The 72,089-nt window shown below is 34.3% G+C and overlaps 1 protein-coding gene across 2 annotated transcripts; it reads right to left on the bottom strand.

Annotated features, from left to right (window-relative positions):
* Window positions 1-19,892: 19,892 nt before the first annotated feature.
* LOC107932707 (scarecrow-like protein 8) lies at window positions 19,893-22,249 on the bottom strand. Of its 2 annotated transcripts, XM_016864787.2 has the most exons (2): window positions 21,611-22,249; window positions 19,893-21,490 (listed from the first exon to the last, which is right to left on the bottom strand). In XM_016864787.2, the coding sequence occupies exons 1-2, from the start codon at window positions 21,842-21,844 to the stop codon at window positions 19,997-19,999; spliced, it is 1,728 nt and encodes a 575-aa protein (XP_016720276.2). In that variant the 5' UTR covers window positions 21,845-22,249; the 3' UTR covers window positions 19,893-19,996. The 2 variants fall into 2 exon arrangements, with proteins under 2 accessions (XP_016720276.2, XP_040932189.1); XM_041076255.1 differs by having other exon boundaries at window positions 19,893-22,249.
* Between the last annotated feature and the right edge of the window lie 49,840 nt (window positions 22,250-72,089).

The following is a 72,089-nucleotide window of genomic DNA, read 5'->3' on the forward strand; positions in this document are numbered from 1 at the left end:
TATTTTATGATTATTTTGAGGTCTATGATATGATTGCATGATTGTGTGAAAATTTCGTGAAGAAATTCTATGCATAAAGTGATCAATTTGAAGTTAGGGACTAAATCGAATAAGTTGCAAAACTTGCATTCTAGAAGTTTCTAGTATGAAATTGCTTTGAAATATTAATTAGGAGGTCTTAAATAGAAATTTGACCAATTTCTAAGTTATGGACAAAAATTGGACATGGATGGAATTTTTGAAAGTTTAGTAAGGAAGGGCATTTTGGTCATTTGGTAATTAAAAGAAATAAAAAGGGAAAATAAAGCCAAAATTGACTCATCTTTTTCAGGAGGCCGAAATTAGCATGGGGGAAGCCATGGCTAGGGTTTTCAAGCTTTCCAAGCTCAATAGTAAGTCCGTTCTAACCCCGTTTTTCAAGTTCTTTACGTTTTTTGAATCCCGGTAATTTAATTAAGCTTATTCTAGCAATAATTTAAGCTAAGGTTCATATTTGGAAAAATAACCATAGGTGAAATGTGTTTATTTTGATGTTTTATGATAGAATATGAGGTTTTAAATTATGTTAGACAACTTGTGCTACTCGGTTTTGAGTGAAAACGAGTAAAAGGGCTTAATCGGTAAAAATACCTAATAGTCATAAGTATATGTTAGAGTGAGAATTTGATGTTGCCATAGAAGAGAAAAGTGATCAGCATGTCATAAAACATAAGAATAAGGGATGAAGTTTAATTCCCGAGCCTAGGGGCAAAAGTGTAAATATGCAAAAGTTAGGGGCAAAATTGTAATTTTTCCAAAGTTTGAGTTAAGGACTTTTTTGAATAGTAAATTAATTAAATAAGTAAAATATGATGTTTTAGATCTCGGAAAATGAGATTTGAACCTAGAATGAGAGAAAAATCGAAAATTGGGAAAGTTAGTAAAATGGCCGTTTTAGTATCGAGGTAAGTTCATATGTATAATAAGCATTAATTTATGCATGTTTCAATGTAAAATTGATATATTTACTATGATTGCCGAGGTGTTGAAAGTATGTAAGTTGGTGTGATAATAATACAACAATAATGCTGTAATTTATATTTGAAAGTTAAATTTAGTGAATTAATTGAATTATGTTAAATTAAATGTTTATGGTGCCCAGTTTATGAATTGATTTAAAAATATGTCTATGGTACATGAACTGCATTGAATTATCATACATAAATGTGATTTCTATGATTATGGATATTATGGGAAATTGTAAGTTCATATGATTTTTAATAAGGCAATGTGTAATTTAATGTTATTGCATTGATATTAAATGATATGTAAGTTTATATGTAAGTAATACATCAATTTTACTTGTATTATGATATTTTATAATAATGTTGGAAATATGTTTGTTGATAATTACTTGATTGGTGAAATTGTTGGAAAAGAGAGAGAAATCCCGGTTGAACCTTCGGAAAGATTGGATGATACAGATGGTATGTAGCTAGGTCACATGTATGGTGCTGAGTGCACATCATGTGTACAAGAGAGCTACAAGACATTATGATGTAGCTAGGCCGTATGGGTGATACTATGTGTACACCATGTAGACAAGAGAGCTACGGGATATATGTAGCTAGGTCGCATGCGTGGTTCCAGGTGAAGGACACCATGTAGACAAGAGAGCTACGAGATAAACTGGCTAGGTCACATGGGTGGTACTAAGTGTTCACCATGTGTACAAGAGAGCCGAACTATATGATGGGTGGAGCTATGTGCTGAAACCACCAAGTATCGAGGATTGATCCGAAGTGTTCAACGGGAGACTCTCTATGTATTGCTTTGTGAGTTTTGTGATGAATAAGTGCAGGAACTTGGTTATGTGAATGATGTGTACATTAAGTGACTGGGATGTGGTAAGGTTATAAACAAGTAAGTTATACGTGAGGATGATTTTATGGTGACCTTGTGATCATGGGCCTATACTTGTGATGTATGAAATGTGGTGAAAATGATTTGTGATATGTATGTTAAAATAAGGTTAATACAAAGAAAGTGTGAAAGAGGGAATTAGCAATAAAACTATTTTGGACAGTAGCAGTGATGTGACTTTGAAAAATCACCAAAAATATTATAAATTGAATCAGAGACTGAATAAGATATAAAATTAAATATTAATGAGTCTATTTTCATATAAAAGAAACATAGAAAGAAAATGAGTTCTATATTTTGAGATATTTATGTTTTTGTGAGACTGGTTTAGAATGATTTCGTGATCCCCTATTCTGACTTTGGAAAATCACAAATATTTGTAGAAAGATAATTAGAGGCTCAAACTTATATTTTTAAAATCCCTAATGAGTCTATTTTCAATATAAATCAAAAATAACATTATCCAAGTTCTGTACTATGAGATAATTAATTTTTAGTGAAGAGAGGTCATAACTGTCAGAAAGTGAAATAGGGGAAAATTTAATGAATAAACTGTACTTATTGGATAAACCAAAAATTATGGAAATTTTATGATGGAAAGATATGTGAGTCTAGTTTCAGAGGAAATTTACGGATCTTAATTTGGAGCTCTGTAGCTCGAATTATAAATAAGTAAGTGACTATGACTCGTGTGGACAGTTTGATGTGAGCATTTATTAGTAAATTGTGAAATCGTACTTACAAGAATGCTATATACATTAAGGATGTGGAATGGAGAGGAGGAGGAGGAAAATAAATATATGTGGAATACATGGAAACTATGGTATATGAAATATTGATATAATTAAATAAATGATATGTGTTTATAAGAAAACAGAAAGAGAATGATATGTATCATGACATGTATATATATATGACTAGTCTCAATGTAATGCTTGTTGGGTATGGAGTTGAATTGAAATGTTTCAGGCAAACATGTTATTCTACGCATCTGAATTGTGGTATTTTATAATGATATGATCTAGCTTTAAATATGAATGTTTGATGATTAAGCTGAAGATATTTGGTAAGATGATAATCTTGGTATAAATGTATAAGTGTGTAAGAGATTAAGGTTGACCAAAGCTTGGAAAATAGCCTAGGTATATTCCGCACAGGCAGAGACATGACCATGTGTCTCAGCCGTGTATGGAACACGACTTTGAGACACAGGCGTGTGGAACCTTAAAGCATGAAATTTCCAAGATTTTCGTAAGTTCTCGGTTTAGTCCCGAACCCTTTCTAAAATATGTTTTGGGCTCCGTAGACTCAAATAAGGGACTATGTGTAAGTGAATAAACGTTTTGAAATATGAATGAAATTTTATGGCCCGTATTTTAGTTTAATGTTTGTATGTTTATCTGGTAATGCCTCGTACCTTATCCCGGCCTAAGGTACGGGTAAGGGGTGTTACACTTAAAGTGTCAAATAGTCATGGAACATTAAATTAGAGGTCTTTATTGAGAAAATAGACCAATATTATATTTGTGGCTGGACATGGAGCCTTAAATTAAGGGATGGTCAAATGTTAGCTGACAAAAAGGGATAAAATAATAATAAACCTAAAGATAGCTATCATCTTTCTCAATTCCCTCTCTTCACCATTGAAAATATCAGCCATTATAGAGTTCTTGGAGCTTTAAAATTTTAGCAACTTAAAACCTTTTGCAAGTAAGTGATTTTGGGAGAGATTTTCTTGAATTTTTTTGTACTTTTGAGGTCCTTGTAACATGAGCTTTCTAACAATGGGACTATTTTGCAAAATGGATGAAAGTATAGGGTTTTCCATGATATTAGACATGTTGATTTCTTAAATTTAATGGAAGAATATGAGTTATGGTTGTGAAATAAATAACTTTTGTGAAGAAATTTTCATGGAAGCCCTAACTAGGGACCATTTTGCATAAGTTGAAAAATTAGATGGTAAATGTGAGAAATAATGGGAATTTTGGGTTACTATAAATGTAAAAAGGGTTCTGGTAGGCTTAAGATATGAAGAAATTTGATAAAAATCAATTTTAGGAACTAGGGGTAAAATGGTCATTTTGTAAAAGTATAGGGGCAAAATGGTCATTTTTCCCATTTATAAATTATTGAGTACCTAGATCATTAAAATGATTAAATTTGTGAATTTTTATCATTATAGATCAAGAATTGTAAAATCTGGGCCTAGACCAGGGAAAAGCAAAGCAAGTGGACTAAGTCGAACAAGTAGTTTACATTTTGTATACCGAGGTAAGTTGTATGTAAATAATACAACTACATTGTTGTTATATGTGTTTAATTTGATATGGCATAAATCACTTATTTGTGGAAATAATTATGTATGATGAATATTTAGATAGTAGAACTCTCGTTGAACCTTAGGAAATAAATCGGTTATTCATTCCATGACACTCGGGTCATTTGTGTGCTAGTGTAAGACATGTCTGGGACATGCATCGGCCTCGAGATGTAAGCCAGTGTAAGACCATGTCTGGGACATGGCATCGACATTAAGACGAGAACTAGTGTAAGACATATCTGGGACATGCATCGGCTACAAAATGTGTCAGTGTAAGACCATGTCTGGGACATGGCATCAGCATGGATATGTGAGAGTCAGTTTAAGACCATGTCTAGGACATGGCATCGACTTGGTGGATGAGCCAGTGTAAGACCATGTCTGGGACATGGCATCGGCACTATACCCTGTGTTTGAGGCTTAGTGAACGTCTGATAGTATTTCAAATGGTTCAACTAGGAGAGTTGCAGTTTAAGTTAAATGAGAAAAGTATAGCCATATTGTAAGTGTTACATGTACCTATTTGAAATGTATGAGATGTGAGGTTAGTATATGCTATGTGAATAGTATTGGATAGTGATGAGTAAGTTGTGCTTATACCTATTTTTGTATCATGAGTATGATGAAGATGGGTAAAGTTGTCATTATATTTATTTTCATGCAACTTACTAAGCTTTTTGCCTACCCTATTTCATTCCATTTTCTTATAGTGTCGCCTTATTAGCTCGTGGATCAACGGACGTCGGAGGCACCGATCACACTATCAATCGAAGCACTTGATATAGTTAGATTTATTTATTTTGGTTATGGCATGTATAGGATCCTGACTTTAGAATTTTGTGTCATTGTTAATCGGCCAAATGTGTTGGCTTATTTTAGCATTTTGATTCATTTTGCATAAGGCCACGGAAATGGCTAAAGTTGAAAGTTTTTATATGAATACAAGAGGTTATTTCATGAATGGGTAATTTGTTGGTTGTTTTAGTGAATGCAAAATGTGTAAAGGCCTTAAATGTGGTTGTTGGATTGGGGGAATCATATTATGATGATCTTTAGCATGATGGATGTTGTTATTTTGTGTTTCAGGGGGGCAAAGGGCTTGGTAAACAGCCCTATGCTGTCCACACAGGTAGACACACGGGTGTGTGTCTAGGCCATGTGTGACACACGGCCAGCCCCATGGGCATGTTGTCCGGCCGTATATCCCCTGCACATAAAAAATTCAAGTCAGTATGCATGGTAGTAAACACACGGGCAGAGACACAGCCGTGTGTCTCAGCCATATGAAGGACACGGTTTAGCATATGGGCGTGTGCCTTGTCCGTGTGACCCTTAAGGATTGCTAACGTCAGAGACAGAATGTCAAGATTTTTAGGCACAGGCTAGGACAGAGGCATGTCCATAGGTCATGGCCGTGTGAGGGACACGGGCCATGGACACGGGCATGTGTCAGGCCGTGTGAAAACCCTTATAGGTTCAAATTTAGAATTTAATTCACACGGGAATGGGACACGGACGTGTCCCTAGAGGCTTAGGTCGTCTGTGTCACACGGGCCATCAGCACGGCCGTGTTATAATGAACACACGAGCATGTTACCCTTCCACACAAGCGTGTGCCCTGTAACACCCCTAACCCGTATCCGTCATCGGAATAGGGTCCTAAGGTATTACTAAACAAAAGCACGACTCTGAACATTCACACAAGTCATATTCATATATGTAAACAAATGTCTAATTAATTATTAATTATGAAATTATTAATACATAATACATAAAAAAATTACAAATCATATAGTGAACATGTTAATGATATTCGAATATCTAATAAACATCAATCATTTTTACGTCATATTTCTATACATGTATAAATTTAAATCAAATAAAATCTAACACAAGACATTTTAGAAATTAACTTATACGGCATTAATAATCCATAAATGATCAAATAAATTTCAATGAATAAATAAAACTTATACACATTTTAATCATAATGAAATGGAACTATTGCAGAACATCAATAATGATGCTAATCAAGCTTAGTTCACATACTAAAAGTATACTTAATCAATTATTTATAATTAACCATTTTATAACACAGTAGCAACTTAAATTGCACTCATTTTACATGCCAAAATGTATATACACCACTAGTCTTTTTACCACCAATTCGGACATTTAAACATTACATAGGACACATATACTCTTGAATATCACCTGTCTAATACATGTTATACCTTAGTTAACAAAATAACCATTATTTACTTTGTGGCCAACGCATATAAACCAAACTCCTTAACATTACATAAATTGAACATACCTTCTATATAAGTCCAAACATTAACCATGAGCATTATAATTAACCATATTCATTGTCTCATTTTAACAAAGCATATTAACCAACTTCACACATATTTATATATAAATACCATAGCCGAATCAACCAATACACTTACGAATAGGTATATATATTTGTACCATGACAGGTGCATCAAATACTTAGATACATAAATGCAAAAACTGAATCATTTTAACTAAGAGTGACACATCAACATGATTCATACTAGAAGTATATCATGTCCGACTCTTTCAAACCACATCCAAATCATCAAGCTCTTCAATCACATATCACAAATACTTCTATCCATGAATAACCTTAGCCGAACCATTCACATGCATATCCTAAGTCGTCAACCATTTCTAAAGCTTGTAGTGCCTAACACAAATATTATACATTCATAGCACATAACCTTATGACTAAAATGAATTTAAACCATACTTAACATAACCGAATTCAAACATAAAAGGGTTATCCATTTTCGCATGGCTTAGATTATACAAAACCAAAATCCAACATTTCAAATTACAATCTACCCTATAACTGCCATAGGTTTGAAAACTCAGCTTATAAAATACAGAAGACAGTCGATAGTGTGATAAGCTTCTCTGACGATTCCCGAGCTCAAAACTTGAATCCAAAATCTACAAAACAGAGGTAAACATGAACACACACAGAGTAAGCTTTTATAGCTTAGTAAGTCATAAGCAAATAAACAACGTAATTACATAATCAAATCATTTAAACTAAACCAAATTATACTATCGTAGTTACTTTAAATCTTAAGCTTACAAATTCATGTATTTTATATGTACTTCCACATGTATATTATTCATGGCCGAATGAACATATATATATATTTCATCAAACTATCATTCAATTTCCAAACCAAAATATCTTTATCATAACTAGTACATATACTCTTATATGCAGAAATTCATAGGTTAAGGATAATAATCACATACATATTTATATTATATGGTCGAATAAACATACACATACATATTTATAAGAAAAATATGCCTCAATTTCAAATCTATACATCAATATATGAGCACATATATGTATACTCATAAATCAAAATACAGCACCTTATGCATAAACATGGTAATGACTGAATGAACACTTTTATAAATAAAGATACATTACTAACTATCTTTCAATGGCCAAGCCAAAACACATTTTTCATACCAAATACATATACATTTATATGCATACACTCGTAAGTTGAAGTATAACAATCATACACATATTTATATCAATGGCCGAATATACTACCAATTGCATATATTCAAAAATAATTTCAATAATGTTCATATTAAATATTTACAAGGCCGAATACTTTTTTTCACATTCACATATAATTTTTACTTTACTTCAAATATGTTTGCATCAAAGATTAAGTAACTTACTCACTTTATTTCAAATAGGTAATAAACCAATTCATACCTGATCATTTTAACTCACTTTTGCACATTTGATCACAGATTATCGATGCCCGATGAACCATTTGGAATTGGATAGGACACTCGGATAATCACACATATATCGTACAATGCAAATGTTCCAGACCTGGTCTTACATGTAACCACATATCGATGCCACTATCCCAGACAGGGTCTTACTCGTACACATATATCGGAGTCACATATTGATGTCATGCTCTTACTCGCACATCACATATCGAAATCCTATGTCATGACATATGTATCCTAGCTATTCCTAAGGTTCATACAGGGCTTTCGGACATCGAAACTCAGTCGAAACAAATGCTTGAACATGGTTACCAAGCTTATTCACATTCAGCATAAGCATATATAAATTCATATTTTTCAACCAGCATATATATATATATAGCATTTATCTACAATTAAACACGTCTATTTGCCTATAAACTTACCTCTGATGATGTAAAATGGAACGAGATGACTAGTCGACAACTTTCGTTTTTCCTCGATCCAAATCTGATTTCTTTGGTTCTTGATCTAAACATATTCAAATTAAGCTCATTCAAACATATTTTCATTCAATTTAATCCAAAAACACATAAATTGGAAAATTACCATTTTACCCCTAACATTTACACTTTTTACAATTTAGTCTCTATTGAACAAAACACAAAACATTCAAAATTTCAAGATACGCATGTTTGGCCGACTATTCCTAGTGTTCATACAAGCCAATATTTTTCATTTATTTCACATTTTAGTCCCTCAAATTATTATTTTTGTAATTTAGTCCTAATTACTCAAAATCATCAAAAACTCCAATACAAAATATGTTAATCTAAAACATATCTTTCATTTTTCATCATCAAACAACAAAAATCACAAGCTCTCAACAATGGCACAACTCAAAATATTCATCAAAATCAAAAATTCAAGCATGGGTTTTGTAGTACTCGAAGCAACGATTTCAAAAACGTAAAAATTATCAAAAACCGAGTAAAAATGAACCTTGAATCAATTTGGAAGATGGCCGAACCCTTGAAAACTTATTCTTTTCTTTATGTTTTTCATATTCGGTCATGAGAATAAAATAAAACTTTGGATTTTTAATTATATGTTTATATTATATACTTATTATTACCTATTTTACTATTATAACCTTAGTAATAAAATTATAAAATCATATATAACATACCTATTACCGTCCATTCTTTCCTCAATTGGGCTAATTGCAATATAAAGGCTTCCATTTAGAAAGCCACTAACAATCCAGCCCTTATGCTTTTAACCATCAAATTTTTAATTTACGCAATTAAGTCATTTTATTTAATTGGATACCTAAACGAAAAAATTAAATCACGAAAATTTCATAGATATAAATTCACACAAAATAAACATAGAAAATAATTTTTAAATATTTTTCTGAGTCAAATTTGTGGTCCTGAAACCACCATTCCTATTAGGGTCTAAATTGGGCTATTACATGCCCTGTTTCAAGAGTTATTTTTATTAAGTCGGTTTAAGGATCCGAGATGATTTCGAATGGTTTCCAATGAGATTTTGAATCCTCGTAGGCATATATTAAGGAGCTTAATCAAGGTTAGAGAAAGTTTTAAATTTGATCAAGTCTTGGTAACTCGGAAATGATTGTATGCATGTGGTTAAGTATGTAATGCCTCGTGCCCAGTCCTAGCCTCGGACTCGGGTAAGAGGTCTTACAAGTATACTTAGTAAAATCATTTTGGTATAATGGCATATATAGGACAACTTGACCATTAGTAGCTTGATAATAATGCTTGTAATCTAGCCATTGGAATGGCTAGTAATGATTGTTTTGATATACTTGTAATGTCATATTATGGTAGTTAAATATATGTTAAATAGTTTATCAAACTATCTAATATATGGATTTAATCAAGGTAAGATTGTGAGCATGTATGCATGTAATGGTATACCATGATGAATGATGGATATTGCTTAACTTGAATGCTTAGAAATGGTTGGAATGTGTTTGGTATGTTTTAGTGCAGGAAAATGGTAAATTTAGGTGACAAACGAAGCTAGGAAATGGCTTTATTTTGTCCACATGGACAGACACACGGACGTATGTCTAGACCGTGTGTGACATACGACCTGGTAACATGGGCGTGTAATTAGGCCGTGTGTCCCCTGCACCTTAATCTTGAGAAACATAATGCTTAGAATTGAGCACATGGGCAGAGACACAAGCGTGTGTTTCAGTCGTGTGTGCTACACGGCCTAGGACACGAGCGTGTGTCTTGGCTGTGTGAAACCTGAACCTAATTTCAAGTTAAATTAATTAACCACACAGCCTAGCACATGGGTGTGTGGCATGACCGTGTGCACAAGTCAGAGAGTTACACGGGGTCAAACACGGCCTCTAGCACGGGCGTGTCCTTCAGACCACACGGCCGTGTGAGCCCTGCAGCTTGGAAAATTTTTGTAATTTTGCGAAAAGTTCTTAGAGCTCCCGATTAAGTCTCGACTCAATTCTAATGCTTGTATTGGGCCTCGAGGGTCCAATTAAGGGATGTTTTGAATGATCTCGGTTAATGAATAGTAATTTACATAAATTATTTGTAAAATTTTCTTAAAGTTTCGGTAATGCTTTGAAACCTTGTTCTGACGATGAATACGGGTTAGGGGTGTTACAAGTTACGTGTTAAAGAGCTAGACATTTTAAAAACAACATTTGGAACCCGATACAGCCATTATGAGTTTTTGGTTATGCTATTTGGTTTGATGAATGCCCCTGCTGCATTTATAGATTTAATGAATAGAGTTTTTCTGCCACATTTGGATCAGTTTGTGGTAGTGTTTTGATGACATTTTGATTTATTCGAAGAACGAAGCTGAGCATGATCAGGATTTGAGAGTTGTGTTGCAAACTCTGCATAAAAAGTAGCTTTACACAAAATTCAACAAATGTGAATTTTGGTTATCTGAAGTTGGATTTTTGGGGTATGTGATATTTGTGAATGGTATTCGTGTTGATCCAAACAAAATTTTAGTTATTGTAAATTGGAAATCACCGTAAAATATTACTGAGATATGTAGTTTCCTGGGTTTAACAGGTTATTATCGACACTTTGTGAAAGGATTTTCAATCATTTCTATGCCAATGACGAAATTATTACAGAAGGATGTTCAATTCAGTTGGACCAAAAAAATGCCAACAAAGTTTCGAGCAGTTGAAAAAGGTGTTGACCGTAGCTCTAGTGTTGACTCAACCTAAATCTTGGAAAGAGTTTACAGTTTACAGCGATGCCTCGTTAAATGGACTGGGTTGTGTACTCATGTAAGAAGGCAAAGTAGTATCTTACGTCACTCACTAATTAAAAAATCATGAAAGAAACTATCCGACACATCATCTGGGGTTAGTTATGGTAGTGTTTGCCCTAAAAATTTGGTGATATTATCTTATGGTGAAAAATATCATATTTTCTTGGATCACAAAAGTTTAAAATATTTGATAACTCAGAAAGAATTAAGTCTTTGTCAGTGCAAGTGGCTAGAATTGTTAAAAGACTATAACTTAATTATAGACTATCATTCGGGTAAAGTGAATGTTGTTGCTGATACTTTAAGCCGAAAATCTTTATTTTCTTTGATAGGGTTGAATACTAGGTTGACTTTAGTACACAGTGGTTCAATTCTACCTGAACTGCATATTAGGTCGACATTTATTCAATGAATTTCTGAGTTGCAGAAAAATGATCCTGAGTTGAAATCAAAGCGTGAATTGGTTGAAGATGGTAAGACTATAAATTTCAGTATTGGTGATGATAGCAATTTATACTTTAAGGTTTGGTTGTGTATTCCGGATGATATAACATTAAAACAAGATATTTTGAATAAAGCTCACAACAGCATCTATTCTATTCGTCCGGGCAGTACGAAAATGTATAATCATTTCAAGCAAATGTAGTGGTGGTCAAGTATGAAACATGAAATATCTTATTTTGTGACTAAATGTTTGGTCATCAACAGGTGAAAGTTGAACATTTGGTTCCGTCAGGTTTGTTACAACCTGTAATGATTTCAGAATGGAAATGGGAATGTGCCACAATGGATTTCATTTTAGGATTACCTTTAACTTCAAAAAAGAAAGATGTTATTTGGGTTGTTGTTGATAGATTGACGAAATTAGCACACTTTATTCCTGTCAGAAAAGATTATTCGTTGGAAAGACTAACTGAGTTGTACATTTTTGAGATCATCAGATTACATGGTATGCCACTGTCGATTATTTCTAAACGGAATCCACATTTCACGTCTGGATTTTGGAATAAATTACACGAAGCTCTGGGCACCAAATTGACTTTTAACACGACATTTCATCTTCAGACAAACGGTTAGTCTGAACTAGTAATTCAGATTCTTAAAGATATGCTGAGATGTTGTGTTATTGAGTTTAAAGGCAGTTGGGAGAAATGTTTACTATTAGCTGAATTTGCTTACAATAACAGTTATTAAACGAGTATCAAAATGGCTCTGTATGAAGCTTTCTATGAAAGAAAATGTAGAACTCCTTTGTATTGGTTCGAGTTGAATGAAAACAAAATAGTTGGTACTGAATTAAAGAAAAAGTCAAAGTTATCCATGATTATTTAAAATATGCTTCTGCTCGACAGAAATTATATGTTGATCTGAAAAGAAAGGAAATCGAATTTCAAGTTAGGGATAAAGTATTCTTACAAGTTTCGCCTTGGAGGAAAGTGATACGATTCGGCGAAAAGGGAAAGCTTAGTCTAAAGTTTATTAGGTCTTAAAAAATTCTAAAAAGAATTGGATTTGTAGCATACCGGTTGGCCTTATCACCAGAGTTGGAGAAAATTCATAATGTTTTCCATGTTTCGATGCTCTGTTGTTACTGGTCAGATCCGTCACGTGTGCTATCTACAGATGAAATTGATTTGCAGCCTGATCTAACTTATAGGGGGAACTAGTTAAAATTATAGCTTAGGAGGTGAAAGAATTATGGAATAAATGTGTTCCATTGTTAAAGTATTATGATGTCAACATGAAATTGAGGAAGCTACGTGGGAAACGGAAGAATTAATGAAATCTCATTTATTCTCTAGTAAGGTTTTCGAGGATGAAATTTTTTTTAGAAGGGGAGAGTTGTAACATCCCGTTTTTCAATGGTGTTGGGAACACTAGTTTCGGGGCCACAATTTCAGGTAGGAAGTCAATGTTTTATTTATTATTTAATATTTATAAGGAATTTATGATGTATTATTCGAGTTTGATTATGAAATTTTAATGTTTAGTTAGGTAATTAAGTAAAAAGGACTAAATAATAAATGTTGAAAAAGTTAGTGGTTTTTAGTTAAAAATAGTATATAACTTAAAATACTTGAATTGTTGGCTTTATATGGTAATTAGACCATTATTAATTGTAATGGACAGTTATGGTTGTTAATTTATGAAATTTTGGGTAATTTTTAAGGGTATAAAGGTAATTAAGTTAATAGTAAAATTAAACAAAGGAAAGAACTATCATCTTTCTCTTCCTATTGCCAAAATTGAAAAAGAAAAAAATTGCCATTGAATGAGCTTGGTTCGGCTAGGTTGTCCTCAATGCATGGTAGGTTTTTGACTCCCGATTTATGTGATTTTTACGTTTTTAAGATCGTTGCATCTAGGTCCTGCTAACCAAGTGTTAATTTATTACATTATTAAATGTTTTGACTTGTTTCATTGTTGAATTTATGAGATTTTTGAAGTGTTATAATGGTTTGTGAGCTTGATCTTTGAACAATATTAATTTGTGAAGTAGTTATTGGTGATTTTGATGATTAGGGATTTAAATGTTACATTAGTAAAAGTTCATGGGTTTATGGTGAAATTGAAAATTTTTAGGTTGTTATTGAGATCATAAGAAATTTGGTTGGTTGGGTTTTTGGCTTAAACATGTTAATTGATTTAAATTTTGAAGTATGGGTTAAATTGAACAAAGTTAAATTGTTGAGAGTAAATGTGTAAAATTTAATTATAGGTGGAATGGTGTTGAATTAGTTAATTGAATTAATTTATTTTGTTTAGATCAAGAAACAAGTGGATCGATTATAAATCGTGGAAAAGAGAATATCGTCAAGTAGTCGTCTAGATATCACAATTCGGTAAGTTTCTACAGTTATTTTGGTTATAATTTGTTATTAAATATTGTTACCAAAGTTTATACATATTTTCAAAATTGCTGAATCAAATGGATCTATGTTAATTATATTAATTTTTTGGAATAATTTCGATGGATTGAGTAAAAGATTCTTACATGAGATTTATGTTTGAATTTCTAATCTGGACAAGTTCCTGCATGTGTTGGGGACTCAAATGTACATACGACTTGGATTTAGACTGGACTGGTAATCTGTTGTCATTTTGTATCCCTGGTCAGGTTAGTTTGTCTATGTTGTCATTGGTTTAGCCCGGACGGGTAACTTGACACATTTAATCTATATCTGATTAGCTCTTACGAGCATTATTTGTTTCTAGACTCATGTGTTTGAATACTTTTACAAAGATCCATCGGAAGAACAAAAGTTCATTGATGTAAATTCTGATTATCTATATAGTTAAATGTTACTTACATGAAATTGTTGGACTGTGTTACTATAAGGTTGAGGTTATTTGTTATGTGCAAATATCATTTAAATAAGTTTGATAAGTTATATGTTAAATTGTAGAAGTTTACTAAATAATTCACATGCTTAGTTTGTTATTATTTTTTGTAGATTTTGAACTTTTAGAGTGTGTTGATCGAATCTTCGGAGCTCATACATATCATCAACTATCATCAGTAGATTTTAAAGTCTTGGTTGGTGGTTATATGTGGCATGTGTATAGGATATTTATTTTCTGAATGTTTGGACATAATTTGAACTTAGGTTGTTAATGCTTGTTTATGTAAAGCTATGTTTATGAATTATAACTTTTTTGTTGTTTTAGGAATGTGTGATCAAGTCAAGTTGAAATGGTACTTATGCTATTATATGGTTTCAATTTGTGATGAAGATGTTATTTTTTTTTATGTTTGAATGGATGAATGGTATGAATCTATTGAGATTGGATGCATGTTTAATTGATAGTTGAAATGTAGTGTCAATGAGGGCAAGTTGGTTAGTCTTATAGGTTGATAGAATTAGTATGTTTTAAGTGTAGTTGAAGTGTGTTTTGGTCATGTGAATGTTTGTGGAATTGGTGTGTCTTGGTACGCAAGATTTGGTTTTTAAATGGCTTGTTTTAAGGGCAACTTATGTTGCACACGGCCTATGACATGGGCTTTCACACGGCCATGTGCCGTATGCTATTATTGTTTTAAATGCAAGTTTTACACGGTATGAGACACGGCTTGCAACATGGCTATGTGTCTTAAGTCAGTATGTAACGCGGTCCAGCACATGGCCTATGACACGGTCGTATGACCCAACATCAAATGTACACACAGTTTATCACACAACCTGCGACACGACCCTGTGGCCGTATTTTGAATACCCACAAGGGTGGACACACAAGCTGGGACATGACTGTGTGTCCAGACTTCGAATGTCTACACGGTCTAGGCTATGTCACATGGCCATGTGACCCCTGTTTCTCAAATTTTCATGTTTTTCCAAAAATTTTTGTTTTGTTTCAAGTTGATCCCTGATTGTTCCCAAGTTATTTTTAGGGCCCCAAAGGCTCGGTTTAAGGCCATAAAGTGTATTTTTACTATGAATATATTGAGTTGTTTGGTGTTGCTATTAACTTGCATAATTATTTTTGTTTTGAAGTTAAATGTTCTGATTTGTACAGTAATGCTCTGTAACCCTAATCGTACAATGGAGATGGGTTAAGGGTGTGTGAAATGGCTTGCGATTGAAGGTATTTTTGGTATACATGGCCTATGACACGGCCATGTGCCCCCACACAGTTTTATGACACAACCATGTGCCCTATTTAATTTTTGGTGATTTTAAATTCACACTATATCAAAGAGTTACAAGACCGTATGACCCAAAGTTACACGTGCACAATGAGTTACATTGTTTGGCCACATGGCCATGTATTTGCACCACACGAGCTGAACCCTGTCACACGGCCTGCCACATGGCCGTGTGACCCTTGTTTTCAGTTTTTACCATATTTTCATATTTTGATTCAATTTCATTCTTAGTAGTTTCTTAATCAATTTTAATGCTTTGTAGGTTTGACTTAAGTCCCATTTTAATTTGAATGATATGTTTATTGAATGAAATTATTAATGATTGATTTAAAAGTAAATTTTTGAATTGAAATAATCTATGATTGTTCTATTAATTGTTGTAACTTTCCGCAACCCTAATCCAGTGACGAAGACAAGTAAGGGGTGCTAGATTTTGGTCTTAAGCTCTCTCATTTTTTAAAACTTTTTGGAGATAGTTTGTTAGATAAAGTTTTTTTCTTTTTCAATTAACTCAAGTTGCTTTTGATAACAGGAACATTTGAAAGTAAATTATGCAAGTCTTGGTTTTTTTTCTCAAAATCATTTGTAATAGCTTGCATATCATGAATTTTACTTTTAAGTTCATGATTGGCTTTGGAGAGTGAACTATTTTCATCTTTTAATTTTAAATTTTTTTCTTATATTTTAGAATCATAATTTCAAACTCCAAACCCAACTTGTTATAAGCATCTCGTAACCCATCAAATGAGTAAAATGTTGAATTAGACAAGTTAAAAGATATCTTAGTGTCATCAATGGCCATAAAGCAAAGGTTGGCTATTTCTTGATCTTCATCATCGGATGAATCCTCATGACTCCAAGTAGTAACATGAGCATTGAGCTTTTGTTTGTTTGATTCCTTTTTCTTCCATTAGGGACAATTAAACTTGATATGTCTCAACTTTTTGCATTCACAACATATTATGGGACCCTTCTCCTTGGTAGATTCAAGCTTAAGTTCTTCTTTCTTTTGGAATTTTCTATCTCTATTGGACCTCATAAACTTCTTGAATCTTCTAGTAAACATTGTCATTTGTTTATCTTCATCCACCTCTTCACTTTGATTCATTTTTTTCATTAGTGGTGGATTTGAGAGCAACAGCAACCTTTTTCTTATAATTTTGGTTTCTTCAACCCCTTCATTGGGCCTCATTTCATGTGTAAGCAAAAAATCGATGAGCTCTTCCAAAGTCAATATCTCTAAATTATTTCTTCTTCAATTGCAGTCACTTTAGCTTCCCATGATTTAGGAAAGCTTCAAAGCATCTTTCTTATCACCTCTTTCTTTGGATATATCTTCCCATAATACTTCAATCCATTGATGATGATAGTAAACCGATCAGACATCACCTTGATAACTTCCCTGGGCTTCATTTTGAAGGTTTCATAATTTAGAGTAAGAATTCCAATCTTAGACTTCTTTACTTGGCTGGTACCTTTATGTGTGAATTTGAGCTTATCTCATATCTCATTGGCATTGGAACAAGATGAAACTATACTATATTTTTTCAGGCCAAGTGCACAAAATAAGGTGTACATAACCTTGGCATTCAACTGAATACTTCTTATATCTTCCTCATTCCACTATTTCTTGGTATTTGTAATAAGAAGCTCTCTTTCTTGCTTGAGAGGTATGGAGGGATTGTCTGTGATGATGTCTCATACGGCAAGATCATTCGCTTGTATGGACAACATCATTCATGTCTTCCAATAAGAATAGTTAGCATCATAGAAATAAGGATGCTTGGAGATAGATTGAGATTCTCCAAGAAAAACTGAATCAGATGTAGTTGTCATCTCTTATGGATTGATTGGCTGAAAGTTAAGCTACCTTAAGGATCTTCTCTTGGTTGTAAAACCGTCAAATAGATACTAGCTTTGATACTAATTATTAGCTCAAATAATCAAACCAAAATTGCCAAGAGGGGGTGAATTGGCTTTTAAAAATTTTGTGAATGCTAGAGAGAAAGGATAAAAAATTGAACACAATAATTTAGAGTGGTTTGGCCCCAATTTCCTACTCCATTACCTTAGCTTTCCATTACTAAGAATTTTCTCAAATTCACTAATTTGACAACCTTTGAGGACAAGGTTTAACCTTACAAATTCCCTTAAGGTTTCTACCTAAACCTTAAGACACAAACCCTCTCAAATAGATACAAATAAGCAAACAAAGAAATAATCTTTACAATAAGTGTTTGCAAATTCAGCTCAAGTACAAAGAAAAATACTTGAGCTAATAGAATAGCAATGAAGCTCACAAGTGTATGAAAGAAAAGCATGGAAATATTTAGCACAAAGGTTGTTTGATTGATCTTTTTGTTTGAATATTCTTTCTTGTTGTTGTAGGACCTTTGGAAGCTAGTATTTATACCCTCTAATTCATTTCCAACTGTTGTGGCTGTTGAGAAAATAAATAGAGTAGTTGAGGATGAAAATACTAGATCATTAAATTCACCTGCAATAAAAAGTATCGATACTAGTAGCATTTAATGTTTGATTCAGTGAATATTAAAGTTAGTTTTCAACGATACCAAAGACCATTTATCAAAGGTGCTGATATTTTTTAGTGGGTATAGATGCTTTTTGTAAATGTTTGAAAAATCATCAAGTTAGAATGCAAAAGTGGTATCAATAAAATTTAATATGTATCGATATATTTTGAAAAGTATCGATATTGTTTTACTTTTGTTCAAATTTTTTTCAAGACAGTAAGCAATTTTGGTATCAATAAAAAATATGGTATCGATAAAAATCATATGGGTACCGATACTTTTTGGAAAATAGCGATACTTCATGTAGGGAACAATTTTTCAATCGATTTAAAATTTTTTCAATCAAGTTCAAGAGTTTAAAACGATTTTTGAAATTTGTCCAAAAATTGTAATTGTTCAAAACATTTTCTAAGATGTTTGGAAGTGTTGAAATGATTTTTAATGTTTTGAACTTAATAATTTATTTATTCAAAAATATTTTTTTATTATATCAAAACAATTTATCAAATAAAGCTAGTTTGACACTATATTTCTCTCAAATTTAAGATTTAATCTATATACTTTAATTTTGACATAATTTGATACCTCAACTTTTATAATGTCATTAGTTAGTCTAAATATTTTATTCTAAATAAAATGATTATGTGAATTTTTAAGAATTGTTAGCACCGTTAAATTTCTTTATTAAATTTTATTTCGTTACAATGTTATTTTTTTGTTACATGGATACCAATTTTATTTTATTTTTTTAAAATGTCATACCAATAAAAAAGAATTTTATAAGTGTTAACAAATAAATCTAAATTATTAAATTTGAAAAATAGAAACACTAAGTTTCTGAAAATAAAAGTATGGAGATTAACTTTCAAATATATAAACGGTGCAAAAACTTTGAGTAAATTGTAACCTTTAAATTTTTAGTAAAAAAATAAATAATTAAGCCAAGATAATTTTCATTGTGTAAAATTTTTTTATTCTAAAAAATCAAATGAGAACTATTATAACTTCAAAAATCATTAAAAATAAATCATGCACTTTTTTTTATTGTAATAGTTATCAATATCAATTATATATAATACAAATTTTCTTTTCTTAAAACAAGAAATTGACTGAAAACCAAACAAAAATTAAAAGGTCTAAAATCAAATCCAAACATGTGCACGTGAAGCCTCTGCCATTGTGGTTTGCACGACAATTTCAATATCTAATCCTAAAAAACCAGTATTATATGCTTTCATTTTAAATATCTAAATATAAATACTTAAAACTACGAAATAAAATAAAGAATCATAAAATAGATCTTCATAGTGGAGCCCTCCCTGTGAAAGGCAAACTCCACCCTATGGCCCACCCCATGCTGCATTGGGGGGAAAAATATTAAATAAAATGCAGGCGGAGAATATTTCGAGGAATCCAAACACAAGTTTTTATTATTTGGGTTTGCTGGAATTTTGTTCGCTTTTTCTTCTAGCAATTAATAACAATATTAGAGAGAAAAAGGTGAAGTTAACGCCAGGCTGATGCGACGGTGAGAGTTCGGCCCATCCAACCAAAGCTAATCCCTCCGTTTTCTTCTTTAACGGTGAATCCCGGGTTACCACAATTGAGTCTGGCACGCATCGACTCTGCAACACTTTCACTCAGCGGCTTTAACTCGAACCGCGCCATGCTCATCCGGGCCCGCCACTTCCCAAAAACCTCGCATCTTTCAACGCGGTCCCTCCCTTCACACGCAACAGAGTTGACAATTTTGCGCAACAGACCTTCCTCCACCTTCACTCGTTCTGAGTTCTCCCTCCCAAAGGTCGACTCAATCGACTCAAACAAAGCTCCGTAATATCCAACTGCTTCTCCCACCCTTGAGGCAAACGGCGCCGTATTGGTGTTAATCTCTTGTTCCACTATCGTTACCACGCACGGCGCCAATCTTTTCACGCGACGGAGAAGCTCGTCTCTCGGATTTTCCACTGATACGCTCTCGTCCGGCATTCGATAAAGCTTGAACGCGAGATTGACAGCCAAAGGCTCGTCGAGTTCGCAGCCGAGTGACTCTCGACTCAGATCGCTGAGTTTAAGACTCGGTACCACATTAAATTTTAAACGAACTCCGAACCGCTCAGCAACTAGACTCAGCTTAAAACCAACCGCCTTCAACCTCTCATCCCCACCATTATCAGCAATACAAGTGATCTTTATCATGGCAGGGTTCCCTCTCCCACGCTCCGAGAGCGCGTGGAGAAGAGTTGCATACTGCCCTCCTTGCCCAATATCAAAATCTATAATATGTAACTTCTTACAGCTTGGTTGGTCCAAAGTGGCATCGAGGATAGCCTGATTAGCAGCCATGAACCCGAGCTTAAAACAAGGAGACAGATCATAGAGCAAATGAGTCGCTGTAGCGTGTTCCTTGCTGAACAACTCAGTCACCGGTGGCGAGCTTTCTACGGAGTTGAGCCGCGATTTTAGAGCCAACAACATGCACTCCGTCAACCTCTGCTCTGAATTCCCTTTAGCATTAGCAAGTTGAGCTAATCGGGCCAGGATCTCGTTTAGGACGTCAGTTTTACCGTCGGAAATAGCTGATGCAACCTCCATTATTTTCTGCTTTGAACAAATAGAAACTGGAGAAGCCACCGATGATGTGGACGAAGAGGATGAAGTAGTTGAAGAAGTAGGCGATGTGGCAATCTGCTTGTTAGGGCTGCTCGAACTGATCAAGGGTTGTATAGTTTCTGACCATTCGCTGTTGCTATTGGTAATCACCGAAACGGCATCTCCTTCCTCCTCGTTGTCGTCGTCTAGTAGCTGTTTCTCCAGCTCTTGAAGCTGATTCATCATCTTATTTTCCGGGTCTTGCGCCTGGACCACTCGTGCTTGCACCAAGTTCAAGTACTGAGCGCTTGAGAAACCAGGGTTCATGGCCTGGATTGTGGCTCCGGAGCTGATACCGAGAGGAAGTTGCTGCCGCCTCAGCTGCTGTAAAACCGGCACCCCGTATCGCTGCGACATGGAAGAAGAAGGCGAGAAATTACATGTAACGTCCGGTAATATGTTGCACGAGAAATCTATAGGCGATAAGGGAGAAATCGGATAAGCGTGCTGGTAATTTCTGGGCTTAACTGGACGGGGATTAAGATCATTGAGGCCGTGGTTATTGAAGTCAGCTCGTGTTCGCTTCCCGACGAAACCGGGTGCGGCCCTGTTCACGATTTGAGACTTAGGGTCCATGAAGATTCCATGTGTCCCGTACGGTGCAGTGGGTTGGTTGTTGCTCATGGTGCCACTGTTAGAGACGGATCCGCCTGCTATTCTACCGTAAAACTCTGTGCCACCCCCGGAGAACCCCGATGTCATTTCCCTCCCCTCTCTTTTCTCTCCTCAGAGAGCGGATTCAAAGAAGAAAAATAAATGAATGAAATAAGAATAACGTGAATTAGCTTTTGAAGAAACTCATGATTGAAGACTCGAGAGATAGAGCTTCGATTATGGCGTACAAAAGATTCTCCTGAATCCAACGGAGATGGATTAATGGAGAAGATAAATATATATATAAAAGAAAGAAGGGGTTTCCAAAATCCAACCAGCTCTTACCCGTCCGGTTTTGGTGGTTTCTGGTTTTATATTTAAATTAATGAAGAAATGTAAATATTAAATACTTTTTTCATTTTGATGAACCAAAGCAATCAGATCACAGCCGTTAATCACCTTTGTGATTTGGCGGTTCTTGATATTTTTTTATAACAGCGTTCGGTGATTGCTTTTAGTGAAGACCAGCTCTCCCTCCATAACACGGATATTAGCTTCAGTGCGAGCTGTTTGAAAACAAATGCCACGCGTTTTTTCTCGAGATTTAACTCACGTAGCAATGGGAATTGAGGTACAGAGAATGCAAGGGTAAACTTCCCAGGTGCTTACCCAACTTTTACGATGTTTTCATTTTGGTCACATAAAAAAAACTTGTAATTTTATCACTCAACTTTTAAGATAATTTAATTTTAGCCACTCAAATATTAAATCCTTAACCGCAACTCACTGTACACACCAAATCATGTCACATCATATTTACACTTTCATTTTATAACTCAATTTCTAAGTCACTTTTATTTTGGTCACCCAAAAAAATGTTTTTAAAGTCTTTATCCAAGTAAAAAAAAGTATCAAAATGAAAAAACGATAGAAACTAAAATAATGCATTAAAAACTTGGCAAATTGTACTTGTTTATCCCATTCTTGAAAATTCTAATTTTTTTCAATCTTGATAGTATCAACCGGTTTATTATTATAATATTAAAATTAATTAATTAATTAATTAAAACTCCATCTAAATTTTAAAATTTTATTTTATGCTTCTAAATTATCTTTAGCAAAATCAACTCGAATAACTCATATTAAATAATGAAAAGAATAATCAAAATAAATTTAAGTTTCGTAGACAGTTATTAAATATGAATTTTTTAGTTGATTTTGTTAAGGATAATTTGAAAACATAAAATAAAATTTCAAAATTTAGAAGGAAATTAAATTAATTAATTTGATAAATTTCAATATTACGGTAATAAATTGGGTGACACTATCAAGGATAAAAATTTTCAACAATTTATTTAATTAATTTTGAATGTTCTAAAATATAATTTTTCAATATTGAAAAAAAAATGGAACTTTCAACAAGGAAGTAAATAAATACAATATAAAATTTTTTTAATGTATTATTTTAGTTTCTATAGCTTTTTCACTTTAATCTTTAATATTTTTTTACCCTAATCAATACTTACAAAATGATTTTTTATGACTAAAAAGAAAGCGTCCTAAACATTTGGTGACCAAAATAAAAGTGTAAATATAATATGGTGTACAGTCAACCACTATTAAAGATTTAATGCTTGAGTGACTAAAATGAAAACGCCTTAGAAATTGAATGATGAAATTGCAAGGATTTCTTTTTGGATGGCCAAAATGAAAGTGGCTTAAAAGTTTGGTGACCAAATGGGGAGTTTACCCAAAATAAAAGTGAAATGTGATTCCACGCGAAGGATATGATCATCGGACGTGAATTTCAATTGAGTGAAATTCTAATGATCTTTGTTGGGTATTTGATCACCTGACAGAACAGTTACCAACTGTTTAAGAAAAAAGGCCAAAAGGGTGGGGGGGGGAAGCAAGTAAGGAAAGCAGTCCCTAGAATACGTGGAAAAATGAGGCTAAGCTTTGAAGGAACTCAGGGTGACTGCCTGGTCAGATGGAAAACTTCTCATAACTTGGTTCGCTGATTCAATATTCCAGTGTCTAGGTTTTCGTCGTAAGTCTAAACAGACAATTCCGGGTTGATTCTGGCGAATTTACCGACACGTGTTAGTTGCGCACCATATGTCTGTTTCTGAGGTTAGAATTTGAAACCCATAAAAGTTGGCTACGCTGGCCATGCCCCGACCTTAAAATATTCATTCCCAAATAAAGCATAAAAACTTATTTACCACTCAACTTTCAAAAATACTATCTTATGCATGAAAGTTTGATTTAACATAAGATGTAATATCATATATAAATTTTAATTTTGTACAACGAAAATTTGATTTGATTTTTTATTTTTATAAATTATTGACATCATTATCAATGTAACATTATTTTATTTTTACATGTTATATACACAAATAATTATATAAATCTAATGTAAAATAAATTTAATGTATTTATTTCTTTAGATATTATCAGACCCCTTTGCCACTTGAATACGTGTCAACACTGAACGCACCATTAACCTCTATGTTGACCCTATTTGAAATAATGTCTTGACAGGGCACTTGCCTTCAACACTTTTGGAGGGAGTCATTCACCTTTTTTTAGGTATGAAGACTCTCCAAGTGTGAACACACACATGATATGATAAGGTGCCCATTTAGGCAAAATAACTTTGTATTGATAAGGTCCCATGATATAAGCTTGTGAATATCCTTTACACATTTGGTGGAATTGAATGCTTATCCAGCCACATCATACTAGAGGACAAGAGAACCTCTCCTATAAATCCCTGAAAAACGATGAAGAAAGGATGGATCTCCTAACACCCTAAGGTTACTTTGAGCAATTATCTCCTTAAGTAGCTTGTCCTCTTGTCATTGTTCTAGCTTTCGGCCTCTTTAGGAACTCCTCTGCACCATCATGATCTCCTTCTTGTCCTCCATACATTTTGTACCTTGTATCAACAATTGGTTCAATGAGCGTGGATCAAAAATGTCTCAGAAATAGAATAATGTTACCTACAATCCCATTAGCAAAAATAATGATGCCAACCCTGTCAACTCCTCCACTCCAGTGAATGGCAATGATGCCACTTGTAATAGTCTATTTTTCAGTAGTGCTGAAAACGACAATTTCAAAATCCCATTACCATAAATCAAGTTAGTAAATATTAAATATTAATATTTAGGAGACTAGTATGAAAGTTTATGAAAGTTTGGTTTAGTAATTTTGTCGATATGATAGTTAATTAAGATACAAAGGCTAAATCGTAAAAGTCTAATAACTATAGATTTTTATATTGCTAAGGGTTCAAAATAGTAATTAAAATGAAAGTTTGGACCAGTAATTTTGTCGATATAATAGTTAATTATAGTTTTTTATATTGCTAAGGGTTTAAAATAGTAATTAAACCATCTTAGTTTTTTTTTTAATTTTTTTTTACCTTTTGACCATCTTAGTATATTATATAGTGGAGAATGATGTATATTTCCACTAACTTTAATTAATTGTGATTATAGTTTAATTAATTAATGATTAATTAAGTTAATTTAAATTAATTAAGAATAAATCTAAGATAATTTAAGTGCTGTTATCTTTATTTCTCCATCTTCTTCCCCCCGAAAATACTTAAAAGAAAACTTAAGAAGCCATTGTTAAAGCTTCAACCTTTCAGCCATTAATTGGTATGTTCAATTTAATCTTTTTTTTCTTTTTTTTTTTGTAATTTGTATGTTTTTGAGGTCATGAGAGCTTGATTTAACTAGTTCATGTGTCAATTTGTAAAAACTATTAAAGTTTCTAAAAGTTGTCATTGATGAGTGCTTAAAGAAATTAGTATTAAATTGATAAATTTTAAGTTTAGATATATAAAAAAAAGAGACTAGATTGCAAAGTGTAAATTGTTATTTTTGTCCAAAAGAGACCAAATTGTAAAAATTAAATATTTGATGTGAGATTTTTGTAATTATAAATAGTAAAGGGTCTTAAAAGGATGTGATTGAGATTTATTTCGAAATCCTAAAACTAAAAAGTAACCATTATATTATAATTTCAAAATAATAGAGGGATTGAAATTAAAATTTAGCCACCATCTTTTCCTTGTAAAAAAATTGAAATAGAAGAGGTTTCATATAATAAGGCTATGAGAGGGATTAAAGTGGTTATTTTTAAAAAAATAGAAGCACCTTACAAAAATAATAAGCAAAAAAGAGTTTATGAAGCAATTATCCCTTAAAATATATTTGGTGTCGCCCCTTTTAAGGTTTTTTTTCTTTTTTATAATAACTTATCTAAAAGGGAAAGTTTAATATTGGATCTTTAAACATTTTGATTTATAACACTTCAATTTAGTACAGTCATTGTATCAAATAATATCAATAAAAAATTATTTTAAAAAATAGGGTGGTGCCACTAACTAGTCAGACAAAACTGATATTCACCGAAAAAATATTACATATTCATAATTAATATGTATTAATACAATTTTTATATTTAATTATTTTTTAATATTATTTTTATAAAAAGAATCCTGGTGCTCATATGGCCCATTCTTCACCCCGAACTGACCTTTTAACAGCTATCTGTGAATTAGGGACCAGGTCAAAATTAGGGTTCTGTCCCATCAAATTTCCCAGTTAGCCTCTCTGCCTAACAGGGAATGAAAAATGTGATAGGTCTAACCCTTTTTTTTAAACTTTTCTGTACTTTTACGCTTTTATTTTGCTGTTTACACCAGAAAATGCTGTAGTTCACCGCTGCCAAGTTAATCCTTAGATTTGGTACATTTAAAGGCGGCAATGGTGAACATAAAGCCGGAGAATGTGGTTTTGCATTTTTGGGAAAAGGAGGGTTTTTTTAAAATAACTTCACACCTCCTCTCCAACTTTTAAGTAAATTGTTCGATATTGCTTTTTAACATATTCAAATTTATATTTTTTCTCCCGAATAATAATATTGATATTAATTAAGTTAAAATTAAATTGGTGAATTTTTTTAAATAATCTCTTTTTTTTACATTTATTTTATAGATCATATACTCAAATTTGTAATTTTTTAGAAAAAATGGTTTAAGGGACGCTTGATATCAAGATAGTTAGTACTAGACCTGCTCATGGGTCGGGTTATCCAGGCCGGGCCGGCCCGAAAGCACGCCCGAAATGTGGGAGGATTTGAGCAAAGATATAGGCCCGAAAAATAGGCTTGGACAAAAAAATGAGGCCGTTTAAAAAATAGGTTGGGCCTCGGGTAAGGTATTTTTGGGCCCAGCCCGAATTCACTAAATGACAAAAAAAATTTGCTATTTTTTTTTTGTTTTTGAATGTTATTTTCTTGTTGTTTTCTCCCTATTTTGCTACCATATTACTATTAGTTCCTCCTATTTTGTTGTTATTATTTGGATATTGTATAAAACTTATTTTATTATTAATTTTGTTATTATTTTAAAGGTATTTGTTAATTTTATTATTATTTTAGAGGTATTTGCTTGTTAATTTACATCTATCTTAGTGCTATTTAAGTCTACATATTTTTTAAAATTTATTTTCAATTTGTTGGAAAATATTTATTTTGATTTATTTTAGTATTTTTGATGTATTATATATATTTAAAAATTATATAAAATAATATAAAAATAAATACGGGCGGGCTGGGCTAGGCCGGGCCAGGCCCGGGTTTTAGTATTTTTATTTGGGTCGGGCTTGGGCAAAATTTTAGGCCTACTTTTTGGGCCCGGCCTGGCCCAGCCCAATGAATGGGCCTAAATTTTTAGTTAGTACCGTATCAATAGATATATCGATACTGGTCGATTTCGATATACTATTTTAGATTTATTGCTATTTTTTAAAAACATTTTACATATGTATATAAAAATATTTATAAATATCAAGTAATGAGATTAAATAAATCTCAAATATAAAATACTCATAAAAGTATATTTTAAAAATATCAATGGCATGAGTTCAAATCTCAGTAGATTTTAAATTTTTAAAAAAAAAAACCTCATCAATTATATAAAATATTATTTAATAAAGTTTACAAATGCAATTCATTATTAAACACATTCAAAATAAACAAGCTAAAAAAATTATTTCATAAACTAAACAATAAAATCATCTCCTACTGTTTATATAACAATTCATAATTCAATAAATTCAAAATAATTTTTTTTAAAATTTTAAATATATTAAGAAAACCGGGAAATAAAATAAGCCCCCACACTTAGAACATCTTATCAAGAAAAAGTCAGTAACGAAATTAAATAGAAAGCAAAACACCCTTATTAAAATGTGCAAAAGATTGGAGGGAATTTTTATCATTTTAAAAGAGCTAAGAAGGAAAGACCCTGAACTACAATAGAAAAAGGTAAACTCAAGTTATTTTCAAACTAGAAAAATATCAAAGGAAAAAACGAAAGAAACATGAGGAAGAGATTTAATAATTTTTAAGCTTTACAATTATATTCTAGGAAATGGGGTTTAAAGTAGGTTCGAGTTTTGGGCCTGGTCGGGGCTCGGCTCAGGGGCAGTGGCTGTCTTGTGCAAGCGGCTCACTTGACCTATGAGGAGACAACTTAGGACGGTGTTGGGTTGGGTCGACACCCAAACCCATAAAATAATAAAATGTTTTATTTTGGTTAATAATTAGAATTATGTAAATTATATTTGTGTCTTTTTAAAATGGTATGTAACATTTATGATAAATTATGTAATGTGACATTTAATGATTGATTCACATGTCATTCGTTAAAATTTTTAACAAGAATGAACAAATTATATAACGTACGTGTTTAAATTGTAAAGTTTTTATTTTGAGTGTCTAAATTAAAAAAAATTTATAATTGAGTGACTATATGTACAATTTATCCTTATATTGTTATACAAATAAATAAATAAATTAATAAAAAAAATCTTAATTTAAAATTTAAAATATATTTTAAAATAAATTTTTTAATATAGACTGATACACTATATTTTATCCGATACAGACGAAATCCAGTGTGACCAATATCAATCAGAACTTATACTAGAACAGAACCTAAAATTTATTATTCTAATTTACGACGGGAATAGAATGTTTCGACCAGAATGAGCAATACTAGAACAATACTAACTATTATGGCTAATATGCGTAAAACGTTTAAAATAGTTTCGAAATTAACCATTAATAATTTGTTGCAATTAAAACGAAATGTTATAATAAGTATTGCAAATAGTTAATTTTATAATCTATATTATTATTTAAACCCTTTATTGAATTGGTGTCACGAGTCAATCAAATATTAATTCGGTTACAAAAATTACAAAAATATCTTTTTGTAATTAAAATAACTTATATTATTTAAGGGTATTTTAGTCTGCTTATTTAATTAAAAAGACAGTAAAAAGTTTGCAAAATGTGAGATTTAAACTCATGACATTTAGGTCAATAAAATTTTATTGTTACCACTTAACTAAAACTTTATCTAGATATATTTTGTACGTTTTAATTTTATTATGAATACTATATTATTTAAGTCAATTTTATATCTATACTATTAATTAAACAATTGATTGAATTAGTGTCACGAGTCAACTAAGCACTAACTCAATTAAGAAAATTATAAAAATGTCATTTTGTAAATAAAATAAGTTATATTATTCATGTCACATCCCAAAAATCGAGGTAGAAAAAATTGGGTTAGTGAAACCTAGTGTGGTCACATTCGAATTTTAAGTTAAGATGGTGAATATTTTGTCAAGAGAATTAATTTGGTCCGATGGTTAAGGGATGTGGATAGTGTGTGTGAAGTTTTGAGTTTAAATATTTTGCTTTATATTTTTGCTATTTTTGCCTAAACCCCTTTTTTTTAACATATGCTTATTTAATGACAATGATTAGTTGAGCAGCGTAGTGGTTAAGTTTCTATATACCTTTTGATTTTGTGTTCAAATTTTTTTGCGTGTAAAGTGAAATTATTTTTGTTTTAAACTCATGAGAAAAAATCTCTAATAGATGGTTAAGGGGATAGGATCTGGTTTTTTTTTTAAATAAAGGAAGTTTTATTTATTAATTTTGTTTTTCAAGATTAAACCCTCACGTTTTCCCTCATCCCTTTCACGTCGTTTTCTTTAAATTTTTTATTTGTATTATTTTATTATTTCTTTCTTTCTCTTTTGTTCCCTTTTATTGGCAGTGGTGTTTTCCATTCTTTTTCCATTGTTCTTTGTTTTTGGTTTTCTTTCTTTGTTTATTTTGTCACTAATTGAATCTGTTACTCCCTGGTTATGATTTTGTCTCTACTTCTTTTTTGTTGATCTCGAATATGGTGTTGGGATGTGTGCGATTGGGGTATTTGTGTGTATTAAGATATATGATGAGGAGACGGGTTTTAAGTGTTTTTTTTGTTTTAATTTTATCATTTGCGCTTGACATAAGCTTAATCACCATCATCAATACACAAGTTAGTGTATTTATGTATATAATTCATTTGGGGTTAATCACATGATAAACCATTTCATAAGAAAATATACCTTTGAATCTTACCACTTTTTCATGAACATAAGCATATTTTCGACCACTTACCATTTCAATGTATATCATTAATGTTAAACATAACATAATGCAACAATAAGCCTAGCACAAAGCTAAGCATTATCCACAATCTCAATCGATGAATTTATTTATGTTCAAATCAATATTCAATAAATAACAAATCTTTCAAATTCATTAAACAAATTATCTTACCGAGATTTTCTATTCGAAGAACGACTTACGGATAAGAGTACATTGTCAGATAGACTGAACACACCAGACAAAAGCTTATAAGAGTTGATCCAACCGAAATATGCCAAACAGAAGCTCATAAGAGCTGGTCCACCCGAAACATGCCAACAGAAGTTCATAAGAGCTGAATAGAAGCTCATAAGAGTTTATCTACCCAAATCACGCCAAACAGAAAGTATAACGCGAGAGTCCATAATAAATGCTGAACCTCAGTTTACTTGGGTAATATACCGATATCTCCCTCCAATTTCATCTCCACTCCAATCCCCCATAACACACCAAATCACGATTGTACTCTAATCTCGCTTTCAATCCAACCGAGTATAAAATTCAATAATATATCTCAATTTACTATTAATTATCGACAATTAAAAATAAATATATAAGTTGTTCAATGATAATCTACATAATAATTCATACTGATATTAAATTCTAAACCTACGAACTTACTTGGCTAAATTGCAGAAATGTCAAAGTACAAGGGCATTTTGGTAATTTTTCATGGGCATTTTGGTAATTTTTCATTCTTCTCGATTTTCCACTCAATCTTGATCTAAATTAATAATTTCATTCAATTCATTAATTTAGATAGTAAAAAAATTTATTTTATGCAATTTAGTCATTTTTGACATTTTCACAAAATTGCCCTCAACTTTTCATTTTTATTCAATTTAGTCCCTAAACCTAAAACATGCAAATTAACCATTTTTTACTGCAAATTCATAATAGCCGAATATTGATGGCATCCAGCTCAGCCCATTTATCCAATAATTTCAGAACAAATCCCTGAATTTTTACTATTTTAACAATTGAGTTCCTAATTGACAAATTCATCAAACAAAATACTTTCAAATATCAACCAACACTTAAAATTCATCATTTAACATCTAAAATCACATAAATTCATCAATGACAACATTCAAAATATTTAACAGTTTCAAAAACGAAGGTATGGGCTAGCTAGACCTAGTTGCAACGATCTCAAAAACATAAAAATTATAAGAAACGGAATCAAAATGGGCTTACATGCGAGAATTAAAAATGGTCGAACCTCCCAAGTTGAGTTCCATGGTGTTTCAGCATGGTGAATTGAAAATATGAAGAAATGGCTTTTTCTTCTTTTAATTTTGTTTTAATTTCTTAAAATTTACCAATTTTCCATTAAAACATATAATATTTTATAATTTTAATACATAGTGCCGTCCAATGTTAATACTAAGTACTATTTACTACATTGGTCCTTTCTAATTTAATAATCAAGCCATTAAACCACTAAAATGCTATATTTACTACATTTTGCACCTTTTATAATTTAGTCATTTTTGCTTAATTTATTATCAAAACATGAAAATTTCTTAATGAAATTTTACTACAACCTTAATGACGCTTCGTAAATATTTATAAAAATATTTACGGCTTGGTTTATAGAAACGAGGTCCCGATATCTCATTTTCTAAAACCACTTGACCTTAGGGTCTTACCACTTGAACTTAATTAATCACTCGAATAGCATAAATTATCATATCAAAAATCTTTTTAAAACCATATTTGACTCGTAAACATTAAATAATAATATTTACGAACTTACTCGTTGGATTTATAGCCTCGAAACCACTATTTTTTATACCACTGAAAAACGGGTTGTTACACTTAAATACTTGAACGGGCAACATGAATTCTTGGAAATTCATCTCCCAATTCGGTTCATGCATAGGCTGGTACATTGGCCAAATTTAATGAGTACCTTCCCTTTCTTGTGTTCAGGAATCCTTATTCATTAAGGCATACATGGAGACATGCATTTGGCACACCATATGATTGGTCACTTGTATCACATCTAGTTCTTGAATATTCTAGGAGCTTCTCAAGTGCATGACTTTAGTAATATGAATGGTCACTCTTGGGACATATGAATGCACCTGCAACCATATAAGTAACTGTAACAGCCTTAAAGTGACCCTAGTCGGAAAGCGGTTTCGGGACAGCTAAACCGAGTCACCAAATTATTTGAATATGATAATTATTGTCTAAAATATGTGAATATGAATGTGTGAAAGTTTTAAGCTTCGATTTAGTTAATTGCATGTGAATTTAGTTAATAGGACTTATGTGTGACACTTTTGAAATGTGATAGGTTAATCTATAAGGATCTATTAGTGCATGTAATAAAAAGGGTGGACTTGCATGTCAATTTCCCCACTTAATTGGTAGTGGCCGGCCATGACAATGAGGGTGGACAAAATGTGATGGGTAAAACATGTCATAAACATGTTATGTTAGTGTTTTATGGGAGGAATGATAAAATAAGGAGCATGGGTAATAAAATAATAGTGGTTAGTAGGAGGAGAAAGAGAAAAAGAAAAAAAAATGAGCTAGGCTACTCCTCCATTGCCGTGACTTGAGGAAGGAAGAAGAAGAGGATTTTCTTGCTTCATGTTCGGTTGGTTGGTGTTTAGGAGGAGGTATGTTTGATGTTGTTCCATGAGATTCATGCATGTTTTTAGTTGTTAGCTTGAGTTCTACCTAGCCCATGGTTTAAATCTTTGCTATGTGATGGAGATGATATTCAACCATGGGTGTTGTCTTCTTGGTTGGTGTTTGATGTTGTGGTGATGAGGCATGAAGATGAGTTAAGTTTCGGCTAAGGTGGATTTGTGTTGATGTCATTTGCATGCTAAATGTGAAGCTTTGTAATGATACCTGTGATGGTGGATTGATGACTCTTGGATTTTCTTTTTAGCATTTTTGAGTTAGACATTAAGTTCTTTGTTTAACCCATGACCAAAATTGAAATGGTATGGTGTCTTGATGCATTCGGCCATGGTAGGAAGTAGAACAGAAATATGGTTGTTGTTCATGTTATTTGGATGAAACATGGTAGTAAGGTGAAGTGCAAATGTTAGTATTTGATTACTAGTGTATATATGTGTATTAGCCGAGTTTTGAACTTGAAACAAAATGGTATGTAGTCAATACAAGTAACCATATTTGTAGGAAGTATTAAGCATATAATTGGCCTCAACATAGACATGCATATTCGGCCACATGAGATAGATTGGTGTTGCATGTATTCGGTTATAGGCGAGCATAATGATGAATCTATCTTGACTTAGATAATCGGCTCAAGGAGAATTTGTTAAAGTGCTTAGTTAATTGATATTAGGTTAATGATATGTGTATTCGGTCATAAAGGTGCACATGAGGAAATGTTAGATTAATTGTATTAAATTGCTCAATGTGATTAAAAATGCGTATGACCATTTTGTATTTGAGCTAAAGGTGGCCATATGACCTATCAAACTCCTTGTCATATTCGGCCATAAGCTAGCATAATGAGACTTTAATAAGTTAAATTTGTTTGAATTAGCTCAAGAGCTTAGAGGACCAAAGTTGGATAAGGGAAAGGAAAAAGTGATTGAATAGCCTCCGAAATCATTCGACAACATCCGAGGTAAGTTTTTGAGTAATGGATCTTAGATTATGATTCGATTAGATCATGTTTTAAGTAAATCAAAATCATGCTCTTTGTATGTAACTATTGAGCCGAAAATGATAATGCTTGATAAGTGACTTGTGTTTGAATTCTAGTTATGAAAATGAAATATAGATGTGTCATGATTTATTGATATGTGCATGGATATTCGGATGATAACTGGACTAAGTCCCGAAGGCATTTGTGCTAGTGACTAATTCCGGGCTAAGCCTGAAGGCATTTGCGCGAGTTACTATATCCGGGCTAAGTCCCGAAGGTATTTGTGCGAGTTACTATAACCGGGCTAAGTCCCGAAGGCATTTGTGCCAGTTACTATATCCGGGCTAAGTCCCGAAGGCATTTGTGCGAGTTACTATAACCGGGCTAAGTCCCGAAGGCATTTGAGCAAGTAGCTATATCCGGCTAAATTCCGAAGGTACTTGGTTTGGGAATGAGCGATCTTGCTGTAATAATTTCAATTAATACGCTCGTAAAATCCCAACGATGAGGTATCTTTCGTATATGCATTGGAGTAGTTGATTGCTTTTAAATATTATTTGCTCAGTCAATTAATGAGCTTCCGGCCTTTGGTTAAGTTGATCCCTTATGTGTGAATATGAGGGTTGGAAATGTGAAGTAGGACTGATTTTTGAGAATATGTGTATATGAAATTATCTGTTTAGTTATATGAATGCTATACTTCAGTTGTGCCTAATTTCATTGCTCAAAACTTACTAAGCATTAAATGCTTACTCCGTTCTTTGAATCTCTGTTTTATAGATTTTGGTTCGTCAGCTATCGGACTCGGGATTGTCGAAGTCGAAGTCGTCCACACTATCAAAGCCCTTTTGGTACACTTTTGGTTGAACTCTGAAAATGGCATGTATAGGACTACCCTTGTTATTGTTGGTCATGTACCCTTTGGTTTTGTATAAATTTGGATAGCCATGCGAAAATGGCTTATATATACTTTGAGCATAGCATTATAATCGTTTTGTATGTTGTTCATTGAGAGGTATGGAAATGTTTGGTAACGATTAGCCATTGGAATGGTTAATCATGATCATTTTGGTGCTTTGTATGACAAATTCTAGTTGATTCATGGAAAACCATGAAATAGGTAAAGTTTACCTTAAAAACAGATGCTGACAGCAGCAGTGGTGTGGATTTGAAAAATCACTAAAAATAGTAGGAATGGAATTAAATAGTGAATAAATTATGTAATCGAACCTTGATGAATATATTTTCATATGAAAGTAACGAAATGATCATATGAGCCGTATTTTATGAGATGCTTAAGTTTTCGTGAAATAGGGCCAGAGCGATTTCTGGATCCCCTGTTCCGACTTTGGAAATTGACTATAAATTAACCAGAGATAATTAGAAGTCATGCCCTATATGTACAGATTCCTTTTCGAGTCTAGTTTCTTTAGAAACAAACGGCATAAGTATTGAAGAGCTGTACAAGGAGATATCTAAGTCGTAATGCATGAAGGTCAGAGTAGTCGAACCCTAAAATAGGGGAGATTTTAACTAATAAACTGTACTAATTGACTCGACCAAAAATTCTAGAAAAAAAATTTGTAGATGGATATATGAGTCTAGTTTCAGGTAAAATTTACGAAACTGGTTTTCGAGTTTTGGAACTCAAGATATGATTTTTAAGGCAACAGTGACGCAGTTAGCCAGCTTGTCTAGAAATTTTTAAAATGGTCTGTGAAAATAAATGAATTAAGTCTGTTAGCACCTCATGTTCGACTCCGGCAACGGTCTCGGGTACGGGGTGTTACAATTTTATTGGTATCAGAGCTACGGTTTAGTCGATTCTAGGACTACCGTAATACGTTTGGGTCTAGCTATACATGCCATTATGTGATTATTTGATAGTGTGGTGATTTCTGACAATTGAAAATGTGTTTATTTATAGTAATGGATCCCGATCCCAACCGAGCGGTAGCTGATGATCTTGAGAGTGTAGCGCCTGCTCCCGCACAAGGGACAGCGCCGGCGGACTCTCAACCTATTGCTAGTAATCCGAATGATGAAGCTAGACAAGCTTTTATAGCGTGATGAATGATTGGTTCAACCAATACATTCGAACTAATACGGCTGTTCCACAACCTCCATTCCCGACTAATACCACCCCCGCACCTACAATACCTCCGGCAACTGACCAAATAAGGTCAAATAAGCCCCTAGTTGACAGAATCCGAAAACACGGGGCTACTGAATTTAAAGCTACGGACAGCAATGATGCCGAGCAAGCTGAATTTTGGTTGGACAACACTATTCGGGTACTCGATGAGGTATCTTGCACACCCGACGAGTGCCTAAAGTGTACTATCTCCTTGCTACGTGATTCTGCCTACTATTGGAGGAATACGTTGACTTCTGTTGTGCCCAGAGAGCAAGTAACTTGGGAGTTTTTCCAAACCGAGTTTCGGAAAAAGTATATCAGTCAGAGATTCATGGATCAAAAATGGAAGGAATTTCTTGAACTTAAACAAGGTTCCATGTCGGTTACCGATTATGAACGAAAGTTTGTAAGGCTTAGCCGGTACGCTCGAGAATGCATTTCTTCAAAAGCCGTGATGTGTAAACGTTTCGAGGATGGACTGAATGATGATATAAAGCTGTATGTTGGCATTTTGGAAATCCGAGAATTTGTGGTACTTGTCGAGCGAGCTTGCAAAGCCGAGGAGCTCAGTATGGAGAAAAGAAAAGCTGATATGGGAGCAAAGGAGTTTCGTAAGAGGTCTTCAGGGAGGCCCTTTCAACAGTCATCGAAGAAATTTAGAGATGATTTAGGCGATCTAGAGACACTTCGGGTTTTTCTAGACGGGATCGTGATCGACCCCCTGTGAGTGCACGAGTCACTTCGGTCGCCAGTGTTGGAAATGATCGTCGAGACAGAACGGAGTGTCAGTATTGTGGTAAATGGCATTCGAGGAGTTGTAGATTCCATGACCGCTCCTGTTACAAGTGCGGATCAGCTGACCACTTTATTAAAGATTGCCCGAGATTGTCTGAACAGAATGTAAATCAGAGTGGGAAACCTGGTGCTACTACTGCTCGGGGTAGACCATCTAGAAATACGGGCAATGCTAGTGGCGGTCAGAGAGGATCTAGAGATGCTACAACCGGATCTGAGGCTCGTGCTCCTGCTAGAGCTTACGCTATACGCGCACGCGAGGATGCTTCCTCGCCAGATGTTATTACTGGTACTTTTACTCTCTTTGATACTAATGTGATTGCTTTGATTGACCCTGGTTCTACTCATTCTTATATGTGTGAAACCTTAGCATCCAGTAAGACTCTACCTGTTGAGTCTACTGAGTTTGTAATTCGGGTGTCAAATCCTTTGGGTCGTTACGTGCTTGTCGACAAAGTGTGCAAGAAATGTCCCCTAGTAATCCGAGGTTCCTGTTTTCCGGCCGATTTGATGCTTTTACCGTTTGACGAATTTGATGTTATCCTCGGTATGGATTGGTTGACCGTACATGATGCAATTGTAAATTGCAAAAGAAAAACCATCGATTTAAGGTGTGTAAATAACGAGATAATCCGAGTTGAGTCTACTGACTTGAATAGGTTGCTAGCTGTAATATCATCGATGTTGGCTCAGAAATATGTAAGAAAGGGGTGTGAAGCATACCTTGCGTATGTACTTGATGACAAAGAGTTAGAAAAGAAGCCTGAATCTGTGCCAGTGGTTTGTGAATACCCAGATGTTTTTCCCGAAGAATTATCAGGTTTACCACCTGTTCGGGAGGTAGAGTTTGGTATTGAGCTTGTACTTGGGACTACACCGATTTTGATAGCTCCGTATCGTATGGCACCAACCGAGTTAAAAGAGTTGAAGGCTCAGTTGCATTAGTTGATGGATAGGGGTTCGCTCGACCAAGTTTCTCACCTTGGGGTGCACCAGTATTGTTTGTGAAAAAGAAGGACGGAACCATGAGGTTGTGCATCGACTATCGTCAGCTGAATAAAGTGACAATAAAGAATAAATATCCGTTACCATGTATTGATGATTTGTTTGATCAACTAAAGGGAGCCTCGGTGTTTTCAAAGATAGATTTGAGATCGGGTTATTATCAGTTGCGAATTCGAGATTCAGATATACCCAAAACTACTTTCAGAACGAGATACGGTCACTACGAATTCTTAGTGATGCCGTTTGGGCTCACTAATGCCCCTGCGGTATTTATGGATTTGATGAATCGGATCTTCAGACCGTATTTGGATCGGTTTGTAGTTGTGTTTATCGATGATATTTTGGTCTATTCGAGAAATGAAACCGATCATGCTGAACACCTAGGATTAGTGTTGCAAATTTTACGGGATAAGCAGTTATATGCTAAGTTCAGTAAGTGTGAGTTCTGGTTAAGAGAGGTTAGCTTCTTGGGTCATGTGGTGTCTGCATCGGGTATTCGGGTTGATCCGAACAAAATTTCGGCCATACTTAACTGGAAGCCTCCGAGAAATATTACTGAAGTTCGGAGCTTTTTGGGACTTGCCAGTTACTACAGACGCTTTGTAAAGGGTTTCTCGATGATAGCCACACCAATGACGAAACTACTTCAGAAAGATGTTAAGTTTGAATGGACAGAAAAGTGTCAGAAAAGTTTCGATCAACTGAAAACTTGTTTGACTGAAGCTCGAGTACTAGTGCAGCCCGAATCAGGCAAAGAGTTTGTCATTTATAGTGATGCATCCCTACTTGGGTTGGGTTGCGTGTTGATGCAAGAGGGTCGAGTTGTAGCTTATGCGTCGAGACAACTGAAGCCACATGAGAAAAATTATCTGACCCATGATCTTGAACTAGCTGCCATCGTGTTCACTTTGAAAATATGGCGACATTACTTATTTGGTGAGAAGTGCCATGTATATTCGGATCACAAAAGTCTCAAATATTTGATGACTCAAAGAGACTTGAATCTGAGACAAAGACGTTGGCTCTAGTTGTTGAAAGATTATGAGCTTGTCATTGACTATCACCCGGGAAAGGCTAATGTGGTTGCGGATGCCTTAAGTCGTAAATCACTGTTTGCTTTACGAGCGATGAATGTATACTTGTCTGTTCTATCCGACAATGTGTTAGTGGCAGAATTAAAGGCCAAACCATTGTTGATTCATCAAATTCGTGAAGCTCAGAAAGTCGATGATGAACTGGTTGCAAAACGGGCTGAATGTGTTTCGAATATGGAATCAGAGTTTCAAATTGATGATGACGATTGTTTGAGGTTCAAAAGTCGTACGCGGATTTGAAACGAAAAGACATTAAGTATCAGGTGGGAGACAAAGTGTTTCTTAAAGTTTCACCTTGGAAAAAGATACTCAGATTTGGCCGTAAGGGCAAATTGAGTCCGAGATTCATTGGGCCGTATGAAATCTCCGAACGAGTTGGTCCAGTTGCATATAGGTTGCTTTTACCCCCTGAACTTGAAAGGATCCATAACGTTTTTCATGTTTCGATGCTTCGACGTTACAGATCTGATCCTTCGCACATAATAAGTCCCTCCGAGGTTGAAATTTGAGCCGATATGAGTTATGAAGAAGAACCAATTTGTATCCTAGCTCGTGAAGTGAAAGAGTTGCGAAACAAAAAAGGTTCCTTTAGTAAAAGTGTTATGGCTCAAACACGGGATGGAAGAAGCTACTTGGGAACTCGAGAACTCTATGAAAGAACGATACTCAAACCTATTTATCGGTAAGATTTTCGGGGACGAAAATTTCTTAAGTGGGGGAGAGTTGTGACAGCCCTAAAGTGACCCTAGTCGGAAAGCGATTTCGGGACAGCTAAACCGAGTCACCAAATTATTTGAATATGATAATTATTGTCTAAAATATGTGAATATGAATGTGTGAAAGTTTTAAGCTTCGATTTAGTTAATTGCATGTGAATTTAGTTAATAGAACTTATCTGTGACACTTTTGAAATGTGATAGGTTAATCTATAAGGATCTATTAGTGCATGTAATAAAAAGGGTGGACTTGCATGTCAATTTCCCCACTTAATTGGTAGTGGCCGGCCATGACAATGAGGGTGGACAAAATGTGATGGGTAAAACATGTCATAAACATGTTATGTTAGTGTTTTATGGGAGGAATGATAAAATAAGGAGCATGGGTAATAAAATAATAGTGGTTAGTAGGAGGAGAAAGAGAAAAAGAAAAAAAATGAGCTAGGCTACTCCTCCATTGTCGTGACTTGAGGAAGGAAGAAGAAGAGGATTTTCTTGCTTCATGTTCGGTTGGTTGGTGTTTAGGAGGAGGTATGTTTGATGTTGTTCCATGAGATTCATGCAAGTTTTTAGTTGTTAGCTTGAGTTCTACCTAGCCCATGGTTTAAATCTTTGCTATGTGATGGAGATGATATTCAGCCATGGGTGTTGTCTTCTTGGTTGGTGTTTGATGTTGTGGTGATGAGGCATGAAGATGAGTTAAGTTTCGGCTAAGGTGGATTTGTGTTGATGTCATTTGCATGCTAAATGTGAAGCTTTGTAATGATACATGTGATGGTGGATTGATGACTCTTGGATTTTCTTTTTAGCATTTTTGAGTTAGACATTAAGTTCTTTGTTTAACCCATGACCAAAATTGAAATGGTATGGTGTCTTGATGCATTCGGCCATGGTAGGAAGTAGAAGAGAAATATGGTTGTTGTTCATGTTATTTGGATGAAAAATGGTAGTAAGGTGAAGTGCAAATGTTAGTATTTGATTACTAGTGTATATATGTGTATTAGTCGAGTTTTGAACTTGAAACAAAATGGTATGTAGTCAATACAAGTAACCATATTTGTAGGAAGTATTAAGCATATAATTGGCCTCAACATAGACATGCATATTCGGCCACATGAGATAGATTGGTGTTGCATGTATTCGGTTATAGGCGAGCATAATGATGAATCTATCTTGACTTAGATAACCGGCTCAAGGAGAATTTGTTAAAGTGCTTAGTTAATTGATATTAGGTTAATGATTTGTGTATTCGGTCATAAAGGTGCACATGAGGAAATGTTAGAGTAATTGTATTAAATTGCTCAATGTGATTAAAAATGCGTATGACCATTTTATATTTGAGCTAAAGGTGGCCATATGACCTATCAAACTCCTTGTCATATTCGGCCATAAGCTAGCATAATGAGACTTTAATAAGTTAAATTTGTTTGAATTAGCTCAAGAGCTTAGAGGACCAAAGTTGGATAAGGGAAAGGAAAAAGTGATCGAATAGCCGCCGAAATCGTTCGACAACATCCGAGGTAAGTTTTTGAGTAATGGATCTTAGATTATGATTCGATTAGATCATGTTTTAAGTAAATCAAAATCATGCTCTTTGTATGTAACTATTGAGCCGAAAATGATAATGCTTGATAAGTGACTTGTGTTTGAATTCTAGTTATGAAAATGAAATATAGATGTGTCATGATTTATTGATATGTGCATGGATATTCGGATGATAACCGGGCTAAGTCCCAAAGGCATTTGTGCTAGTGACTAATTCCGGGCTAAGCCCGAAGGCATTTGCGCGAGTTACTATATCCGGGCTAAGTCCCGAAGGCATTTGTGCGAGTTACTATAACTGGGCTAAGTCCCGAAGGCATTTGTGCGAGTTACTATATCCGGGCTAAGTCCCGAAGGCATTTGTGCGAGTTACTATAACCGGGCTAAGTCCCGAAGGCATTTGAGCAAGTAGCTACATCCGGCTAAATTCCGAAGGTACTTGGTTTGGGAATGAGCGATCTTGCTGTAATAATTTCAATTAATATGCTCGTAAAATCCCAACGATGAGGTACGTTTCGTATATGCATTGGAGTAGTTGATTCCTTTTAAATATTATTCGCTCAGTCAATTAATGAGCTTCCGGCCTTTGGTTAAGTTGATCCCTTATGTGTGAATATGAGGGTTGGAAATGTGAAGTAGGACTGATTTTTGAGAATATGTGTATATGAAATTATCCGTTTAGTTATATGAATGCTATACTTCAATTGTGCCTAATTTCATTGCTCAAAACTTACTAAGCATTAAATGCTTACTCTGTTCTTTGAATCTCTGTTTTATAGATTTTGGTTCGTCAGCTATCGGACTCGGGATTGTCGAAGTCGAAGTCGTCCACACTATCAAAGCCCTTTTGGTACACTTTTGGTTGAACTCTGAAAATGGCATGTATAGGACTACCCTTGTTGTTGTTGGTCATGTACCCTTTGGTTTTGTATAAATTTGGATAGCCATGCGAAAATGGCTTATATATACTTTGAGCATAGCATTATAATCGTTTTGTATGTTGTTCATTGAGAGGTATGGAAATGTTTGGTAACGATTAGCCATTGGAATGGTTAATCATGATCATTTTGGTGCTTTGTATGACAAATTCTAGTTGATTCATGGAAAACCATGAAATAGGTAAAGTTTACCTTAAAAACAGATGCTGATAGTAGCAGTGGTGTGGATTTGAAAAATCACTAAAAATAGTAGGAATGGAATTAAATAGTGAATAAATTATGTAATTTAACCTTGATGAATCTATTTTCATATGAAAGTAACGAAACGATCATATGAGCCGTATTGTATGAGATGCTTAAGTTTTCGTGAAACAGGGCCAGAGCGATTTCTGGATCCCCTGTTCCGACTTTGGAAATTGACTATAAATTAACCAGAGATAATTAGAAGTCATGCCCTATATGTACAGATTCCTTTTCGAGTCTAGTTTCTTTAGAAACAAACGGCATAAGTATTGAAGCGCTGTACAAGGAGATATCTAAGTCGTAATGCATGAAGGTCAGAGTAGTCGAACCCTGAAACAGGGGAGACTTTAACTAATAAACTGTACTAATTGGCTCGACCAAAAATTCTAGAAAAAAAATTTGTAGATGAATATGTGAGTCTAGTTTCAGGTAAAATTTACGAAACTGGTTTTCGAGTTTTGGAACTCAAGATATGATTTTTAAGGTGACAGTGACGCAGTTAGCCAGCTTGTCTGGAAATTTTTAAAATGGTCTGTGAAAATAAATGAATTAAGTCTGTTAGCATCTCGTGTTCGACTCCGGCAACGGTCTCGGGTACGGGGTGTTACAGTAACCATTGTCACAGTCCGGTTTAGACCTTAGTGGGAATAGTGGTTTCGGGATCACAAATCCGAGTCAGAAAAATATTTAAATATTTTTTCCGTGTAAATGATAGGTGAATGAGCATGTGTGAAAGTCTCGTATAAAAATTTGAATGTTTGTGTGCTTAATTTTGAAAAAGGACCTAATCGCGTAAAATGTAAAAGTTGCCTACCATTTGTTAAAAGTGCATATTTGATTTGGTTTATTAATTGTAAGGTCCTTATGATGCAATTAGACCATTGAAAGCATGAGTGGACATATATGGCCTTATGTTTAATGATTTAATGGTTTTATAACAAAGGGCCAAATAATAAAAGATAAATTTAAGTTAATATTAATAAAACAAAGGTTAAAAATTCATTTGGTTCATTCATCTTCTCCGAAAATAGAAAGAAAATATAGGGTTTAAGTTTTTGAAGCATTCAGCCATGGTCCAAGCTTGATTGAGGTATGTGTTTTGATCGGTTTTTGATAATTTCTACGTTTTTGAGATCGTTGTTTTGTATACTATCAAGCCCATGTCTCAATTTCTGATTTTGTTGATGATTTTGAAATGTGCCATTGAAGAAACTATGAGTTTTGTGAAGTTAGTTGTTGATATATGAAAGTTTGATGTTAGGTTTATATATTTTGTCTTTGGATTTTTGATGATTTTGAGTAAAATAGGCTAAATTGTAAAAATTGTAAATTGAGGAACTAAAATGTGAAATAAATGAAATGTGTGGACTAGTATTAAAATGTGAAATAAATGAAATGCGTGGACTAGTATGAGTACTAGGAGAATTTGGCCAAGCATGAGTATATGCAAATTATGTGTATTTTGTGATTTTGTGAATTAGGGACTAAAGTGTTAAAATGTGAAAATGTGAGGGCTAAATTGTGAAATGCCCTAAATGAATGTTTATGGATTGATTTGAATTATTTTTTGAATAAAAAGGTTAATTTTAAATATATATAGATCAAGAAAAGAGGAATTCGGGTTTAGACCGAGGGAAGTCGAAGGTTATAGAGTAGATAATCCGAGTCGACAATTCCGAGTACGAAGTAAGTTCGTACATAAAACATGATGTTACAAGTATATTTTTGATGCTTGATTTATACATAGATTGTATACATATTTGATTATGGTTGAATACGATGATAAATCAACTGGATTTGACACTAAGTGTGCGATTCAAAATAGCTTCGGCTATATGAGGCACTAAGTGTGCGATACTGAGATAACTTTGGTTAATTGAGATGGCACTAAGTGTGCGGAATCGTTCTAGCTTCGGCTGATCCTTAAAACACTAAGTGTGCGAATGTTAAGGTATGAATAATCTTCGGAAAGTATTAAAATATCTGAACGAGAGGTGGGAACAAAAATGAATAAATACTGGAAGGTCCAGGTATGTATGATACCTATGTGGTAGATGACATTATGTATATGAAGTTCGTTGAATTGGTATAAACATATGAATTGTGTTGGCATAGAATTGATAGATGAATTGAGAATTAATAAATGTTTATGCGTTGATGTTTTATATTTATAAAACTGTCGATGATATTTGGCACGAGCTTACTAAGCTTTTGAAAGCTTACTTTGTGTGTTTCTGCATTGTTTTATAGATATCAAAGCTACTATGAGCTCAGGGATCATCGAGAATTGTCACCACACTATCGAATCTTATTTTGGTACCTTTTGAAAATGTATATTTAAAGTATGGCATGTATAGGCTAGAAGTGATTTGGTTAGGTTTTGGTAATGTATATATATCATGCCATGTGATATCACTAGCTTATGTTTGAACTCATAGTTTGATAATGATATATGATATGCGATGCTAATGTGTTAATGAGATATGTTTTTGGTTGGCCAAGGAAATTTGGTAAGATCTTAGTATGATAATTGGTTGTATGTTTGGAGATTACCAAACTATATGTTTGAGATCATGAAATTGTAAGTTTTGGATTTACGGAATGGCATGAATTGGTATGCGAATTGAACATGTAAATGCTTGATAATGTTATGGTATGAACGATGTATGTTTTGGTATTGAAATTGGCTGAAATTCTGTTGGAAATATGCTTGGTTTGGTGCTTGTAGGATTGACCCAATTGGGGTGGCAAATTGGCTATTCAAATGACTTATTTTTGTCCACACGGGCAGAGACACGAGTGTGTGTCTTAGCCGTGTGTGACACACGGTCATGTTGCATGGCCGTGTGTCCCCTGGGGTACCCTACGAATTAAAGTCATAGACCTTCCAACTTTTACACGGCCTAGACACACGGGCATGTCTATTGCCGTGTGAGGCACACGAGCTGGCACACGGGCGTGTGGCTGTCATGGGGCCAAGTCAGTAGCCTCCCTAATCTTCACACAACTTGGCACACGGGCGTGTCTTGTGGCCGTGTGGAGAAGTCAGTATGTATGCCCTGTTTCACCACGGCTTAGACACACGAGCGTGTCTAATGCTGTGTGAGGCACACGGCTTGTTCACACGGGTGTGTAACCTTTGAAAAATTGAAAATTTTTCTAAGTTCTGAAACTTTTATATGTTATCGATTTGGTCCCTAAAGCATGATTTAGACTTTGTAGGCTCGATTTAATTTCATATTGAATATGATTGACTTATATTATTGAAATGAGATGATATTTGACATATGATTATTTTGAACTAAGTTATAAGTCCAGTAATGCCTCTTAACCTATTCTGGCGACGGTTACGGGTTAGGGGTGTTACAACCATCAACTTTGCAACATTCTTATCCCAAAATTCAGCTTAGACTCTTGACTAAAAAATGGACTCTACACGTAAATAACAAACACACTTGACACGAACTTTACACATAATTTAAACACATCTTTTAAGACACAAATAATATGCAACAACTAGCCATAATTAAACAAAATATTGAATATGTAATAAAACAAAACATAATATTATAAAACATATTAAAATGTGGAAAACATGTTTAAAACACTTTAAAACCCATGTAATAAAAAAACATATAATAGATAAAAAGCTGTGAAATTCAACACAAAAATGAATAATTAGGCCTCAATGTCCAGATGCAAAAATTGCATGGTTTGGAACAGTTCCATCTTGTGCTTAGGCCCTTCGAGCTTGGGCCAACTTTGAGTTATTTTTTGAGCTGCATCATAACATGATGTGACAGAAATCACATCATATTGTAAACTCAAGTTAACTTCGGGATCAAAGACAAAGTGTTGCCTTACAATTTCATCACAAATCACGAACTTCATTTTTGATAACAAATATGAAAGAAAGAGCAATAGAACGTTGTTCATTACAACATGCAACATGAAAAATTGAAGCTCGAAACCTTCAATTAATGACATAAAACAACAAATTCCAGGATTGAAAACATGATTTTTGTAACACCCCTTACTCGTACCCGAGACCGGGATCAAGTACGAGGCGTTTCCAGACATGTACTCGAACATTTTTGGGAAATACGGGTTATAAAATTTCGTTCCAATTTGAACCCAATCAAACAACATCTTAGTGTCCCTCTTATGGGCCTACGGAGCCCAAAACATACATTGAGAAAGGTCTGAGACTAAACCGAGGACCTGAAAAAGTTCTTAAAAAATATTTTCTAAGTTAATCCTTACACGCCCATGTAGAGGCAATGCACACGCCCGTATGCTTTGGGACACGCCTGTGTCCCCTACCCGTGTGGAATTAATTAAATTTATTTTCTATTTCGAACCTATAGGGGTTTCACACGACCAAGCACACGCCCATGTCCTTGGTCCGTGTCCTTCACAAGGCCTAGACACGCCCGTGTGGTCGCACGTGCCCAAAAACTCGTGCATTCTGTTTATGACGTCAGCATGCATTTAAGGGCACACGGCCAAGACACAATGCCCTTGTGCTAGGCCGTGCCCTCCACACGGTTGAGACACACAGTCGTGTCCCTAACCGTGTGTTTACTACCATGCATTCTGACTTAATATTTTTAGGTGCAGGGGACACACGACCATTTCACACGCCCATTAGAAGGTCCGTGTGTCACACACAACTTAGACACATGCCCATGTGTCCACCCGTGTTGAACTTGTTAGGCTATTTTCCAAGACTTACACCCTTTAATAACCATATCCACTTATAGTTTTCAATAACACTTAACATGGTCTAATTATACTCTTAAATGACCTTAATATACCTTATTGCATGTAAACCTCACCTTATCAGTTTTTATACATGCTAGATTGTCCCCTTTATCTTAAGGATTTCCATGACTTGTGACTCAATTAAGATTGGCTTGTTATCTTAACTCATTTCAAAAATTGTGGCCTAACCACCCCATGTGATTTGGTCATGCTACATAAGACTAATTGTAATACACCATATTTAATCATCACAAGAACATTGGTACATAACATGCACAATTTGGAAGACCATAACCTAAACTAAAATGAGCCAATTTCCATGGCCATATACAAGTGAATATGTATACTTTTATAAGCCTTCATATTGGCTAATCAAATGACACATATAACAAAATAACAAAAGGCCTATACATGCTATTGAACAAAATAAGAGTATCTATATACCAAAGCTAGACAAGATGATACTGTGTTGACTCTCCAACCGTCTCCCAATCTTCGCGAGTCCACGAGCTCTGTAAGACAGGGAAAAAAGAGGGGTAAGCATTTACATGCTTAGTAAGCCCGAATAACTGGAAAGTAAACTTACCAATTAATTAGCATGCATCCATATTAGGCAATAAAACAAACAAACATGAAATAGTTTCCCTATCACATGCACTAAATCAACAAGTTAGTGTCATAACAATGCACCATGCAATTTGTCTTAGATGAACTCATCATTCAACATTTTCATTTTTATATCTCATGTTAATCCCATTGAGTTTCTCGGAAGTCTCGATGGATTATCCATTTACCCGTCAAGTCATAAGAGCGATCATCTCAAGTATGCACTCCCGCGAACCTCACATCATACGGTGGGATTACTAGTGCAGACTAAATCCCTTGCAGTGACAAACACTCGTAATGAGCTCAGATTTGAATTACCAGTCTAGTCTAAATTCAGACCCTAGTCGGATAACCCGTCCATGCTAAATCCACAATGCACACATTCTTTAGGAGGCTTGATCACTCAAGAAACACCTTTTCGGGCTAGATCCTTATATATTTGTGATCAACAGATTACCCGTCCGGGCTAAATCCTTTTCTGCAACACATGCATAATCTCAACTCATGTAAGCCATGGTTTATCTATCGAATTTCCTTTTTTGACTTCAACCGAGACATTTATTCTCATTTTATTAATATTAACATACTTCATGAATTTTCATGCCATCATTATAACCAATTATCATACATTCATAACACATGTAACTAGGCATATTAATAGTTTACTTAAATTATTCGAACTTACCTGGTATCTGTTTCGGTTTTGTGTCTCGATTACTCTGAAACCTTTCATTTTCCTCGATCAACCTCTAGAATTTATTCCTCGGGGTCTATAACAATAAAAAATGAATCATTAATACCTCAAATTATTCTTTTCGAGTCTAAATTTCACCCCGGAAAAAATGACCATTTTGCCCCTAACCTTTCACATTATTTACGATTTAGTCCCTAGGCTCGAATGATGAAATGCATGAATTTTATACATTACCCAAGCCTAGCCAAATGTTCTTTCCTCTTATGGCAGCCCACATTTTTTTAGTATTTCACATTTCTACCACATATTTTATACCTTTTTCTAAAAGGTCATTTTAGGGGTTTTTTATGAAAATCACCTAGAAAAAGATGTTTAACACACATCCAACTTTCATATTCCTCCATAAATCATCAAAGAATAAACATGTCACACATGCGTCACTTTACATACATAAACCCTAACTCAAAATATGGGTAGAAATGGAGAGAGTAAGTTATCAGGATTTTAAAAATACGAAGAACATTAAAAACGGGGCTTGGGAGCACTTACTATTGAGCTTGAAAAGTGAAGAAACCCTAGCTATGGTGGCTCTCAAATTTCGGCAACAAGGTGGAGAAGATGAGCTGAGTTTTGGCTTAATTTCCCATTTTATTTCATTAATTAACCAAATGACCAAAATGCCGCCCTTTCTTTCAAATTTTATCTATACATGCCCATTTTTGTCCAAAAAATTAGAAATTGGGAAAATTGCTCTTTAAGGACTTCTAATTAATAATCTAAAGCAATTTCATACAAATTACTTCTAGAATCCAAGTTTTTCACTTTATTCAATTTAGTCCTTAATTTTCAATTGAACACCTTACTCATAGAATTTCTTTATGAAACTTTAACACATGCATATTCTCATATTCTAGACCTTATAATAATCATAAAATAAATATTTCAACATCATATTTGTGGTCCCGAAACCACCGTTCCGACTATGCCCTATTTTAGGATGTTTCATTTCTCTCCCCTTTAGGGAGTTTCGTCCTCGAAAGTCTTACCAGTAAACAGGTTCGAATATTGGCTTCTCATGGTTTCTTCTGGCTCCCATGTAGCCTCTTCCACACCATGTCGATGCCATAAGACTTTTACCAAAGCCACATTTTTATTTCTCAACTGTTTAATTTCACGAGCCAGAATCTTTACCGGTTCTTCACCATAGGTCATGTCTGGTCTAATTTCAATCTCCATCGGTGAAATCACAATAGAGGGGTCTGATCGATATCACCTTAACATAGATACATGGAATACGTCATGAATCTTTTCCAGTTCTGGTGGCAATGCCAAGCGATAGGCTAATGGTCCAACTCTTTCAGTGATTTCGTATGGTTTGATAAATCGCGGACTCAGTTTGCCTTTCCGGCCAAATCTCAATACCTTTTTCCATGGAGATACTTTCAAGAATACTTTATCCCTGACTTGGAACTCAATCTCTTTTCTTTTCAGATCATCATATGACTTTTGTCTATCGATGCCACTTTTAAGCAATCATGTATCACTTTAACCTTTTCTTCAGTTTCCTTGATTAGATCAACTCCGTGAATTTGACTCTCCTTGAGTTCTGTCCAATATAATAGAGTTTGGTACTTTCTGCCATATAAGGCCTCATAAGGCGCCATCTTCAAACTCGTTTGAAAACTGTTGTTGTAGGCGAACTCTACCAATGGCAGGTATTTTTCCCAGCTATCCTCAAGAATCTGAATCATCTGTTCACACTGACCATTAGTCTGTGGGTGAAAAGCTGTACTAAAACTCAACCTAGTACCCAAGGCTTCTTATAACTTCTTCCAGAATCTCGAAGTTAATCTTGGGTCTCTGTCTGAAATAACCGATAACGGTACCCCGTGTAATTTTACAATTTCAGATATATACAAATCAGCCAACTTGTCAAGTGAATAATCTGTCCTTACCGGAATAAAATGAGCTGACTTTGTCAACTTATCAACCACAACCTATATAGCATCTTTCATTTTCGGGGCAATGGTAATCCTTTCACGAAGTCCATAATGATTCTATCCCACTTCCATTCGGGGACCATCACAGGCTGTAGTAAACCAGAAGGTACTTGATGTTCAACTTTGACTTACTGACATATCAAGCATTTCGATACAAATTTGGAGATGTCTCTTTTCATGCCGTCTCACCAGTACATTTTCTTCAAATCATTATACATCTTGGTACTTCCCGGATGAATAGTCAAACAGTTATCATGTGTCTCTTGCAAGATTTTTTGAATAATTTAATCGCCCCTCAGTACGCAAACTCTGTCTTTGAACATCAAGCATCCATCATGACTAATCTGAAAATTTGATTCATTGCCCGACTCACATTGAGCTCTTTTAGCTTGCAGGACACTATCATTAGTCTGAGCATAATAAATTTCCTAAAGAAATGTCGACCTAGCCCTTAGCTCTACCAAAACTGAACCATCATTAAACAACGCCAACCGAGCGTCTATGGCCATTAGTGCAAACAAAGATTTTCTGTTTAACGCGTCGGTGACCACATTCGCCTTTCCCTGGTGATAATCAATGATCAGTTCGTAATCTTTAATTAGTTCTAACTATCTCTGCTATCTCAGATTCAATTCTTTTTGAGTTATCAAATACTTCAAACTCTTGCGGTCTATGAATATACCACAAGTCTCACCATATAAGTAATGCCTCCAGAGTTTCAAGGCAAAAACAATGGTGGCAAGGTCTAAGTCATGCGTTAGATAACTCTTCTCGTGTGGCTTCAACTGTCACGAAGCATAGGCTATCACCTTGCCATCTTGCATAAGTACACAACTCAGTCCATTTAAGGACGCATCGCTATAGACCATAAACTCTTTTCCCGGCTCAAGCAATACTAAAACTGAAGCTTCAGTCAGTAATGTCTTCAACTTCTCGAAACTCTGCTGACACTTTTCTGTCCATTCAAGCTTCACGTCTTTCTGTAGTAACCTCGTCATTGGAGTCACTATCATGGAAAATCCTTTCACAAATTGATACGAACCGTCTCGAGAAGAGTCGAGTCGTATGTAGATTGCCCGATCGTCTACGAGAAGTTATGTTAGGATTAGTTGAGTTGAAGGTATAGTCAGAGTAGAAAGAGGGGTACGAATGGAATGGTAGGAACGAAAGGGTAAGAACAAAATGGTATGAACAAATTGGTCGGTTTAGGTTCGATTAGGTAAAGAAGAAAGAATGGGTTTGAACTACTAAAGGTACTTTCAAGAACCAAATACCGAAATGGTATCGACCCGTTGATTTAGCCTTTTGAGTTCGGTTATAGGTTTGGTAAGGGAAACCTCGACCCACTATCTAACAAGATAGGAACCTCGGTATGTTGAACGCCACACTACGAATAGTGATAAGTTCGGGTACGACAAAGAACAGGTTGACACAACTAGAATGCTAGGAACGCCAAACGAATCTTTGAACGAAATATAAGAAAAGTATGCCTCACAATTTAGGCAGCATAACATTAACAAAAGTTTCAAAAGTCCTTTACATGGAAATTGAACAAGTATTTATAAGCCTAAGTCTAGGTAGCCGAATGGCCTTTCATACTTACACATTAATTAAAAGAAAATTCTAGAAAAATAACTCTTAATATGCATGACCAGATTCGGTTTTAGGAATGGTGGATGAATGCATCTTCATGCTTAAGAAAACTCAAAGTGAATGCATGATATCCAATGATCACTTGTAGATTCGGCCAACCTTGTTAAATGAAGCAATGTTTGGCCAAAAAGTATGAATTAATTGTGGACACTCCAAGGGCCATCATGTGTGTGAAACCGAATGTTGAAGAGTCTTCTAGTTTGAACAAGGTGAACCGAATGGTCTTGCCATGTGAACATAGGTGTGAACGAATTAAGGAGAGTCATGGGGAAGCTAATTGGCCAAGCTATCTTCATGCATGTGTGAGTGCCCTTTGGCCGAATGGTCACCTTGGAGAATGAAGAGATAGCACACCATACATGAATGGAAACATTCATGAACCTTAAAGACATTGAATATGGTCATACATGCACTTGGCCGAACATGCACCTAAGAGATTCAAGCCCCCCAACTGTCCATGCACCTTCAAAATTCATGCTTGCTTTTAATCTCCATATGTCCATTGCGTTCCTACAAGAAATGTGAACATAATTAATTCAAACTAATGTGAACACAAATATCAACATTAAATTCGGTTATGACAAATTTAATTATCATCAATAAACACTTTTAAGACATACTTAATATAACTAATGTGAACTAAATTTAATATGTAGGATATTAATTAACTAATTATTGAACTTATTAATTAAAAAGTCAATAGTAGTCAAATGAATTCAAAGTGAACTCCATGAGCTGATGGTTAATTCATGAGTTAAACCCGAGCTGGGCCTAAACTCGTGAGCTGATAATGAGCTGGTCCCGAGCTAATGAGCTGGTGTGGAGCTACATGGGAGCTAACTTGAACTGAAGGTGAACTTGGTGAGCTGAAATGAACTTGTAGAAAAGTTTGGCATGGATTTCCAAAATGGCCACTAACTGGTTCGATAGGCCTAGCATTGACATCATCCTACACATGCTGAACTAAAGCTATAACAACTTCTTTAAATTGTTTTGCACGAGCCCTTGTGATCGGCCCTTGAGGTAGCACCATCGGATCTCGGCTTGGACTTGGCTTATGGGAAGTCGTGATCGTATCACAAATCTTCGGTAGTAACCGAGTAAACTCAAAAAGCTTCTAACCTCAGCTACATTTTTAGGTGGTTTCCATTCAACAATGGTAGAGATCTTACTTGGATCAACTCGGATGCCATCACCGGAAACAATATGACCCAAGAATCCTACTTTTTGGAGCCAAAATTCACTCTTGCTAAACTTAGCATACAATTGTTTTTACCGTAAAGTCTACAACACAATTCTCAGATGCTTCGCATGCTCTGTTTCATCCTTGGAATAAATCAAAATATCATTAATGAACACGACGATGAACTTGTCCAAGTACGGCCGAAATACCCTATTCATTAGGTCCATAAATACGGTCTGTGCATTCGTTAAACCAAATGGCGCGACAAGAAATTCATAGTGACCATACCTCATTCTGAAAGCTGTTTTAGGTACATCCGATTCCTTAACTAGCAACTGATAGTAACTGGATCTCAGGTCTATCTTAGGGAACACAGTGGCTCCCCTCAATTGGTCGAACAAATCATCGATTCTTGGCAAATGATACTTATTCTTAATAGTTACCTTGTTCAATTGCCGATAATCTATGCATGGCCTCATTGAACTATCCTTCTTCTTTACAAGCAATACGGGAGCATCCCAAGGCGAAAAGCTCGGCCTTGTAAAACCTTTATCTGTCAGTTCTTGCAACTGTGCTTTTAACTCTTTCAACTTGGTTGGTGCCATCCTGTACGAAGCAATAGAAATAGGAGCTGTTCTTGGCACTAGTTCAATACCAAACTCTATCTCTCTATCAGGAGGTAGTTCGGATAATTTTTTTGGGAACACGTCTGGATATTCACATACGATTGGTACGGACTCAATCTTCAACTCTGTTTCCTTAGTGTTCAGTATAAAAGCAAGGTAGGCTTCGTACCCTTTTCTCATATATCTTTGAGCAACTTTTGCTGTGATTACAACTGGTGGAGTATCCAACTCTTTTGAATCAACCCGTAGAATCTTACCATCTGGGCACTTCAATTCAATATACTTGCCACCACAATTTACAATTACATCATGCAGGGCTAACCAATCCATGCCAAGTATTACATCAAACTCATCAAATGAAAATAACATAAGGTTACCCGAAAAACAGTGACCCTAAATCGTCAAAGGACAATTCTTACAGACTTTATCGACCAAGACTGACTTGCTTAATGGGTTCAACACTCTGATTATAAATTTCGTAGGTTCAATAGATATATTCATACTAGACACCAATCTCATGCAAATGTATGAATACGTCGATCCTGGATCAATTAAGGCAACAACAGAAGTGTTAAAAAGAGAAAAAGTACCCGTGATGAAGTCAGGAACAGAGGCTTCCTCTCGAGCGTGTATAGCATACGTTCTTGCCGGGGCTCGAGTCTCTGATTTTGCAGTGTCTTTGGCTGCAACCCGACTGCCACTAGCACTTCCAAGATATCTCAGAAGTCTACCTCGTGGAATAGGAGCACTCAATTTTGAGGCTACTTCCACCTCTTTATTGGTTCGCTCTGGGCAGTCTCTGAGAAAGTGGTCAAGAGAACCACATCTATAGCATGCACCGCTCTTCATCTGGCACTCTCCAAAGTGAAATTTATTGCAGCTTTTATACTTTGACTTTTGGTCGTCTACACTCCTCACACTAGTCACCATAGGGGAGGAAGACTTCTGATTACGTCGTTTGAAGCCTCTCGCTCTACCCGAATATCCTATAGATGAAGTGGAGTGTTTATCTTGACTTATTGATTTTTTTGTGGGAAATGAGAGCGTCTTACCGCTGGATCTCTTGTTCATAACTCGAGCTTCTCTCTTAGCTTGCTTCCTTTCAGTATTGAGTTCCTTGGCCTTCTTGGCCCGATCAATTAATGCAGTAAAATCTTGTATCTCAAGAATCCCAATCAATAGCATGATTTCCTCATTCAGGCTTTCCTCGAAGTGTTTACACATTTCTGACTCTGTTTGAACCCATTCAATCGCATACTGACTTAGCCTTACAAACTCCCTTTAGTATTCCGCTACAGTCTTATTTCCTTGTTTGAGTTCCAGGAACTTCTTTCGCTTCGAGTCTAAGAACCTTTGACTGATGTATTTCTTCTTAAACTCCGCTTGGAAAAATTCCCAAGTAATGTTTTCCTTTGGTACCACTGAAGATACGGTCTTCCACCAATGGTATTCAGTATCCTTTAGGAGAGATATAGCACACTTTAAACACTCCTCAAGTGTGCATGATAATTCATATAACACTCGTGTAGTATTCTTGAGCCAGAACTTGGCTCGTTCAGCATCATCATCATCAATCTTAGCTCTAAATTCTTCAGCCCCATACTTTCAAAGCTTGTCCATCGGGGCTTTACCAACTCTTACAGGTGCCATACCTCGTGACACTTCTTCATCAGGTCGATTAGGGGCCGAGGGAGGTCATGGTATGTCGGGGCGATTCTTCAAATAATTCCCAAACCATTCAACCATAATGTCAAAGAAGACGGCTCTGGCCTCTTCTTGGCCTTCAAACATAGGTCTTCTACTACTACTAGAAACAACTCATTGTACGAAAGCTGGAGCATGGGTCTCAGCTCCCTCAAACCCATCTTGTGCAAGATTGGAAGACATTTACTATATTCAAAGACAATTAAACAGTTAGGAGATATCACACTATCACGTTCGTATAATGGCATGTATAGCTAAACTCGATACACTCTATAGTTGTCCTAGAACCGACTAACTGTAGCTCTAATACCACTAAATATAACACCCCTTACTCGTAACTGAGACCAGGATCAAGTATGAGGCGTTACCAAGCATGTACTCGAACATTTTCGAGAAATACGGGTTATAAAATTTCGTTCCAATTTGAACCCAATCAAACAATATCTTAGTGTCCCTCTTATGAGCCTACGGGCCCAAAATATACATTGAAAAAGATTCGAGACTAAACCAAGGATCTGATAAAGTTCTTAAAATTTTTTTTATAAGTTAAGCCTCACACGCCCGTGTAGAGGCAATGCACACGCCCGTGTGCTTTGGGACATGCCCTTGTCCCCTACTTGTGTGGAATTAATTGAATTTATTTTCTATTTCGAACCTACAGGGGTTTTATCACGACCAAGCACATGCTTGTGTCCTTGGCCAGTGTCCTTCACACAGTCTAGACACGTCCGTGTGATTGCCAGTGTCTAAAAACTCGTGCATTCTATTTATGACGTTAGCATGCATTTAGGGGAACACGACCAAGACACACGCCTGTGTGCTAGGCTGTGCCCTTCACACGGCCAAGACACACACTCGTGTCTCTACCCTTGTGTTTACTACCATGCATTCTAACTTAATATTTTTAGGTGTAGGGGGCACACGACCATTTCACACGCCCATGGGGCAGTCCGTGTGTCACACACGGCCTAGACACACGCCCGTGTGTCCACCCGTGCAGACCTTGTTAGGCTATTTTCCAAGCTTTAGGTCACCCTCTAATAACCATATCCACTTATAGTTTTAAATAACACTTAACATGGTCTAATTATACTTCTAAATGACCTTAATATACCTTATTGTATGTAAACCTTATCTCATCGATTTTTATACATGCTAGGTTGTCCCCTTTATCTTAAGGATTTCCATGACTTGTGACTCAATTAAGATTGGCTCATTATCTTAACTCATTGCCAAAATTGTGGCCTAACCATCCCATGTGATTTGGTCATGCTACATATGACTAATTTTAATACACTATATTTAATCATCATAGGAACATTGGAACATAACATGCACAATTTGGTAGGTCATAACCTACATCAATATAAGCCAATTTCCATGGCCATATACAAGTGAATATGTATACTTTTATAAGCCTTCATATTGGCTAATCAAATTACACATATAACAAAATAACAAAAGGCCTATACATGCCATTGAACAAAATAAGAGTATCTATATACCAAAGCTAGACAAGATGATAGTGTGTTGACTCTCCAACTGTCTCCCAATCTTCGCGAGTCCACGAGCTCTGTAAAACAGGGAAAAGAGAGGGGTAAGCTTGAATAACTGGAAAGTAAACTTACCGATTAATTAGCATGCATTCATATTAGGCAATAAAACCAACAAACATGAAATAGTTTCCCTATCACATGCACTCAATCAACAGGTTAGTCTCATAACAATGCACTCTGTAATTTGGCTTAGATGAGGTCGTCATTCAACATTTTCATTTTTATATCTCATGTTAATCCCGTTGAGTTTCTCGAAAGTCTCGATGGATTATCCATTTACCGTCAAGTCATAAGAGCGATCATCTCAAGTATGCACTCCCGCGAACCTCACATCATAAGGCAAGATTACCAGTCCAGGCTAAATCCCCCGCAATGTAAACTCATAGGGTGATGTCGGGATTACCAGTCCAGGCTAAATCCCCCACAATGTAAACTCATAGGGTGATGTCGGGATTACCAGTCTAGGCCAAATCCTTTGCAGCGACAAACACCCATAATGAGCTCGGATCTGAATTACCAGTCCAGGCTAAATTCAGACCCTAGTCGGATTACCCGTCCGGGCTAAATCCTCAACGCACACATATTCTTTTGAAGGCTCGATCACTCAAGGAACACCCGTTCAGGCTAGATCCTTCCTATATTTGAAATCAACGGATTACCCGTCCGGGCTAAATCCTTTTCTGCAACACATGCATGATCTCAAGTCATGTAAGCCATGGTTTATCCATCGAATTTCCCTTTTTGACTTCAACCGGGACATTTATTATCATTTTATTATTAACATACTTCATGAATTTTCATTCCATTATTATAACCAATTATCATACATTCATAACACATGTAACTAGGTATATTAATAGTTTATTTAAAGTTATTCGAACTTACCTGGTATCCGTTTCGGTTTTGAATCTTAGTTATTCTGAAACCTTTCGTTTTCCTCGATCGACCTCTGGAATTTGTTCCTCGGGGTCTATAACAATAAAAAATGAATCATTAATACCTCACATTATTCTTTTCGTGTCTAAATTTTACCTTCAGACAAAATGACCGTTTTGCCCCTAACCTTTCACATTATTTACAATTTAGTCCCTAGGCTTGTATGATGAAATGCATGAATTTTATACATTATCCAAGCCTAGCAGAATGTTTTTTCCACTTAATGGAACGCAGATTTTTCCATTATTTCACATTTCTACCACATATTTTACACCTTTTACAAAAAGGTCATTTTAGGGGGTTTTCATGGAAATCACATAGAAAAAGATGTTTAACACACATCCAACTTTCATATTCCTCCATAAATCATCAAAGAATAAACATTTCACACATGGGTCACTTTACATACATGAACCCTAACTCAAAATATGGGTAGAAATGGAGAGAATAAGTTATCGGGATTTCAAAAATACGAAGAACATTAAAAACGGGGCTTGGGAGCACTTACTATTGAGCTTGAAAAGTGAAGAAACCCTAGATATGGTGGCTCTCAAATTTTGGTAGCAAGGTAGAGAAGATGAGCTGAGTTTTGGCTTATTTTCCCATTTTATTTCATTAATTAGCCGAATAACCAAAATGCCGCCCTTTCTTTCAAATTTTATCCATACATGCCCATTTTTGTCCAAAAACTTAGGAATTGGAAAAATTGATCTTTAAGGACTTCTAATTAATAATCTAAAGCAATTTCATACAAATTACTTCTAGAATCCAAGTTTTTCACTTTATTCAATTTAGTCCTTAATTTCCAATTGGACACCTTACTCATAGAATTTCTTCATGAAACTTTAACACATGCATATACTCATATTCTAGACCTCATAATAATTATAAAATAAATATTTCAACGTCAGATTTGTGGTCCCGAAACCACCGTTCTGACTATGCCCTATTTTGGGATGTTACAATTTTGCTCACTTATTTTAGAATGAAACAAATGTTTTTCCTTTAAAAACAAATCATCCATGCTAAACACAGAAAATCCAAATATGTACATGTTTAAAAAATCAATCCTCTCACACTTTCTTCAAGTAGACATGAACTCACAAGAAAATTTCACACAAAGATTTAAAGAACTCACATCACAACCAGAATCAAACATATTAGGCATCTTATGTGGAAGTTCTTTATCAATCACATCAATCGAATTGTGTAGGCATCAAGTTAAAACAAAATCATCAATGAACATTTCAATTTGTGAGATAAGGTCACGAAAACTAGCACAAGGTATGTCACGAGGAACATGTTTAAAGACAAATGTATCAACAATATTAAAAGAATAACGACAAGTTGAAATATTTTTAAGAGATCATTTGAAAGCAAAAATATCGGCAGACTTACCAACAACATTCAAAGAATTTCGGATTGCTTGAATCTCAAAAAGATTCTTACCTTGCTTACCTTTCGACCTTTGAAGGATGTTTGCACTTTGCAACTTACCTTTCTCCTAAACACGGAATCACCTTTCGATGGACAGTATTGAAGTTGGAACTCGACTATTCTATTCTTAGAAACCTAGAATGAAGAAATGTCACAAAGCAAGCTTAAACGTGAATTAGTTAAAACAATCTTCACTTTTGTTAGATCACTCTCTTCTATTTCAATTTTTTTACGATGATAGATTCACCGCTCGCTCTTTCTTTTTCTTCACGCTATCTTTTTTTTATTTCTTTTTTCCTCTTTTCCAACTCTTTGAATTTTCTTTTATTTTCTTTTATCAACAACTTTCTTTTTCTTCTCATTTGATTTCCTTTTGTCTCGCCATTCAAACCTGGTTTTTGCAAAATGATGTTAACAAGTAAGCATCCACATTGTTGGATTTCCCTTGACTTGAAAGATTATCATAGAAAATGCGTTCATCTCTCCTCGTTAATATGGACGAATACTTCGATACACTCATGGCATACTTGATTCGTGTATCTTCATGTTTGCTGCCTTAGGATACTTCAAGCTCGTGCTCCGCTTTACTTCGATTTGAATTCCATGATGTCTAAGAACCGACAGATTGATCCTTTTTAAATAAGTCATTAGATAATTGCCTTCGTATTGAACCTCTATCCACACGATCTAATCTTTTTAACACTTGTTGAAATTCAGATAACACGATGCTTCGCATTTTCTTAATCACATATTGCAACTAAAAATCTTAAAATACTTCTTGGGACATGTTTTACTAATGGATTATCAAATAAAAATAATTTAAAATAGTAAATGAATACCTCACCAGAACAAACTTCACAAGATTCTCTCGAAAAGGAAAACACTCCACTTGTGTTTGCACACGAATAAGCTTTTTCCACTCGATTAACCTCACTCACTCGTGCATTTTACCTCTTAAAAGTTATTCTCTTGATTCTAACAGAACTAATAAAACCCAATCAAGAAATCAAAGATGTTGTGACAAAAGGGTAGAAACAGGCTCCAAAAAGGGTTTAAGGGTATTTTAGGTATTTTTAAGAAAAATTTTCTTTCCCCAAGAGTGTCAAAATGACGAAAAAGGGGTTAAGTATGGTGTTTAGGGTCGAAGGGTAAAATAAAAATTTTTTGAGTTGAAATTTTTTTGTTATCACCAAATTTCACAGTCAGACATAAATTAGGCTTCAAAATATAAATCGAAAGAAATTTTTACAAAGGGTTCCTAGACTTTTTTTAGTTCATACTCGTTATTTTCCTTTTTCTTTCCTTTTTTTCTTCACAATTTTTTTTATTTTTTTAGGGAAATCGAGGATAATAAATGTACCTAATTTAGATTCTGATGGCTCTAATACCAACTGGCGTGAACTTGGTTACAAGTTGAATCATAATTTAGATAATTTAAGTGTCCCAATTGTCCAAATAGGTACTAGCTCGAAAGTTGGTAATATGATGGAAATTTAAATGGTAAGATAGATTTTGATATAACTCTCGAATATAAACAAACCAGAAAAGAACTGACATTATATAACAACGTGACTTGAATTCTATAAGGTTAGTTTAGAATCAAAAAGTTTAGAGATAGATAGGAAATTGACCCACTATCTATAATGAGATAGGAACCAAATGTATAAGGTTGATCACCATACTTTGGGAAGTGATAAAATCGGTTTGAACGCTACAAGAAAGAATTCTTGATAAGTTCAGTAAGTTCTTCAAGAATAAAAAGATTAACTCAAATATGTTTATATCATAAAACGTTTAAAAGGTTTAACCTTAAATAAATCCATAAATGAGAAATATATAGACCTATGTAAGCTATTAGACAAATTCGACCATTAATGTGAAATGCACGAATTAAACGGAGCTTTAGACTTAGTGCATGCTTCCTTGCTATCTTTGAACTTGGATGATGAATGTAGCTGGTCATTTATTGATGTTGGAGAAGAATTTGTGAATATTTAAGGTTGAAGAAATCTTAAAAAGGAAAAGTCAACTCCTTTGTTGTACGGTGGCTTTATGAGGCATGGAAATAACTAATAGACATATTCTTGAAGGCCATTCAAATGGACTCATTCAACCCCCATTTGGACAGTGCAATTGATGAAGCACTTCTTGGTGAAAAAGACCACTTTCCAAGCTGAATCGAACAACCACTTAAGGTGTGAAAACAACCTTGACTCTTGGCAAAACCGAGGAACCTCTTGCAGCTTTTAAGGTGATCAACCGTTGGACTCTCCTAGGACACAATTAAACACACAATTAATTTACTTAAGACAAATTAAACATGTATTATAAAATTGTAATAAAAGAGGAAAATTAAGTGTCTAGTTTTAAGACGCATTAAAATGCAATAAAACTAACTATATAAACTACCAACTAACTTAACTATAACTACCAGCATTAAAACATGTTTTAGGACACATATTAATGACGCCAAACTCATTAAAGACATATTATATTAAATTGTTGTAATAAAAAAACACGAAAATAATTTAAGATCTATGTAAATTTAACACTACTTATCATGCATCACAAGGTCTCAATGTCCATATGAAAAAAAATGGTTTGAACGTTTCTTGTTGCATTTAGGCCCTTCAAACTTTGCCCAATCTTGAGTCAGTTTAATCGAGTCACATGACGTGACTGATATCATGTCACACTTAATAATTTCAATATATATCACAATTGAAAAAAAAATGATCGAAATATAAAAGCTTCTTACCAAATTTGAATTTTTCTTGTGCTTATACAATGATAAATTAAATATAAAGAATAAGAATCTAAATTTATTCTGAGATCGAATCTTTCAATATTGTTAACAACATAGAAATAAAACAAATTAATTAAATCAATCATAATTAATCATAGATAAAAATAATCCCAATATAAATCATTAAAGAAAAAATTCTTACAAATCCTCACATATTGTGTCTAAGATCTTAGAGAATAAATCCGATCTTCAATCCTTGAATGAATAAATTTGATCAGATATGAATAAAAAGCTTTTTATATACTTCTTCATGCGTTTATTTAAAAAATCTCGGGGTGGCCGAGTGACAATGATGCCTTAATCCATCAAGGTACTGGTTTGATTCCAATGAAAGGCTTAAACAAAGATGGAATAAATAGTATAGACACAATTAATGGACATAATAAAGTGGGCATAATAAAATAAAAATGTTCAAAAGAATTCTAAAATAAAACTTTGGTTGAGTGGTAAATCTAAGGTTTTATGAATTGGTGTTAATTCAAATTCCCCTATAAGATAATTTTTTTTTTGTTTTTATAAAGAAAAAGATTAAAGTACCATCGAATAATATAATATATTTTAAATATGAAAGGATATTTTGTAACTTCCTTAACCGAGGTGATGCTTAATTGACTCGTGACACCAAATTTGTTAGAGTCCTAAATAATAGTATAATTAATGTCGTTGATTGAGTTGGTGTCAGAAATTAACTCTACACCAACTTAGGATTAATGTATTTATTTAGTACTCTTAATCTAATGTATTTATGTGTTTAAATTTCATTTTACTTGCAATTTAGTCGAATTTTTTATTTTAATATCATACATATTTCATGTATTATTATTAATTAGTTTCAAACTATACATTTTATTATTTATTATATATTACTTTTGAACACACAACTAAATTCTTAATACATGGTTTCCACACGCATGCGCATGTAACATTAATAATGTTGTTGACTGAGTTGGTGTCACAAGTTAACTTGACATCAACTTACAATTGATGACAACGTCATGATAAACAATTAAAGTGCATTTACTATTCTCAATCTAATGTGTTTGTGTTTAAATTTTGTTTTACTCATGATTTAATCAAATTTTTTTCATTTTAATATCATACATATTGTATGTGTTATTATTAATTAGTTTCAAACAATACATTTTGTTGATATCTTAAGTTTCTTGTTTACTAAAAGAAAAAATTGTAATGGAAGTGCTAGACTAAAGTGGCCACTATGAATTGGCACTGCGAAAACTATGCAAACAAAAACACGAAGAACACCAAGATTTGTTTACGTAGCTCAGTTTCCTTATGTCTACGGAGCCTAGATTAGCGAGTAATTTCACTATATTTAATCCACAATAACAGAAGTGATTCACACTCTATCACTCCCCAAGTATATCACCTTTGAATAGTCACCTCCAAATCCTCTCTCAAAGAACTTGGGCAACAAACACTCAACAATGTTTACAATAACAATTTACACTCTCTCACAAACTGTTCATCAATGAACAAAATATAATGCACCCAATAAGCTCTTATACATAAACTAGACAAGCCTCAAAGCATATATCAATTTTGTCTTGCTAACATAGAATCTAAGTGAATACAAAGTAACTCCTTAAAAATAGCTATTACATAATTAGCAGTCAAAGCATAATCAATCAAAGATGCGCTCTCCAATATCAACAATAGTATTTCGATCAAATGTCCATAGTCCAAAGGTTGAATTAATTCACTTGAACCCAATCCAATCTTCAAAAGCCAAAGATTGGTTTCCATACATGGATCATAATATCTTCAATAAAACAATACATTAACAGGTCCAAAGATTTTCATTAAATTGTCAAACCAAATAAGGCAAGTAATAAACTACCTCAAAGACAGTTTATAGTTGGCACTATTGAGTGCCACTCAACAACAATCAACACATATTGTCTCAACATATTTTGTTACTTATTATATGTTATTTTTAAACACACTCCAATGTTTTAAATACATAGCTTCCGTAGTCATACACATGTGATAAATGGTCTATGTGTGTGCATACTTTTAGTGATCATTATAGTTATTCAATTATAGATCTATTAGTATATACTTGACACAATCCGTCTCGAATAATGAGTCGAGTCGTATTTACGTTGCCCGATCGTCTATGAGAAAGTATGGTTCAATTAAATAGATATATAACTAAATCAATGAAATAGGCTCAACTAGGATTAAAAGATCAAAAAATAAAATGGCTAATTGGAAAGGGAAAATATTTGATTACCAAATAAGTGGTAAAAGTTGATTATGTTTTGGATATGGTAAAAAGATGGAAAGAAACGGTTCAAGAAGCAATCAAGAACCCACAATAATTAGTGTTGACCCAATACTTATATGCTTTTGAAAAGGTTTGTAAATTTGGTCAAAACCTCAACCCACTATCAAGAAAGATAGGAACCTCGGTATAGGGTTCGAACGCCACACTTGTGAAAGTGATAAGTTCGGGAAAGGCAAAGAACAGGTTGACGCCACTAGCTTTGTAGATAAGCCAACAAGTCTTTGAACAAAATCGGAGAAAAGTATTTCTCACCAAATGAGCAGAGTTTTATTAAAATGTCCAAACGTCCTTCAAAAATGGCTGGTTACACATATTTATAGGTATAGAAAAACTAGCTGAATAGTCACATCTTAATGTGCTAATTAAAACTGAATTTAAACTCAAGTCTCTTGGCATTCTTGTAAAAATTAACTCCATCCTTGAATTCACTTTAATTTAGCTAAATAAATATCCTTGATTGCTTGAAAAATGTCTCTTGAGATGTTCCATGGCTAGCCGAAAAGACACCAATTACTTCATGGTGTTTTGAATGCTTGTTTTAATATTTGAAAGAACAAAATCAACTGGTAGGTGAAGAGGTTGCTGTCAGATTTAAAAAGGTGTTAAAATGCTCCTTAAAACTCCTTAATCAATGTATGAAACCTCCTTTGTAACAGCTCCTTTCTTCGTAACTGAAAAAAACACTTGAAAAGTCACTTTCATTAAGTTGTAACAGCCTTGAAATGTAACGGTTGTGAGATGAAGGGACACTTGCAATAAACAAATTAAAATGAACTTTATTAAACACAATTAATCACTAATTAAACTCAATCACATTAAATACTTGACTTCAATAAATGAACTAGAAACAAAGGTATCAATTAATGCAGCAACTAGTTTAATTAAAAGAAGCAAAATTAAATAAAATTGAAATCATGCTTCAATAAATTATCCTAGTAACTAGATTAATTAAATAAGAATCTTATTAAATGAAGTTCAATAAAAACTCAAATAAATAAACTAAGACGAGTTGAATTAAAACTAGCAACTCATTTATTAAACTTAAGATGAGTTTATTAAAATTTAAATTCTACTTGCAATAAATTGCAAGTAACACCTATGGGGTTCATCCATGCATGATTAATGGGTTCATCTTCTTGTTCTTCCCTAACTTGTTCCACGTAGCTTGCCAATGTGTCTTTAAATTTCTTAGCTCGTGACCTAGTAATAGACCCTTGTGGCAACTCAATGGATTCGGTAAAGACATCCCGAGCTAAGGTCGTATCATTCCCCCTCTTAAAAGCGACTTGTCCTCAAGTCAGATACTACATCAAAAGGAGACAAATCAGCAACATTAAAGCTTGCACTAACGTTATACTCACCCGGTAAGTCAAGTCGATATGAATTTTCATTGATCCATTCAATAACTTGGAATGGACCATCTCCTCGTGGCAACAACTTAGATCGTCGTTGAGCTGGAAACTGTTCTTTCCTCATATGAATCCAATCTCAATCACTGGGTTCAAAGATTACCCATTTTCTTCCTTTGTTCGCCCTTTGAACATAACTCTCAGTTCGGGCTTCAATATTAGCTAGCACTTTTTGATAGAGCTCCTTGACATATTTGGTCATTTTCTTAACATCTACATGCACAAAATGATTGTTAGGCAATGGCAATAAATCAAGGGGAGTTAATGGATTAAAGCCATAAACTACTTCAAAGAGAGAAAACTTAGTAGCAGTATGGACGGAGCGATTGTAGGAAAATTCGATATGAGGTAAACATTCTTCCCACGATTTTAGATTTTTACAGACAATGGCATGCAAAAAATTAGTCAATACTCAATTTACCACCTCAATTTTTCCATCCGTTTGAGGATGACAAGTGGTAAAAAATAACAGCTTCATTCTGAGCTTTCCCCACAATGATCTCCAAAAATGGCTCAAAAACTTTGCATCGCGATCGGACATGATCGTTCTTGGAATTCCATGTAAACGAACAACTTTTCTAAAGAAGAGATTAGCTACATGAAAAGCATCATCAGTCTTGGCACATGCAATAAAATGAGACATTTTCGAAAGTCTATCAACTACCACATATATAGAGTCTTTGCCTATTTTTGTTTTTGGTAATCCAAGGACAAAGTCCATGGGTACATCCGTCCAAGGGAATTCAGGTATGGGTAGCGGCATATACAAACCATGAGGTTGAATTTTGGACTTAGCTCATTTGCAGGTCACACAACGCTCAAAGACACGTGCAACATCTCTTTGCATTCGTGACCAATAAAAATGTTCTTGTAGAGTTGATAGTGTCTTGCTTATACCAAAGTGTCCCATGAGGCCTCCACTATGCACCTCTTGCATAAGCAATTCTCAAATGGAGCCTTGTGGTATGCATAACTTGCCTTCCTTAAAAAGGAAGCCCTCATACCTATAAAATTTCTCAAAAGATCTATTCTCATAAGCAACAAAGATATTACCAAAGTCATTATCATTAACGTACAATTCCTTCAAATAAGAAAACCCAAGTAACATAGAATCAAGATAAGACAATAAAGTGTACCTCCTTGATAGAGCATCAACCACTACGTTTTCTTTACTTTTCTTATACTTGATGAGATATGGAAAGGATTCAAGATATTCAATCCACTTTGCATGTCGCTTATTTAACTTATGTTGACCCTTAATGTGCTTTAAGGTTTCATGATCGGAGTGAATCACGAACTCTTTCAGCCACAAGTAATGCTGCCACGTCTTGAAAGAGTTGAAAGAAGGATGTGATTGGAAAAAAAATTGAAACTTGGGTTGTATTTATAGGGTAAAAGAAATTATTGTTGGCCCCTTTAAAATTTTTTTTATCGTTGGCATGGCAACGTTCAAAAAGTCGTTTCTTTATTATCGTTGAGGGAAAGTGCGTTCAGCTGGTCGTGCTTTCTTGTCACCTGTGTAGAAAACACACCCATCTGGAAGCGCTTTCTTTTCTCTCTCCTAAAATTAGCCTATTTCTCTATTTAAAAAATAAAATGGCCTAAAGGCCTAATTAAAAAATAAAAGTGGCATTTAAGCCTAATTTTTTCTTTTTACAAATCCATTAAAATCCCTAGACATGTTAATTTTAATTTTTATTTAAAAATTATATTAAATAATGAAAAGACAAAAAATCATCTCCTAACCAACATCAACTCAATAAATGATTTAATAAATAGTATAAATTTTAAATAAATATAAATCATATGATTAAGTAACAGTGAAACAAATTACTTAATTGGTTTTTATTTCCATTCAAAATTGATGAAACGTCATGATAAACAGTTTAATTTAACATTCTTCATTTTAATATTGTACATATTTCATGCGTTATTATTTATTTTTATTTTTTGAATAATCTCATTATAAGTTTTGATCATATCTATTCTTTTTTGAGACAATACCTAGAACTACCCAAAGTCCCTCCCTAGCCCATAAATAGGAGAATTATACGTTTCAGTGCACTCGAACCCATGTCCTCCTGGATTGACAACAATGACCATACCAATCGAACTAAGATTGTATATTTCATTATTTATTAGTTTCAAGCCATATGTTTTATTATTTATTGTACGTTAGTTTTTAAATAGCGATTTATATTCTAATATGTGATTTCCACACGCATAATCGTATAATAATATTTCTAATTTTAAGAATATATGTAAAAAAGCATCAAAAATAGTTTTTTTGAAGTAAAGGACAAATAAATAACTGCGTAATATTCAAATTTAAGTAAAATATGTTAATTTGAATGATTGTATTAATTGTTAGCCAAACCTTGTAGATGTATCTTTTTGAGAAATAATAGTAATATTGTAATAATGACAATTTTATTTATGTTATACACGTGTTATGGTTTGAAAAGTAGTTATATTTTTTTCAAAGAAAAAAGTTATACTTTTGCGCTGAAAAAAGTATATATATTTATAAAAAAATCATGCATGAATAATATAGTAATACTGTTATATTCTAAAAATCAGGTGAGAAAAAATTGAATTTGTGAAGCCAAGAGTAGTCATGCCCTGATTTTAGAGTTAAGATTGTGAAAATTTTATTAAGTGAGTTAATTTGGTTCAGTGGTTAATTGTGTTTTGCTTGTGTGTGAGGTTCTAAGTTTAAATCCTTTCCCTTGAATTTTTGCTATTTTTACCTAAACCCTTATCTTTGAACTTGTAGCTTATATATTATTTTTGCTCAAATGATGTTAAGACTAAGTTTGCTGGTTTAATAGTAAGGTGTCAACTTATCCCTAGATTTTGTGTTCGAATCTTGTGCGTGCAAAGTGGAGATTATTTTTTGTTTTAAATTTGCAAGAAAAAAATCTGATATGGATAATGATAGGAGTTAGTGGGGCAGTTTAAAATTAGTGGTGAGGAGTTTTCTCCTAAAATTCCTCCCTCACAACTGTCCCTCTTTTCCCACACTCTCTCACGTCCCACATTCTCATTTTTCCCATTTTCTTCCCATTTTGATTTTCAATACTTTTTGCTATTGTAATTTATCTGTTACTTTTTCCTCTATTGTTTTATTTTTCTCTTTCATCTTATTTCATATCTTTTCTCTTAAACAATCTATTTTTTATTCTTTTCCAAGACACCAACGTTCTATAGTTGCTTGTCTTTACTGTTGCTGTCTCTTCTATTTTTTTTCCGTTGGTAAGTGGTGGTTGTTAATTCGTTTTAGTAGTGTAATTGTTCTTCAGTTTGCTTGGTTAAGTAGGCTTTTCGGTATGGTGGATATCGTGGGTATTGATTATTTTTATGTTTCGATAGGAATGTTTCGTGAGGCGTAAAACGTTCTCCAATGAGTGAGGGGATTCTCTTTTGGGGCTGTTGTTTGTTTGGGTAAGTAATTGCGTGCTTCGAATGAGCTGAATCATGGTGTTAAGATCGTTTGTTTGTTGGTTGTGGCCAAATTGATAATTGATTATTGGTGTTTAAGACTAATATGATTCGTTTTAATTGTTGTTTCTAGAGTTTGGAGGGGTGACGAACTGTCGTGTTTCAAAACCAGTAAGGTGTGTAACACAAACTTGAGAAAATAGCAAATTACAAAAGCCGAAATTGGGAATTATCGACACCACATGGCCGTGTGGTAGGTCCTGTGTGACATACTGGCGTGTGTGACAAGCCATGTGGTATGTCGTATGTGACATATAAACATGAGTCAAGCTATGTGCTAGACTGTGTGAGACACATGGTCTGGGCCAATTGGGCTATGTAGGCCACATGGGCATGTATGAGATCATGTACCAGGCCGTGTGGGCCACACGGGCTGGCCAAGTAGGCCATATGGGCTACAAGGGCTTGTGGGCCCAAATTTTGAAAAATTTTTGCTAGGGTTGTATTCGTCGCACAAGTCGAATGTGGGCCTCCTGTAAGGTCTGTATGATGCAAATCAGATTGTAAATCATAATTTATGATGTTTTGTTTGAGTTAATTACGATTTATGCATGCATGTTTAATATGTTATATGCTCAATATGATTTGTGATAAGATAAATATGATCTGTAATATGATAAGTATGATCCGTATTTGTTAAGCATGATCCAAATCTGTTATAAAAGCATAAGAAAATAGCGAACGAAAAAAGCCAAAATCAGGAACTGTTGACACCATATTGGCTTGTGTGACACAGGGCATGTGACAACCCATGTGCTAGATTGTGTGAGACACACGGTTTGGGCCAATTGGACCATGTGGGCCACACGGGCGTGTTTGAGATCATGTACCAGGCCGTGTGGGTCCAAATTTTGAAAATTTTCCATAGGGTTGTATTCATTATACAAGTTGAATGTGAACCTCTAGTAAGGTCCTTACGATGCAAATTAGATTGTAAATCTTAATTTCGATGTTCTGTTTGAGTTAATTACGATTTATGTATGCATGTTTAATATGTTATATGCTCAATATGATTTGTGATAAGATAAGTACAATCTGTAATATGATAAGTATGATCCGTATTTGTTAAGCATGATCTGAATCTGTTATAAAAGCATGTATATTATATACATTTTCTATGTCTGTTAGTATTTATATGTGCATTAGGGTGGGATATGATATGTGATGGAGAAAGTATGATTCTGGTAGTATTATTGCACCTTCTGGTGGTGTATTCGCAATATTTGTTCTGGTAGCTTGACTGCAACTATAGTGGCTCAACCACATATATATGATTCTAGCAATTTACCGCAACGTTTCTGTCTAGAAGCTCAGTTGCACTTATATGAGTGGCATACTACCACGACCCGATGTGATGGAATGAATAGACTCTTATAATCCTAATTGGTGTGATTAGTTGCACTGAGTTGGTGTGTAGCGGATAAGGGTGGGATCTATGTCTGCATCTATATCTGAATCTGTATATACATCTGCATTTGATTATAAGAGTACATCTGATTTCGTATATGAGAAAATGTTTGAATCTGTATATGAAAATGTATTTGTTTGTGTATGTGTTTCTGATTTGTTGTTTGGATGTGCTACACACTGCGCTTTTAGCTCACTCGTTTGTTTAATATGTTTTAGGCGGTCTTTAGACTTAGGACCAAATGACGTGGGGGATCTTTGATTGATTTTCTGGTTGAGTAAATAAATCGGTTTATGATTAGTTTATTTATGATCTTTTGGTTTGTAAATTTATTTTATGGTTTCTGTTCATTTTCGTCAGGTTTTGTTATTTTTAACGTAAAACGATGATAATGTACGATTTATCAGATTCAAAATCAGTTTTCAAAATTAAAATCGATAAAAAGAAAAATCCGTTGCTACATGACTTGATGGTTTTACTGTGATATAAAACTATTCAAGTATAAGTTTTTTTAAAACATGTAACAACTTTGCGATATTTATATTTTCAAAACACGCACTGAAATCAGAAGTTTCTAAACGAGATCAGGTTAGGAGTTTTCTGTAAAATAAATATGTTTTGTGTGTAATTTCTAAAATTAATGTATAAGTGTTTTGCTTAAAGTGAATATTTTTTGAACTTATGGTTTCTAAAGTTGGGATTAAAACTTCTGGCATTTTAAACAAACTAATGTAATTTCTTTAGATTCAATTGTAACGTCTAGGCAAAGTTTGGGGTGTTAAAAACACTCTGATAAAAAATTTAAATATTTTATAAATCGAAAAAATAGAGGAATTTAAGTATAATGAAAACCAAGTCAAAATATTACACAATCTTTTTTAGGTTTTTAATCAAATAATATAAAATAATTAAATAAATACTGAAATGGGATAAAGACAATAATATTTACGAATCTAGGTAGGAGCTACAGTAAAAAGTTGGTGTCGCGTAACCAATCGGCGGCACCCCTCTCCCTAGCCACCAGTCACATCAGGTTTAAAAAAAAAATTTGTAGGTGTCGCTTGGTCAA

Source organism: Gossypium hirsutum, chromosome A09 (genome assembly GCF_007990345.1).
Source record: "Gossypium hirsutum isolate 1008001.06 chromosome A09, Gossypium_hirsutum_v2.1, whole genome shotgun sequence".
Taxonomy (NCBI): Eukaryota; Viridiplantae; Streptophyta; class Magnoliopsida; order Malvales; family Malvaceae; genus Gossypium; species Gossypium hirsutum.

Bases quoted from the DNA above. Each gene is read 5' to 3' on its own strand.
- LOC107932707 (XM_041076255.1), bottom strand. From the start codon at position 21,844: ATGACATCGGGGTTCTCCGGGGGTGGCACAGAGTTTTACGGTAGAATA.